The sequence below is a fragment of the Leiobunum rupestre genome, chromosome 1, assembly GCF_980474605.1.
Source record: "Leiobunum rupestre chromosome 1, qqLeiRupe1.1.hap1, whole genome shotgun sequence".
In the NCBI taxonomy this organism is placed as follows: Eukaryota; Metazoa; Arthropoda; class Arachnida; order Opiliones; family Sclerosomatidae; genus Leiobunum; species Leiobunum rupestre.
In genome coordinates, this window is record NC_143384.1 from 24,272,164 (window position 1) to 24,331,376 (window position 59,213).

The window sequence follows — 59,213 nt, forward strand, 5'->3', positions numbered from 1 at the left end:
TTAGTATAATGGTATCATTCTGAGAAAATAATCTATTCAGAACGCCGTCTTTTTTAATTTGGCCGGTACCACGCTAAATAATATCAATTGTTTTTTAACCATACGTAAAAGACCATTATACCAAGTATTAGAAACATTCAATTATTCATTCATACATACATACATACATACATACATATATACATTCTCACATTTTAACGCGGTTTCCTGGCCGGATATTATTTGTGCCATATCTTTAGTGGCGTTTAAATTTTATGGGCAACGCTAAATATTTTGGGACGCTGGGGAACCAAATTTCCATTTTGTCACTTTAAAGAGGAAACTTTAAGCTTTAGTATTGGCGATGAATCAATTTGATGGCGAATTTATATTCGAGGAACATTTTCCTGAAAATATAGGTTTGAATGTTTTTTATAAAAACATTCGATTTTACTTTCTCTCGGGCTATTCTATTGATTTTTGGCATTTCTTGCAAACGTAATACGTTTTGAAACTTTTATATTCTTTTAAACCTTCGCACTTAACGTGAAACCATCTACGACAAGAAACGCAGAACACTTGGCGATCGGGAAAACTACCGGTACATGTCGCGTCTAATTCGCAAGTGTCCCATGCCTGTGTATTTGTTGCGTTGAGCCACCCGCTTATTTCAAAATCGGTATCGCTTGGTACCACGGAGCACATCAAGTTTGAGCCTTTTCTAATCGACTCGACATCGGGCAGACATTTACTCTTTGATAACGATCGCGTCTTATTGGCGTAGTCTTTTTTGTTACTGTATTCCTTTGCCAACAAATACAACCATTTGCGACCTTGCGAGCTACTTATCTTTAGGTTTCGGGTTTTTTGGCCCGTTAGGATGCAATAAAGGTAGAGTTGTCCGTATAAAGCGCAGTCGTATCCATTAGGCTGCTTCTCGCAATCTGTACTCTTAATGCACTTCCATTCTTCCGGCTCAAATGGTAGATTCGCAGTTTGATAGCACATGTGTACTATCGTACGAAGGGTTCGGAAGTGCAAATCCGTTGGAGAATAGTCGCCCAATGGGTCTAGAATGTAAATCTTTTTACTTTTGAAATGGACGAGTCCCAGTAACATATGCATCTGTTTCTCGAATGGTTTGTCTGGAATTACGGCGGCAATGATATCTTTATTAAACCCTTGGTTAATACGAAGGTAACCGGCTACACGCTGGAGGAAATTGGAAGAACTCTGATCTACGAAAAGCTCCTTGTAAACGTTTTCGTACAAGGTTGTAAATAATGGCAAGACGTTATCCGTCTTTTTGAGCTTTCGAATTAGGACTGGCATTGATAAGTTTATCAGAATCGAAGATATCCACGCTCCGTCTTTCAAGCATTTAAACGTTTCGCTTTCGTGATTGGTTTTGGAAACTGTTTCAAAGGGAACGTTTTCCAGACGACCATCGAAGTTCTTTATTACTTCTATCGTCATTTCTTTTCCTACTGAAGCTTCGATTCTCTCCGTTACTACTATATTCTTTATAGAATGGTCTTGAGCTATTTCCGTGTTGGAGCATTTCTCGCTTAGATCAAGTTTCTCTTTTCCGCTATCAATCAAATCTTTGACATTCACATCGAAGAACCTAAGCTCCTCCATTTCATTGGTCGTAAGATCTAATAAAGCGAAAGCTTGGGTCCGTGAAAGTTGAGGATTTTTTCTCCGCTCATTTTCGATGTGGAGATTAATTCGGTCTTTCAACACTATTTGATGTTTACGAAGGCTGAAAATACCCGCTAGCCCATGCTTATTTTTGTTTTTTAACGATCTCTCATCATCAGTTTGGACTGGGCTTAATTGCAGTAATTCTTTGCCCGTTGTATTAGATACCACGGGCCATCGACTTCCGGTATTATACCAATGGTTATATTGCTCTTGGGCCCACAAGAAATCTCTGTGATTACGATTTCCCAAGATATCTAATAAATCTTGAGGCAAATAATGCTTTCCCTCAGACGCGAAAGCGTCTCGAATATCTGATTCCAAATGTGTAATTGTTTCAGCGTCCGAAAAGTCAAATTTGGCGCTTCGTATCTCCGTCACGCGTTCTAAATTTAATCCGACAGCGCGAATCATATTTAAGACAACCTTTTTACGATCCTCGTTCTCAATAGCCAAAATGATAGGTTTATTTTTAAAACTGGGTTCGACTTTTTTCTCACTACGTCCAGATACAAGCGGAATATTTTCAGTCGTCAATAGCATCATGTGATGGAGCCAATTTCTCCCCTTTTCGCTATCAACGTAGCTATATTTTGGGCGTAAAGTGTTTGGGTACACGGCGTCATTTAATACGCAATAGAGATTGGCCACAACGTATAGTCCGCAATCGTAACCGTTCGGTTGGATAGGCACTTGAGTATGATACCGGTATTTCCAATTACCCGTGTGATTGGGAAAAGCGCATTTGGCTATTTTCTCAAGGGTATGGCGACAATGAATCAATATTTCCCGTTTTCCTTCGTTCTCCGGTAACTGAAGATTATCAGTAGGGAGCGAGTCCAAAATGGTAATTGCTTTCTCGTTTTTAACAATAATACCAAGCAACCAATGAGATCCTCCAAAAATATTTGTCGTGATTAGGACAAAGATATATTCTTGGTCACCCTTTTCGTCTTCAAGGAATCGTTCTACATTCCCGAAGTTACTTTCTAAACTCGCGGCCAACGAGTATAAACACGAATCTATAAACAAAGCGCTAAATTTGCTGTTGCAAATCAAGTATTTCATACACTGATTCAGGATAACATCTTCAATGTATTCACCGGGTTTGAGAGTAGAAAATTCTTCACTTTCAAGACTTTGGCGACATTCCGGAGAACAAATCCAATGATCGTTAAGGTTTAACTCTCCCACATCGTCCATATCGTGAGCAGAGTTAGTCTTACTCGAGCGCTTCGCTGGTCTTACGTCTTCACGGACGCATTTTCCCTCATCTGGTATCTTTCTTTTTTGACTTGTCCGTCTTTCGGTTCCATCAGTTTTTAGGCCGTCAACTATTTTTGCCTTTCCAATTGGCGTAGACGACTTTCTTTTAATTGGCGCGTTAAAAGTGACAGTTCTCTTCGGAGTATCGGGAATGGACAATGGCGCCAATAAACCATCACTCCGGTCATTAGATTCTAAGTCCTTCAAAGGCGTCGACTGATGACTTCGTGTGCCAACGATGGAGTCTTGTGACGCTACGTAAGAATCGATGTCCTCGAACCTTCGTTTTCCGTCCGGTTTGGTATTCTTAAAGTTCTTTTTACCGGAACCTTTCTTTCTCGTTATTGCCGTGAGTGACGGAACGTCCGGAATCTTTTCAGAAAATGCGCTTTTATTTCGAATCATTTCTACCGCCAACACGTGAAAGCAGCGGCTGTTGCCGAAATTGCAACTACAAGACTTTTTCTTGTTACTGGGGTTAACAACGTGGTATTCGTTCTTACTGGGATCTCTGACCACATAAACCATCGGATTGGTAACGAGTGTGACTAAATTTTGTCTCAGACAAACTGAAGCCAACAATTTCTGGGACCATCTACCCGTGTTTCTCTCTTTTATGGGATCCGAAGAATTCGGTACCACACCCATTCTGGCCGCTTCGACTATTTCGCTTCTGTTCGCCAGGGAGATATTGAGTTTCAAGTTTAACTTTTCGTTACCTTCAAACTCCGGCTTCAAGTGGTATTCTCCTTGGCCATCGACGGCGCGATCGTAGTCGTTTAAATCGATGCTCTGTAAATCTTCTAAAACCATAATGGCGTCGTCGATCTGTTTCTGTTCCCCTTCGAAGGCGCGTTTTATTTTGCTGTTATAGCTCTCGCTGGGGTTATTCGTCGGTGGCGTTTTACGAAAGATCGCGAACCTTTGGTGGCGTTCGGCAATCGCCCTCGTTTTCAAATCAACCTTCAAGTGATTGTCAAAATATTTCACGAATTCCGCTGGCCAAGTCGGATAATATTCTCCGTATTTTTCATCAAAGTCCTTTTGCGTTTCGCATTCTAGTAACGCGCAAAAATGATCTAGGAGAATCTTCTTATTATTTCTCGTGGTTTTTGCTTGATCTAGCCACCGCTCGACGTTTTTCTTCAAGTGATTGTGGCAAACAATTAAATTAGTTTTACCCATTTGAGAAGCGCCCATTATGGCGTGGGTGATAGCCGTTTCTCTATCCGAAACAATGGGGCAGTTCGATCCAAATTCGTCCAATTTCAGTTCTTTCGCCACGTAATCGCGCCAAAAGCGCTCGTGGACTTCCAGAGACTTGACTTGGTGTATCAGAAAAAAAATCGGGACAATGGGATGTTCGACGAGCATCGTGTTTATCATAACAACGATGGTTACGAAAAAGTTACCCAATTTAAAGGTAGTATCGCAATAAATAGCCTGTTCCGTTTCTTCATCGTCATTTGAAATCTCTAGTAGACGATTGGCTAACGTCACGGCTTCGGGGTGGCCAAATACGATAGTTAAATCGTTCGTAAAATCTATCTGACGAACGAAATCGCTAAATACCGTCCTTTTTAACATTATCACCGCCACCAGAGGGTCGTTACAGATCTTTTTCTTCCGATCGATTAGGTACTTAGCGTTTCGAACTTGTTTGCGATTTCGAACATTAACCATCGGTCGCAACGCGGCAATATCGTCGTGGACTGCTTCGTTTTTAATGTTCGTTAAGTCCCTTTCCGCCGCAATTTGAACGTTCTTGTAAGTTCTAGCGGACGATTTTGAGACGTTATCTTTCACATTTTGCAATGTCGAGGGAATAGTGCGGACGTAGTCGTGTCGTATCTTATCTCGGCGACAATTGCCATGCGCCCTGGGAACCCAAGCAGTTTCGTCGCCAATGTAGTGAATAACTGCGGTAAATACTCCTGGAGGATTTTGCAAAGTGAATATCTGTCTCTTAAATCTCGAAGAATAGTCTTCATCCTTCGGACCAATTTTTATTAATTGGTAAAGCTTAATCAAAGGCTCATCTTTTAATTTAGAGGTTCCAGATCTTTTCCACTTCATCTTATCACAAAGTAGGTCTTCTCGTTTCGACGGATCCGTCGTTGAGACCACGTAAACGTCTCCGCCCTTAATATTAGAACAATGAAGGGAATAAATACATCCCTCAAAGGTATTCTCTTTCACCGCGGTTAAAATCTCGTGGGCTTTTTTGTTGGTTAGTTTGGACACGTTGGTCATATAAGGCACCACATTTTCGTCGCTTTTACTATTGGTACCGGCGTCGGCATGGCTATTATCGTCTTCAACAACGGAATTATTATTGTTATTCGAAATAACATCATCATCGGTACTAATAAAACCGCCTTCGTCTTCGGATTCATTTTCAATTATCGAAATATCCTTCTCTTCATTTTCTGAATTAGAAAATTGGCTTTCTGTATCAAAAGCATCATTATCAGAATAGTCGAAATTCGAATTATTCCGCGATGAATCACGTTCATCTTTGTCAGAACTCGTATCAGAATTATGAGTTTCAGACATGTTTTCTTTATTTATTAAAAGGTTTGTTAAGATATCTGTTACAAATTATGTAACGCTCAGATTCAATGTTTTTATTCAGTCCAAATTATTACGCAATTAGGACTGGCTCACTGGGATTAGTCTCAAAACCTGTAACGCCCAGAATTATATTGTATTATTTGTCCAAATTATGCGTAAACCACGCAATTAGGACTGGTTAACTGGGATTAGTCACAAAACCTGTAACGCCCAGAATTATATTGTATTATTTGTCCAAATTATGCGTAAACCACGCAATTAGGACTGGTTAACTGGGATTAGTCACAAAACCTGTAACGCCCAGAATTATATTGTATTATTTGTCCAAATTATGCGTAAACCACGCAATTAGGACTGGTTAACTGGGATTAGTCACAAAACCTGTAACGCCCAGAATTATATTGTATATTTTAGTCCTACGTTTGTGCAAACCACACAATTAGTACTATTTACTAGTGTAGGATTAAAATTATCAGAATATATAGTTTCCACAAAAATGTATTGGAAATCAACTAAATTAAAGCTTAAATTAATTCTTCAGAATAAAACAGTAAACTTACAGATCAAGAAGTCAACAAATTTTGGCCTAATCTTTAGTCCAAAATTTTAATACAGCCGATCGAAGAACTGAGCTATAAGAACTCTAAACAAAGAGTGAAGATTTTTGGCGCAAAATTACAGCAAATCCTTTTCACAATCCGCTAGATGGTGAAACCTGACCGCTAAAATTCAAGGTCAAGCTCTCTGAAAATAACGATTTTCAATTTTGTATTATCAGTTAGGTCACGGCCAACTTTGATCTCGCGCGCTACAGCGGCCATCTCATTCGTTGACGTTTCTGTGTTAACCTATGAGCAAAATATGTGTATGACGTGAGCACCCCTAGCGGATTATTATTTTTAGAATAGTTTTTACATTGAAGACAATATAAAAACCGAGCGTGGCGCTGAACTCCTACACGTTATAGTACAGTTTATAGGGGGAAAATCCTTGCTCGCGGAATTTCGACGAATGTGTTGGCCGCTGTAGTGCGAACAGCGCGTGATCGAAGTTGGCCGTGGTTAGGTATAACCTAAACTTAGAGCAGACAACTTTTGTTTAGATGTTTATATCCCAGGCTGAGAAATAAGGAATTTCTTTAAACTGGAACTGTGGCCAGTAGAGCCTAGGTAGTTTAATTAAAAAACTGGCCACTTGCCATTTTTAACCTTCAAAATCAGGCTTTCATAATCTATGGTCAAATTATCTATTCTTGACAATATGTGCTAGAAGCAAAGACCAAACAATGTTAGGGATTATTATAGTATTTTTTTTTATGAACTAAAATCTTGAAGGGAAAAAAATTAATTAAGTGGTCACCAGGGCTACTAACACCCCAAGTATTTAATTTTTAAACTGGCGATTGGCCTGTGATAGTGCCTTATTTCTCACACTATATAGCCGCTTATAGCAATGTATAAAGTCAAAACGAACATTGAACTACTTTCACATTTAAATTTCTTTATAACGAAAAACGTTTTTTCTGGTCGGTTAAGCGATAAAATAGGTGTACAAATTGATTACTTGATTTCCAGAAATCCAGCTTATCACGGGAAATCAAATATTTTTTAGAAATAATGCATAGATCATTTAGTATTTTCTAGAATTCAGTTGTAACCACGCATTTCCCAAAATAATTAACGGTAAATCACCATTAATCATTAACGCGCGAGAAATTCCGGATGTTTTCAAAATTCGCGAGTGATTCAAATTCGCAAGAAGTTGTAAATGTAAATGACGTAATTTACGTCACATTACGCGAACAAAGTTTCAGTAAAGGAGATACCTTCATGGAATACTTATGAATAATTATTTTACATATATGCTGGAGTGAAATCTATTCACCTGACCTAAACCCCACTACCAACTTTATACATTGAGTCCGATCAAAAGTGTAATCCGAAATTGGCTGTTAACCGCTCAATGATATACCAAATGTATTCGCATCTTTGCTTTGGTCGTAGTTACGAACTTCGTTGTCAAATAAAAACTAGATGCCACGTATATTTGAGTACCCACAATCCCCCTTAAGTACATCTTGCGTATTAAAGTTGAATCTGAAAGTTTTTAATCAATGAACTTAATAAGCGCAGTTTAGCAACCTAAGAGGAATTTTTACGAAAGGGAGCTCTTTTCCAAACCACCCTCTTCGTGAAGAACAATATCTCAATCACCCTATCCTAAAAATAATTAGCGTACTAAGCGAGAGCAAACTGACCATAAATAGAAACCTATTACAACACTATATCAGTCACGTTATCCATTAGCTAGGAACTATATATTTCAACTTGATAACCTTCATTACAAATAAATACGAATTAAAATATAAGCCTCACCACTAATCGGTCAAACCCTCTAACCATTAAAACCTTCGGATACTAACACACTTCAAATATTAAAACGGTGTCAAAGTAAAATTTTAACGCTTATGTCAATCGTCCATTAAAAGAACAAGCACTCCAAATAAGAGCACTATAATAAGATATATTATATTTTTCTAGTGAAGGAGCCGGCAAATAAATGTATGAAATAATTTAATGTTTGAAATAAAAAATTAGACTTTTAATTCATTATTTATTAGCATTTTGAAGAAGAGTTAGTTTTGGAAAGGGATTTATAAATAGAAAATTATAATTATTAATGAGAAAGAGGGTAGAATAAACGAGATTAACCGGTAGAATAAAACGGGAAAGAAAAGAAGCCAAAAAGAGATAGAATAAATTTGAATCACGAAATAAAAAAATTTCTTCAAAAATTAACATTTATTGGGACGAAGAAAGCCCATGGATATTTTTAAAAAAGTTCAATTTTGAATTACGAAGATACGCCTGCACCAAAGAAAACGCGTTACAATGAATAGAATAATTCCGGTATTAGAAACACGGTAGAATAATTTCACTTTATTTCTAAAACCCCACACTTAATTATAACCGTAAAAATATGACATTTATTATTTTTCGTTTAAATATGAAATCCACGTTCAAATAATTGGAGAATAATTCGAATAAACCGCCACGGGTACAGAATAATTTATGCGCTCTTGGAGACAGTGTCGCCATCTAGTGGATAGCGTAAAACATGCACAACGAAAAGCCATCCCAAAAACGCACTGCCTAAATAGAATAATTTCGCTATAACGTTTAAACCAGTCCGTGAAAATTAACGAAACTACCACGAAATATACCCCTCTTCACGCTCTTCGTGACGGCCTAAAAATAATTCCGGTATTCGAATGGAAAGTATAGAAAACGTGATAGAATAAGTTTCAATAGCTAAATAACGCGTTGACGACAAAAAGCATACGGAAAACGCGTTAGAATAAATAGAATAATTTGGCTATAACGTTTAAACCTGTGGAGGGAAATTAACGAAACTATCACGAAATATACCCCTCTTCACGCTCTACGTGACGGCCTAAAAATAATTCCGGTATTCAAAAGGGAAGTAGCTTAAAAACGATAGAATAAATGTGAAGCACGAAAAAACGCTGATACGCCATATTTCCTACCCAAAAGGAATTAGAATAAATAGAATAATTTCGCTATAACGTTTAAACCAGTCCGTGAAAATTAACGAAACTACCACGAAATATACCCCTCTTCACGCTCTTCGTGACGGCCTAAAAATAATTCCGGTATTCGAATGGAAAGTATAGAAAACGTGATAGAATAAGTTTCAATAGCTAAATAACGCGTTGACGACAAAAAGCATACGGAAAACGCGTTAGAATAAATAGAATAATTTGGCTATAACGTTTAAACCTGTGGAGGGAAATTAACGAAACTATCACGAAATATACCCCTCTTCACGCTCTACGTGACGGCCTAAAAATAATTCCGGTATTCAAAAGGGAAGTAGCTTAAAAACGATAGAATAAATGTGAAGCACGAAAAAACGCTGATACGCCATATTTCCTACCCAAAAGGAATTAGAATAAATAGAATAATTTCGCTATAACGTTTAAACCAGTCCGTGAAAATTAACGAAACTACCACGAAATATACCCCTCTTCACGCTCTTCGTGACGGCCTAAAAATAATTCCGGTATTCGAATGGAAAGTATAGAAAACGTGATAGAATAAGTTTCAATAGCTAAATAACGCGTTGACGACAAAAAGCATACGGAAAACGCGTTAGAATAAATAGAATAATTTGGCTATAACGTTTAAACCTGTGGAGGGAAATTAACGAAACTATCACGAAATATACCCCTCTTCACGCTCTACGTGACGGCCTAAAAATAATTCCGGTATTCAAAAGGGAAGTAGCTTAAAAACGATAGAATAAATGTGAAGCACGAAAAAACGCTGATACGCCATATTTCCTACCCAAAAGGAATTAGAATAAATAGAATAATTTCGCTATAACGTTTAAACCAGTCCGTGAAAATTAACGAAACTACCACGAAATATACCCCTCTTCACGCTCTTCGTGACGGCCTAAAAATAATTCCGGTATTCGAATGGAAAGTATAGAAAACGTGATAGAATAAGTTTCAATAGCTAAATTACGCGTTGACGACAAAAAGCATACGGAAAACGCGTTAGAATAAATAGAATAATTTGGCTATAACGTTTAAACCTGTGGAGGGAAATTAACGAAACTATCACGAAATATACCCCTCTTCACGCTCTACGTGACGGCCTAAAAATAATTCCGGTATTCAAAAGGGAAGTAGCTTAAAAACGATAGAATAAATGTGAAGCACGAAAAAACGCATACGGAAAACGCGTTAGAATAAATAGAATAATTTCTCTTTATTTTTAAAACCATTCCGTGGTTATTAAAATTTTTTACACTCTAGAATAAATTAATTAGTTATTATTATAATTATTATTATTATAGGTTCAAAACTTCAAATAACAATAAATTAGTATAGATTCCCTTGCTATTAGGTTCGAATAAATTATAATTGTCTAGATTCCCTTGCCTTAGAATTAACTCTAAAATTAGTTTTAATTCACGTGATATAAACCTAGCCTAGATTACAATAATTAAACGACGAAATCGAATGTAAATATTTTATTTACCTTTATGACATTGCATGTTATGTAGCTTTATTTGTATAACACGTATTTAATAATTTCGAAAGTTGGTTTTAGTTTAATGATAATCATGGTTAAATGATTAATTTCGTAGCTAGCAGTCAAAAAGAACGAGCATTATCGCATTTAGAATAAATAGAATAGTATCATCCTACCTGGCACACTCTCGTCTCCAGCATATCGGTTTTATTCTATTTATTCTATTTATTCTATTCATTCTTTTTAGGCAGGCCCTTCTAAAGCTTATGACGTTTTAATTTTCGAGAAGTTTAGGTGTAAATTGTGAATATAAATTAATTGTTTACGATAATTTAAGTAAAGTACTGATGTTTATAATATATTAAACTGCATTGCCAATGAAGGAGAAAATGAGTTGGTTTGATACAGCGGGGTTTGCTAGCTTGGCAAAGTCTGCCTTAAATTCTGCACAGAAAACCATTGATCGAGCCTTGGATATTGAAGAAGCGAACCGTAAACAAGCTGAAAATGTTACTGTTAAAGCAGAAGCTACTAAGGAAAAAGGTAAACATTGTGACCATTTATGTTTTTCTATGACTTGAACTTAAATTGTTTTTTCCTCCTCTAGAAATTGAAACTAGTTTCTTCTCTTCCTTTGGATTGGGAACTGTCACCCCTAGTTCTTCAATATCAGAAGAGCCAAAGCCAAAGTCATCAGAAAACTCTCCAATGAAAGCTAGCCTTAATGCATCTGGAGTTTGGGGGGAATGGGGATCTTCGTTTTACTTACCAAAGTCTCAATCTGATGAGTTAAGGGACACAAAACAAATAAGACCAACATCACCACAACCTACCACTAGCAAATCCCTGTCTGAAATAAGCTCAAAATCTAGTTCCGCTATCACAAATCCAGAGGATAATACCGCTGTTTTGCTTCAACCTTCTGGAAAGAATTTATTCCCTGAGAAAACTGTTAAAAACCCTGCCAAAACTATGCTTAAAGGTGCTCCGTTGAAACTGGCATTGAAGGCCAATAAGATAGAAACATCTTCAAAAAACAACGAATCAAATAAATCTCAGTTAGCACCAGAATTTGAAGAAGAGAATAAAGATGGTTCCATGACCATTTCTGCTTTACTTTCTGAAATTGCCCCAATTCAAAAACCACCCACACGAACAGATTTGAGAAAATTAGCAGATACATTAATCACTGTTGATTTGAGTAAAGATGATAAGGTAACTGGACTAACTGCCAATATATCTACTTCACATATTATGGAAGAATTAAACATGGAGGACAGTTGTAAGAGTGATAACAACAGTTCCTTGGATACAGTCATTCCAAATGCGTCGGACGAGGAAGATGACGATGAAACGGAAGAAGAATTAACTGTTATGGAACAGAGACCAAAACTGAGTGAAATTAACTTGGCTCTACCCATAACTCCTTGCTTCCAAAACCAACCTAATGATCCTTCTCCAACTGACTACTGTTTCGTTGAACAGTCAGATGATAGTAATAGTAATTCTCCTGAAAAGAGACGGAAGGAACAAGAGTCTGAGCTGGTTTCTAGCAGTACTAGTATGGAGATTATCACCAAATCGGAAATTATCTCTAGTGATACCTGCAAAACAGACGTGATTGTACCACCATCTTCATTTCAGTCAGATACGGATGTCTTTAGCTCACCTGATTCAGTGGTACCCATACAAGAAGAACCCTTAAGCAACCTGACATCCCCACACTTTCCTGATATCCGCGTAACTGTACCTGTTAGTGAAAGCTATCTTAATGTTCCAATTGAAATGTGTGATAGTGACGTAACTCTGCTCTCACCCAGTGCCGAAGAAGCTGAAAGTACAGACTCTGATAAAGAATCTAGTGCTGGAAAAAATGATACTTTGTACGAGACAGAGTCAAAAGAACTTAGGGAATGTGAAACAAGTTCATCTACTAGCAAAACATCAAATTCAAGCTCTTCGGGCTCCTTTGTGAATTGTTCAATCGAGGATGGAGATCCTTGCTACGTTAATAGAGAACATTCGGGAAGTTCTATAGTGGCTTCGGAACGTTCTGATAATAATAGAACTGAAACCAGTGGCCATACATCGGGTGACGATATTGAGACTACAACATCATCGGATATTGAGATAATTTCACCACCAAATGGGGAAAACATTGGGCATCCAACTTCACCTCTAAAACATATTTGGGTCCCTCGGCCACACTGTCGATCCAAGAGATCAGAAAGTCCAGCATCTGATAGCAGTAAGGATGGTCTAATGCCTGTTGTTCTTGAAAATGAAGAACTCGCTGGCACGTTAGCTTTAACCATCATTCAATTCCTCCTTATTTACTTTGAATTTTAATATTAACTTCTGGTTTTATTCCTCAGTTGGTTTGTCTAGGGATACACATATGGAAATCGAGTCATTAACGAAAGTTAGTAGAAATTCTCTAACATAGCTGGGACCTTGGCTTAAGAATGGTGAAATTTACCTATCATTTCTTAAAGGGGTTACACCAGTGTTTCAATGGTAATATAGTAGACTATGTGGAACTAATGATATTCAAATGATGGTGTGGCCCTTTAAGTAATATTTTATGATTGGTGGATCCTAAAATTCATTTTTTGCTTGAAAATAACCCATCATGTTTGGGTATAAAAGCAGGTAAATAAGCCTGTTATACCTCACAATGTAAAGTTACTGTCACGCGCAAAAATTTTATTTTGAAATCAGTAAATTGGTCACTGCAATGTCCCAAAACCAAGGCCAAAAAACTTACCACACTGGGTTTATCATTATAGTATTTACAATTTCATTTTCCCGTAGCGTATTGAATCCCAACAAGAGTTAATAGATGCTCGAGAAAAACGAGTTATGGATTTAAGTAAAGAAAATATAGAGCTTCATGAATTAAATACACATTTAAGAAAGTATGTTGGTTTTAAAATGCTTTTTATGGTCGCAAAAATTTAATTAATTTAAAATTCCTTTAGCCGGATTCGGAGAATGGAAGAAACCCACAGTAAAGACAGCGAAGATGTGTCAAAAATAACAAAGGAGTTCTCTCAAAGGTTATCACAGATTGAAAGCCAGCTTGAGAAAACAACTATTGTTAGTTTATAATAATTTGTGTCATTGCTTTTAAATATGAAATTGATAAAAAAAAATATTGAATAGGAGAGAGACGCTATGAGCTTGGAACTGCAGGCTCTGAAAAAAGAGCAATCTAGTCGTATGAGTGTTCCAGAAATGGAAGTCGTTATAGAAGAAAAAACTCAGCAAGTAGCGGAGTTAATGCAAGAAGGACAAAAACTGTCCAAGCAACAGCTACATTTATCCAACATAATTAAGAAACTACGTGCAAAAGAAAAAGAGACAGAAGCAACGCTTAATTCCCAAAAGGAGAAGTTGGAGGAACTTACAACGGATTTGGAAAGGCTTAGGAAATCTTTGGGTGCCAAAGATGAGCAAGAAAAAAAGCATATTGGTAATTTTGACGTTATCTAATTTTAGTTGTTTATATAGTTCCTAATATATTTGATTTCCTAAAGATGCAATTAGACAATTGACAACAAGAGTATCGAAACAGGAAGAGGAAATAGCCACTTTGAAAGTACATATCCTTGACGGTTATACCTGTAATTAATTCCTAATTATAATTTAACCTGCTTTTATACTCAAGAGTGACCTTGAAGATTCTACCGCTAAAGCTCGTAGTATGAAAACTACTTTAGATAGTGCTTTTAAGTAAATATTTGAATTATTTGCTATTTAAGTACTTGAAATTTAGTTTGAATATAAATTTAGGGAAATGACTGAAGCTCAGAAAAAACTAGCAGAAAAAGAAACTGAAATTAAGGAAGCTACTATGAGCGCTGAAATAGTTGCTAAAGAAGCCCTGCATCGAGAGTTAGACCAAGTTCAAGAGCAATCTCGTCAAGAACGAGACGCTCTATTGGGACAAGTTGCTGAACTTAGGAACACACTTGGTGAAGTAGAGCAACAAGCGTGGCTTAGGGAAAATTCTTTAAAGAATGACATAGCCGTGTTACAGACGGTATGAATCACCCTCGACCTTTATCTCTTACTTGAAAACAGTATTTAATATTGTCCATGCAAGAGGAGCTGGGTTCGATCCCAGCTAGTGGCACTGGGTGAAAAATCCGGAACCACTCCTTCTGCGTAGAGTTTGTAAGTTCTCTCCCCACTTCTTTAAAAAGGGGTTTTCCACCGAGATCTTCGGTTTCCCCTTCCCATAAAAACTTGCTGAGGTTAACAGTAATAGTTAGTGTAGGGAGCTGTTGGCATGAAGGGCTTGCCACCACCCTCCTACGCATTGTAACCCGGCCACCTGTTACTTGATCACGCACAAGCAACATTGCTTATGTGGTCGAAGGTGGTGCCTTGGGTATTAGCTCTATTTAAAAAAAAAAAAATTAACCAATGCCATATTTTTCAGAGATTGGAAGAAGCAGATGCTAAAAATGACGAATTAACTAAAAGCGTTTCTTCCAGTAATTATCTTGAGTATTAATATCCAATAAAAGCTTAGCAATGCTTTAGCATTTTCATAATTACAGCTACAAGACCTTTACTAAGACAATTAGAAAATCTCCAATCGGCACATAATAGTCAAAGTGCAACTTGGGATAAAATTGAACGAAGTTTAAATGAACGTTTAGCATCGAGCCAAAGCCAATTAGCTACAGTTAAAGAGCAAGAACGACTGTCCAGTGATAAAATAGGCGACCTAAATGCAAAAGTTTCTAGTCTAGAAATGAGGAACAAGGAGCTCTCTCACGAAAAGATCCAACTAGCATCACAGATTGAAGTTCTTAAAGCCAAATTGTCTCTAACGGAGGAATCTAAATCTAGGTTTGGATTATATTTCATAAGCCATAATAATTCTAGAAATTTATTTCTAAATATAATTCACAGAGATGCCAAAGCTTCATCCACTGTTAAACAGAAATTCGCTGAAGAACTGTCAGCTTTGAAGAAGGAAAAGGATGATGCCTTTCATCAAATTGAGCTGTTGAAAATGGAATTGGAGCAAAGTAAACGAGAAAATCTTGATGAAAGTTTAGAAGATGCTCAAGCTAGAAGTTCTCCTACTCTATCCTTAACCATGTCCCATCATAGCAGTGTTAGTGAACATTTTCGACCATGGGGACTTGTATGTTATTTTTTTATACAGGGTGTGCACTAAAAAACAAACAATTATAAATAACTTAAAAAATGAAAAATACAAATTTTTATGGAACATTCCTCCTGCAGTGACCTTGAACCATGTCTTCAAGGTAATTAAAAAACTATCTGGAGAACCATTGAGTTTACGGATTTGGTTCCAATTAGAAAGATGTTGCTCGCTATATTATTAGTTCAAATAACTTTGATTTGACCAAATTTGTCAAATCAGAAGCCGAGAAATTGAAGGTTAATTAATTCAGTGTTTGATAATAAAATAATCTGATTAGTTTTAGTGTGACTAAATAAAATAAATATTGAATAGTTAACAATGGTTCAATTATGCCACCGTCGGCTATGATACATGCTTGAGCTCGTATAACGACGTAGTTAAATTATTCTAAAACTTTTTGTCATGACAACCAATTCTACAGAAGTCAGGTTCATTAACCTTCAATTTATCGGCTTCTGATTGGTCAAATCAAAGTTATTTGAACTAATAATATGGCGAGCAACAACTTTCTAAATGGAACAAAATCCATAAAATCAATGGTTCTCTATATAGTTTTTGATTAAATTTAAAATGAAAAACTTTTTTCAGTAATTTATCATTTTTTGTTTTTTAGGGGACACCCTGTATCTTAAATTACTGAATTTTTTTATTATTTGCTGTATCATTGATATTGTTTTGTAGGATACGGGCAGTGAAGCAGCGTTTGATGTTGGCAGTCGCGTTACTCCAAGCTATGAACAATGGTGGGGTGGTAGCGCCACTTCTATGATTGAAACATTACAGTCGCAAGTCAAAATGAAAGATGGAGAAATTCATCATTTACAGGTATTTAAAAGCGTAGCATACATTTCTTTGTTGAGAGTCAGCCAAATATGAACATTTTTAGACAAACTGTCTGTGTTTTCTATTATTTTTATGCACTCTGAAACATCACAAATTTGATGTTTTGTCCGATGGTTACTTTTTAGGCTAGTCTGCAGTTGAATTAAGATAATCTCGGCATGTTTTTGGCAGAAAAGCACATAAATATGGTTTTTGCCCAAGACATCTACTTGTAGTCCGAAAAAGTTTCTTAAGTGTAGCCAAGGCTTAGAACAGAAATTTGTATACTTATTTTAGATTATGTTTTAATGGTATTTTATTTTTATAGGGTGAAATAAGCCGCTTAGAAAGGATAAGAGAGTCAATGGCTGAAGAACTAGGAGTTATGTCCATGAAAACAGAAGAGTTGGAGTATAGTATCAATGAGATGCAAGGCTTAAGAGATGCTTTTAAAGTATGAAAGGTTATTTAATGTTGATATAAATAAATCTGTAATAATCTTCTCCAATCATAGGACACAGAGCAAAAATATAATACTCTTCTTCAAATGTATGGAGAAAAGGTTGAAGAAGCGGAAGAGTTAAAACTAGATTTGGCTGATGTTAAAGCTATGTACAGGAACCAAGTAAGAATTTCTCGGAATTTGATCTTTTTAGGCATAAATTAATTTTTTACACTATTTTCAATAGATTGAAGAGCTATTAAAGAAGTCATGACTTCCACTTGTTTAATTTTGCAGTTATTTATTTTTAAAAAGAAATTTCTAGACAGTTGAAACTTTTGAAAACTTAGGGACTTTGAACGTAATTGATTCCTATCATAGTCGCACAGTGGCAAGGCTTGTACTGTGATACTCGCTGTGTTTTCTGTGCAAGGGCATTATCAAATTTATTTTCCTTGTTTTAGCCTTTCATTGGGTATTCTGATAGACCTTCCTATAATTCTTAGATATTCTCAAAAAATATGTAAATCCAATATATATATATAAAGATGATAAAAATATATATGAAATCTTTTATACAGAGTATAGGACAATGTTAGGCACGTTTTTAAGAGTTTTGAATATAAAAACTAGCTATTTGAAGGTTTTTTATATGAAAAAACATATTGCAAAATGGGAATTGATTGATTTCAAACTATTTTGAGTGTAAAAATAACGCTACATGTTAGAGTCTAAAATTTAGATAATTTAGCCTGCTAGAACCAAACATGTAGAGGTTGTGTCATGTGCATGAAAGGGAATTTTGAGATCATTAAATTAGGGGATTTTGGTTTATTTCCCACCCATGGTTATAATTTTAATGAATTTGCTAGAATTTGTCATATTAATTTATTTATGTATATTCCAAAAAATTATTATTCATTTCGCGCACCGATTTATTAAATATATTATGTTATCAAGTTTTGTAGAATTTTTTTTGAAATATAAAATGTCGACGCTAGTTTTATAATTCGCGCCCAAAAATGTTCTAGATATTTATCCTAGACAGCAGCACATGCATCATTTTTAATTCTGTTTAAAACACGTTCTGTGTCGTCTGCTTATTACGTCTCGTTTTGAAAAAATTTCAGTTAGTGTGGATTTGCGAGTCTTTTCGGCTAGACAACTTTGAAGTTGCTTTATCAAAATTATTTGATAAGTTATCAACGAATTTTACCGTTGGAGTGCTATACAACCCGTAAGTAATTCAACATGTTATTATTACAACTGTTATCTTTAATTATTCACGTGAGGACGAGATAACGCCCATAGATAAACCTAGTTCTGACTTAGCTAAGGCTTATGGAAGTTGAACCCTGCCTCCCCGCCCGTTAACCTCTGTTTCTTCTTATAAATTGCCTGTTTACTTAGCTGCGGAAACGATTCCCCGCTGCTTGTAGGAATGATTTATAATAATTTCTCCCTACTACGAAAGGTACGATGATTCTGTTCAGAAAGTACAAACATGAGTAATCAAATCTGTCATATCCATTATCCACAGACAATCCTAACCTAAATACGTAAATCTAGAAAAAAAAAACGCTTAGTAAAAACCCCCTTTTTGACGCCTATATGACAATGATAAGATATAACGTATCGGAAATGGTTAATAAAAAATCGACAGTATATCAAGCAGGTATAATTGAAATTAAATTAAAACCTAGAGCTACCAGTACATCCCCTCAAAAGCGTTAAATGTTAAAAAAAAAACCCATCTTCGACGCTAGCTCAAACCAGGGAAAACATCATAATTATATCATCACAACCTTTAATTAAACTCGAAGGCTATATAAAACAAAAACGTTAGGAATGTTTTCCTTATAAAAAATATTAGTCCAATTATAATCTGACAGTTCGGCGAAAGTTATGGAGACGTTGTAAATTATTACTCATAGCTTCCAGGTTACAAGGGACGCTTTAGAAATTCAAACGCAAAAAAATAGGTTCGCCAAATATTTCGCCGATTTCAATATTTTAACTTATAACGAACATTCTAAAGTACGTCATGTTTTCGTTGAAACATAAACCGTGGGCGTTTTTTGAACCACAATTTTTAAAAGATAACATAAGAAAGCTGGTTTTGTACAGCAAAACGATGACACTATAGACTTCCTCTGACATCAGCGTTAAAAATCTTTTTCCTCCAAAAAAGTACCTCATTTGATTATCGCTTTTCCGTTCAATCGTGCTATCTTTATTAATTAAGGAACGCTAAAGCCGTGACTTGCTTTTAATGCATTTGTATATTCGGAAAGCTTTGATAATAAGACCTAATAACAAGTATATTTCCTTATTTTATAAATCCAGTTTAGAGGCTTGGTTTGAAAAATGAAATGCCGGGCCCGGTCGGGGCATTGACCAGTTGGTCCGGTGTTTTTATATTGTCTTTAAACGTTTTCTGAAAACTTTCGAGACGTGTTTTGTTAGACTAAATTACGTGTACATAGTGCAATTTTTTTTCAAGTGATTTAAACTTGTTTTATACAAAAATAGAGCAAAAACACGAGAACCACCAATGGTCTAGAGAGTGAGGAGTAAAAACGCGAACAAGTAAAGAGACCAAGAAGTGGGGGAGAAAACTAAGAAGTGGGGGAGAAAACTAAGCTTTATTGGGGAAAAATATGCCGTACTGAGTTAATTAAGACTAACCGACAATTTGAAAATGTTTAAAAATATTAAAGGCGCGAGACGATAACACGCGTGTTATCGTTTCGCACCTCGCGTTTATACAAAAATATATTATTACGCTTGTTTTTTTATTCTAATCTACTTTCGTAATCATCCGCCTGAATTTGACCATTTTACCCATAATTAATTCCTTTAAAAAGTTTAAAGCAGACAAATTTCAACTATTTAAAATCCTCCAATTGTATTAGCCTCAGTAGGCGAATACTTATGGTGTACCCCAAAACAGTTTACGTCCAATTTAGCTGGGATTATATATAAAACGTTGGTACTGGTGTTAGTAGCTTAGAGCAAACGAATAGTTCTCAAGTGTGGGCGATTTTAATGAATTACATGACCACATGGTAATGGTTTTGAGTTATTTAGAAACTAGGAGCCAAAAATTAATGGCCCAGTAATAGAAACAGAAAATAATATCCGTTAAGACCTACTACAGAAGTTCTAGTTTTTACTAATGACTTGGCTAACAAGTGGTAAGGCATCATTAAGAACCGTCTCTCAAGGTTCATTCTTATACAAAAAAGCTTTTCTTTTTTGTTTCGCGTTAATAAAACCTGAATTTATATTTCTACCGGGTTCCCATGCACTAGAACTCCGCCAAAATCGAACTTGTAACTTTGTTATGACCCCCTATTTAGGACCCCTACGCTTCTTTACGTCACGTGGGTATAAGGCAACGCCCCGCGTATATAAAATAGAGAAAAAGTAGTCCCTATGTAAATTCTTTGCAATTCGTTTTTTAACCGAGAATTTCGTTGTTAGATGATGGAAGATTCGTAATAATGCCTTCAAATATAATTTTTACCGTCTATCATGTTCGAAAAAACGTTTTAGGGCTAAATTTGTTATCGCTCCAATCACAAATAGCCGCTAGCGAAGCTAGCGCCGGCTTACGCATTGTATTGAATTTTAGACATTTTTGGCGTGGCTATTTCGCTGTCAGTCTGTTGTTCGAGTCTTTTATTTTCGGAGTACCGGCGTTCTACGGTGCTTTTGACATTCGTTGCGTTCCCCCTCTATCGCGGTACAACACCACCTGTCAGTTCTATCAAGCGTGTCGTGTTTGATATTAAACTTTAAGGGGCATAAAGCGAAAGCCTTTAAAATTCGGGGGCTTGTGTCATCTGCCAAACGCGAGTAGAATTTTTCATACCGACTGTTTGATACATGTACAATAACGCTACCGATATCCGTGAGTATTTATTTTATAGTACGTTTTAACGTGTTACATTCGTCAACGTAAGGAATGTTTAAAACTATAAACGCGTTTTCCGAGTTTAATTTTTTGAAAGAACAATGTCAGATTTAGGCTTAGCAATCATGTTCATACCCCCTTTTTTTAAAGACCTTGATATTGTAGTAGACATTTTTCAGATACATGTACCGCTTCTTAAGCTTAAGGTTAACATCCGTTGAGCCAAACCCACTTTTTAGGCCCTAGTGGAGCTATCTCTGGAATTATATTTTGTTAAAAAGATAAAATTTAGTTTATGATAAATTATACTAAATGCTCCTAAAGGGACTAACTTATAATTACATTCTGATATTAAATTAATCTATTATTTATTGCAATGTTGCGGTTGATATTTATATTTAATGCATTTAGATGTGATATATTTAAAAATCCCAAAATACACTTGAGCTAATTTGATGATAAAACTCGTGACTGTCATTCGATACTACACTAGTTTGAATGGTCTTTTAGTTGAATTTTGGAAAAGCTATATCTGTTATAAAATATCAAGTTCAATTTTATTCTTTAGATGTTGCAAAATGTTTAAATTCATAAAAGGAAAGGCTCATCAGACAAGTGCTGAAAGACTCAAATTACAAAAAGAATTATTTCAATTTTCCAAGGTATTCCTTTATATTAGCTTTTGTTTAAATTAAATTAATATAAAAATTGTTGTTAGACCATAGCCCATGGGTTTCCGCACCGACCTAGTGCCCTGGCATGGGATTCAAAACTTAATTTGATGGCAATTGGCACTCGTAATGGTCAAATTAGAATTTATGGTGCCCCAGGTACAGAATTTAGCGGTCAACATGATAGTGATGCTGCAGTTACGCATGTACTATTTTTGGAGAGTCAAGTTAGTGTCTCACGCATTTACGTTAAAACAAAACATTAATAAAGATGTATTAATGATGCGTAATGAATTTCAGGGAAGGCTGCTAACGCTATTAGATGATAGTACGCTACATTTATGGCAAGTTGATGTTAAGAATGGCAAATCAGAATTAGTGGAGGTTAAGGAATTGCAATTGGAGAAACAGTAAGCCCTAATTTAAATTTTAAAAAATCTGGAAATTATATTTTTTAAACTTTTAGACTCCAGAAAGTGTCCGCGTGTTGTGTCAAATCAAATAACGAGGAACTCCTTTTGGGCACTGAATCTGGGAATGTTTACACTCTAGACGTATTAAATTTAAAAGTAATAGATGAAAAGTTAATATGCCAAGATGTAGTTATGCAAAGGTGTGTTTGAAGAAGTATGACTACTGAAATACGTGATAAAATAACTTTTAAATTTTTGTTAGTGTTCCTGATGATTTTAAAGTTAATCCTGGTGCGGTAGAAAGTATATCGGAACACCCGGCCAACTCGGACCAAATTTTAATTGGTTATAATCGAGGATTAATTGTATTATGGGACAGTTCGAAAATGGCAGTGGAAAGTACTTTTGTTGGCAACCAACAGCAGCTGGAATGGGTTTCTTGGCATAAGAGTGGAAAACTTTTTATGAGTGCCCACAATGATGGTAGTTACATTACGTGGGACTCCTCTGACCCATCTAAACCTAAGGAAAACCCTCAGACTCCGTACGGACCTTTCCCTTGTAAATCTATCACTAAATTAACTTGGAATGCTGTAAAAGATGGGTGAGTTGATTCATTTATTTTTGTGATTTTGCCATCTGCTTACGATTTGACCATTTTTTTTTCAGGGAGGATTTAATAATTTTTGCTGGTGGCATGCCAAGAGCAAGTTACGGAGATCGTCATACATTATCTGTTATTGCGGGTGAAAAACATCAAGTACTTGATTTTACTTCCAAAGTTGTAGATTTCTTCACGGTTAATGATGATGGTAAGTTTTGGTTTGAAGACACTTAATTTTGTTTTGTTTTTTTGGTATGTGAGAGTACTCGAAAAGCTCAAATGGTTCAAGCCTCAAATCGAAGCTTAGGCTTAACTTTAGAGTACTCTAAACTATTATTATTACCAAGTCACTACTCGCGAGCTTTTAAAAATGGCAGAAAAAGCTACTAAAAATATTCCCTTTGGTCCCACCTTAAGATCTCTTATTGTTATTGGGTGAGGTACAAGTCCTAGTTGTTTCTGATTGGTCACTGACTTTAAATGTAGAAACCAAAACCATAAGTTACATAATGTAGGGTGCCCTAGCTGTTTATTGTCAGTTGTTTGGCGGTTCATCAGTCCACTATTTTCTTGTGGCCAGTTATTAATTTAGACTTGGCAAATATGGCTTGTCAATAAATCGTTTTATTTCGGAAAAATGTTTTACTTAATAAATACAATTATCATAGAGAACTCTAAACCCCCCCCCTTTATAGAACTAAGCCTAATTATTCGAGTACTCTTAACCACTTTTTAATCTAAGCCTAAAAGCTCTAAAGCTCGGCTCATTATTTACTTGAAAATTAAACCCAAAAATCAAGGCTCGCACATGCCTAGTTTTTATTATTGGTTCTGTCAATGACTAGTTATGTTTGGTTTTTTTTTTTTTGGTTGGTGGTTTTAGAGTATTTACCTTGTTAATTATTTTTAGATTTGGGATCACCAAAAGCTTTAATAGTTTTAGTGGAAGAGGAGATAGTCGCTGTGGATTTGGTATCTGAAGGTTTTCCACAGTTCAGATTGCCTTATTTATCCAGTCTACACTCTTCCGCCATAACTTGTTCTCAGCATTGTGGAGATGTTCCTGAAGACCTATGGAACAACATCGTCGAAGCGGGGAAAAAACAGACTGAATGGAAATATTCAGATAAGGAATGGCCTGTAAGTGGAGGCGGTAATGACTCGCCAGCTGAGACAGTTCGTGACCTTCTCCTAACTGGTCATGAAGATGGTACAATCCGGTTTTGGAACGCTTCAGGTGTAGCTTTAAATCATCTCTATACTCTTAAAACTTCGGCATTCTTTGTATCTGACGATCCTGAGCAAAGTCCTAGTGAAGAGGAGGAATGGCCTCCGTTCAGAAAAGTAAGTGTGCTTTGATTTAAAGTTTTGCGGAATGGTTATGAAATTGATATTAATTTCATTGACCAGGTTGGAACCTTCGACCCATATAGTGATGACCCAAGACTGGCTATTAAGAAGACATTACTCTGCGTACTTAGTGGAACTTTAGTTGTAGCTGGAACTGCGGGACAAGTACTTGTTTTGAAGTTTAACACTGAAGGCTCTGATAAAGAACTTGAAGTATGGATCGTAATATATTCTTAATGAACTTCAGAAACTAACTTTGCAAACAATTTGTAGGTTTGTCCTCTTAACATTGTTGGTGATAGAGATGGTTTTGTATGGAAAGGACATGACCAACTTAGCAGCAGGCAGGGAACTATTAAACTAGATGCTGGTTTTCAGCCTTCGGTTATTGTGCAGCTTGCTCCTCCTGCCGCTATTACAGCCTTAGCTTTTCATACTGAATGGAGTTTGTAAGTATTAACTTTCCTGCCTAGCGATTTGTTTCTTATACTGGTGTTTAATTTTGTTTCAGGGTCGCGGCTGGTACAGCTCATGGATTTGGCCTTTTCGATTATGCTCAAAAGAAGTCTGTGATGGCAAAGTGTACGCTCAATCCTAATGGTAAATTTCCTTTTCAGCTTGAATGATAAGTTACTGGTATTTCCAAGTGGTGCACTCTCTAATCCACTATTTTTATTCCTTGCACTCTCCAAACCTTACAATTTACAATTTTCAACTTCTTGTACAGGAAATTGTAATCTATCCTGCTAAATCTTTCCTTGAACCTTTATCTCAAATTTTTTTCTTTTTATTAAAACTATTGTAATTTTTTTTTAGATTTGGCAGCTGCTGGCGATATATCTATGAGTCGTAGAAAGTCCTTCAAAAAATCTTTGAGAGAATCCTTCAGGAGGTTGAGGAAAGGACGCTCTCAGAGAAACAAACGAGAAAAAACTCCAGAACCTAAAACAAGCAGTCCCAAAGATACGAGAAAAGACGAAGGTGCAACGAGTCCAACTTCACCTAGTATCGAAGCTAAACCAGTGGAGCGAGCAGTTGAAGCCAGAACAGTTGAAGATGCCTTAGGATCCATGGTCCGATGTCTCTACCTTGCCAAGAGCTTCATTGTCAACAGTGAGAACCAATTCTGTGTGTTACTGTCCCATTATTAGATTTATATCCAAAACTTACATGAGGGATTAGTTAAATATTAATTTTCTTTTATACATTTACACGCAGCCACTATACGGGAAGGTAAATTTATGAAATAGGGTGTTAACTGTTGTGTGATAAAATTTATCTAGTTCTAAATTTATATATTTTTAATGTTTCCATGTATAAGCAGACCAGGAATCGGATTACGGTATGGTTTGGTGGTTAATTGGCTATTTAAGCATGTGTGTGTTTGATTTTTGGAATGTTGCGTTTCCAGATTGAAATATATATATTTTTAAATCCAACTAATCTCTGTTCAAAACTTAAAATTGAGTTGCCAGGGACCATAATGGAGATTAATTTATAGTTTTCCAAGTGTTAAGACTTGCTACAAATATTTTTAGAAGCTTTGGAATTTCTAACATAATGAAAACTTACTTTTTCAGTTTTAGAAATTTAATTAAATTTCAATATTTAAATTATTTAGGCACAATGATGAGTCCTACATTATGGGCAGGTACCAATTCTGGTGCAATATTCGTCTTCACAATCTCGGTCCCAAGTAGTGATAAACGTACTTCAGAATCTGTTGCGTGCCAGCTTGGGAAAGAAATTCAGCTGAAGCATCGGGCTCCTGTCATTTCCATTCAGATTTTAGATCACACAGGTTATCCATTGCCAGAACCGCATGAAATTGCCCACAATAGAGCCAAAGCCCCGGAAACTGTCGGAAGCCATAGAGTGCTCATCTGTTCTGAAGAGCAATTCAAGGTATTTTATTATAAACATTGCCTATAGATAATGACTTCATTTTTACATTTAACTTTTATATAGATTTTCACCCTTCCAAGTTTGAAACCATATTGCAAGTTTAAATTAACAGCTCACGAAGGATCTCGTGTTCGCAAAGTGGGCATGGCCACATTTAAGCATAAAACGGGTAAATATAAGATATTTCTATTTATTATCTCTTTCAACCAAGACTAAATGGACCAGGTTTAAGTTTATAAATTAGTAAATTACCAAGACTATTTTTATTTAATTATGCATATATTATTGACTTATTGTAGATGAAAACTATGCTGAATATTGCATGACTTGCTTGACGAATCAAGGCGATGTAAGTATATTCACGGTTCCAGACCTTAGGAGGCAGTTAGTGCGCAATTGTATTAAACGAGAGGACATTAAGTAAAGCATTTAATTTTCATTTGCTTCAGAGTTATCCAAATTGTTTTACACTCAAAATTTCTTTCAGTGGTATATCTAGTTTGGTTTTTGCCCGTTCTGGCCATGGCTTCTATTTGCACTCTCCCTGCGAGTTTCTTCGTTTTTCCTTATCCACGGTAGCGGTTACGGATGTGAAATGCCATCTTGAGCTTCCAGAAGATGCGCGACCCGCACTGGTTACTATAACAGTTGTGGATGAAGATGCGGATGAAGTGGCAGAACCCGAAACTAATGGAGAAGCCACTGAGGAAGAAATTCAAAAAGCTGAGGTTAATGAACGCGAAATTGTGGCCAAAAAGGACAATGACAAGAAGGAAGAACAATCTCCGGTTAAAGACATAGTCGAGAAAGAGATAAAGAAGAAAACCAGTCCATTATCATCTCCTATTGTTGAAGTCAATGGGTAAATTTTAAAAATTACTAGGTGTTAGTTTGTTGTAGTTGCGAGCTTTACTAGCAACACTCACGGCTTTAGGTTTGGAAATTCACTAATTGCTTTTGCCGCTTGTTTTTTTGGTTTCCCCTCGTTTTCGGTTTATTTGCCTAGTGAGAAAGAAATCAATTCGATAGAAACATCTTATATCTTGAAGACCGTTACTAAGGACATCAACACATCACAAGAAGAAGATAAAAGAGACTTGGATATTACGGTGGATAGCGTCAAAGATCATTTAGCGTAGGATCATTTTTGCTTTGCTCTCTAAGTTTTATATATTTTGTTGCTATTTTTGGTTGCTGGAGTTGGCGCGTAGAGCACTAATGCTGTTGTAGAATATAACTCAATAAGTAAATGAACCAAAGTTATTGGAATGACCTGAAAACTGGGAGGCATTTTCCTTATGGAAATCTAGTTAAAATGAAGCTGATGTACAGCCCCATCTACTCCCAAGATAAATTGCACTAGAGAATTGTGGGTACTATATTTCCTATGTAAATGCTGTATATAATTCTGTGATTTAAGCTCTCACTCTAAAAATTAAGTGAAAAATCGATTTGAAATTATGTAAAAACGGGCATTTCAATATTAAGTGTTATTTTATCCTTTGAAATGTTACTTAAGCCTAATAATGGGTAACATCAGTACAGTGCTTAGCTGTTTTCTCAGAGAGACGGTAGGTGGTGATAGTAAAACTTGGGCCCGATAGCAACAAATTTTAAAGGATGCTTTAAAATATGGTTCCATAAGGAAAATGTCTCCAACATGACCAATATAGCGGTCTGATAACTTCTGGTATTGTACAATGGGCCTTTTTGGTGGTCAAAAAAATAAAAGGCCCAAGAGAATGGCTGTAAATAGTTGGAATTAAATTAAATTGTTTTTATTCAGTTCATTAACAGAAGAATCATCTGTGGTTGTGGTAGAGAAACGTGAGGAATCCCGGACCATAAAGACGCAAGAAACCACAGTCACCATGACCTCCAAATCATTTACATCCGAAGCCATCACCAATTCTACATCTGAGAGTAAGTGTTGGTAATTTTTTTTTATTTCTATAGTCTTTGAAACATTAGTGAAGCATACACCCGAGACCATGAACAAACTGAAAACGAAACTTGGAATTTCATCATGTATTACTTAGTTGGAAAAATGGGGGTAGTAAATGCAACCAAGACTGTAACTAGCACCACCTCAATCAAGCCTAGCCCGGGTCCAAAAATTATCTACTTGTTAGAGGTACAGCAAAGTCCCTTTTAAGTTTTAACTCCCACTAAACCAGCACATTGGCTTGGATGGGCGTATGGCGTTAATGAAATAGCTAACCATTTAACGCTTAAGCCTTTTGTATTTTACTCTTTAATACCTAACCTACCTATCTCTTAAATGTAAGTTCTTCTAATAATGCCAAATTAGCATGAACGCTAATTTTTATAGGCCAAAATGTTTGGTGGAATACTGAACATATCTTATGTTCTAAAACAAAATAACAAATTAATAGGCCGATCCATCAAGGTTCGTAGTCCAAACAAATTAGACTGATTTAAAATTTGTCCATAGATGTAACTAGCGCTTCAAATCATTCAAACTGTTGGAATCAATAAGAAGCTTTACTTTTATAGTAGACAAAATTCAATGGCATCGACATCTATCATATTTTTCGTCATTATATAATCTATCCCGCTTTGATGGGTCGACTCTATTCAGTGAAAATTTTGTATTTAAAAAATGTTGATTTGTGATATCTGTCTTAGACTAAAGCCCCAATTGCTAAAATCGAGGAATTAACATATGTGGAGGAAGATGTTCGTAACTTGGAACAGGAAAAGTAATATTTTCACGAATTTTTTATAAACTGATCCAAGTAAAACTAAAATTTTTTAAACCAACAAAATTCGTACTAATATAAAGTTTTTGATAAATGAAAAAAAACCTTTAATAAGTGACCTTGTTTTTTGCTTGGGACAGTGATAACTTCTCAGAATGTCTCAAATTAATCATGAAAATTAGGCCTAACATTTTAAATTAGTGTAATGATTCGTATAATTTGTAACCCAGCATCTTATTTAAAAATTCCTCTTGGAACGCAATTTCCGTTAATGGTTTTTAAAGTGTTTGAATTAATAAAAAAAAATGAAGCAGCTGTTTATAAAAATTAATTGTTTGGGAGTTTTTAACTAAATGTTTGTGCAATTTATGGTTTTAGCCTGTTTTTCCTAAATCTTTTCACGAGTCTTAGTGAAATTATCATAGTTTTTCATTTTAACCCAAACTTTGAAAGAAAAAATAGAAGTATGATGCGTTTAAAACTAAAACCTTTAGATTTGTAAGATCTCTTTAAAATAATGTTTTTATAATCAGGGGACCATAGAAAACTCTCTCTCTAAAAAAAATCATTCCTCTTTGCTATAAGAATAAAGCTATTTTCCATTTTTTGTATAAAGTGTTATGTAGCTTCGTAAAAATTTTGAAAAATGTGGAATTTTTTTATTTTTGAACTATGATCTTCATCAGCTTAAATATTCTGTGGTTTTGGAATTTAAGAAATGCATAAAAATGTGCAAAAATTAAAAGTTTAATAACAAACTATTGTTTATTTATTTTGAAAATGTTAGGTTTAAGTAATTGACAGATTTCAAAAAGACGTTTTTGCGCGCGACACTACCTTTACCAAAAGTAAATTAACCGAAGTTATCAGACTGCTATACTCCCCATGTCTGTAGGCGTTTTCCTTATGAAGTTACATTTTATCCTCGAATTGGAAATTTTGCGCGCACCTAGGCCGAAAAAAATTTGTTTTTAGAAAACCATTTTTTATACATAGAAATAGCTACTACCATAAGTGGTGCTACTACCCACAATTCCCAAGTGCAATTTATCACATCAAAAGTGTGGGATGGAAATTAGCTTTTATTTGACTCGTTTTTAGTTCCACATCGAGATATTATCGAAGTGGGAATATTGCTATGGACGGAATGTCGTTAAGTGTTGTTTGTTTGTTTGGTGTGGAAAGCAACGACACAGTAGATGGAGCTGCGAAAAATTTATTAATATATTTTATATTATTGGCCTCATCGGGACTCGAACGCAGATAGCCACTGGCCGCGTATGCTCGAAAACCGACGTCTCGACCAACCAAGTCAGACCGTTCTCTTAGAATTATATTCGGAACTTCTAGTCGTTTTTAGCGACGCGGGAGGATTTGGCTAGTTAAGTTGTCGCAATTGTCGTTCCTTTTTCCGCCTTATTTTACGTATATTTACGGCGTTTAAGGTCAAGTGAACCTCAAACTTCGCCCCCCCCCCCAACCCAGTGGATTTTCAAGAAGGGTGACACGGGCGTGGCGGGAAGTTTGAATTACAGTGTGGGGCTACACAACTTTTACCGATGGCCAGTTTCAGGTCTGTCAGGAAAACAGGGAGCACAATTTCGACCCCCCCCCCCTTTAATAACAATACGTTAAAGTCAACTCTTTAACTTAGGGTGGTACTTTTTATATCAAACGATAGAACGCGCAGTGCCGTTAATTTCCGCCCCCTCCGACCAACCCCCTTAAAGGGAGAGTGATCGAAAAAAACAAGTTAATAAATTCATGGGTATTTTTTTATGAATTTGCGAATTTACATGACTTTTGGTGCCTAAACCACCCAAATGTTTGATATAAATTTCCTAAAATAAACTCATTTTAATCCCAGTTTAAGAATTTCTTTATATCATATTTCCACTAATTTCAATAATTTAAAAGAATTATGTTCGTCGTGTTTTGCTTACCTATTTCACCTTTGATACGATAGGAAATCACATGGCCTCAACAGCTTTTGTATTGGTTAATTTGGTTTGCCCACCCGGGTATCCTGAGGTTGGTCGGTGGCCACTCTTTAACATAGGATGGTAAATTATATATCTAATGATAGGAAATCACATGGGCTCAACAGCTTTTATATCAGTTTTCCCACCCGGGTCTCCTGATGGTGGGCGGCATCCACTCTTTAACTTAGGATGGCAATTTATATATCAAACGATAAGAAATCACGTATCCTCAACAGCTTTTGTATTAGTTTGTCTACCTGTGTCTACTAAGTGTGTATGGGTTTGCCCACTCGAATACACTGATGTGGAACTAATATTACGGCCTGGGCCGACTTGTTCTCATTATTTTCATAAGGAAAACGCCCTCCGATTCTGAGCGCTTTTGTGATAACTTCGGTTCATTTACTTCTGCATTTACATAATGAAGTAATTATAGCAGGCTATATTTACTTCTTAGAAATTAGAGAGAGGAACGGAAAGTGTATCCTCGACAAGGCATTAAAATAATATTCACCCGTCACAGCTAAGTGGGTGGCCCATTTACTTCCGGTTGCGGTCCGGCTTTCTATTGGCTGATCGAGAAATGATGATAATTTCATTTTATACACTCATTGGTTGATAAAATTTCTTAAACATTGAGCAGTGAATCAGGATTTCGCGGAATGTCGATGCGAGTATTTACATAAATTTAAATTAATTTTATTAGATATTATTATTAATAAGTAATGGATTTCATGAACTTTTGAATATGCGTTGTATGTAATTTAAACAGAAAACACGGATACGTTCAGCAACGCTCATCGGACTCACCGATTAGTAATCGCTGACATCGGTTTCCTACTGTACGCTTTTTCCGTTTCCGGTTTTGACATCACGATGGTCATCGGTTGCTCATCGAAGTCATCTTCCAGCCGCTTATTTCGTTGATTCTCTGTTTGCAAACATTGAGTTGGGAATAAAAACAGCTACAACTAAATTTGGCTGGCGCGGGACCAATTTCGTTCCATAAGGAGACTTGATCAACTTTATCGTTCTACCGTGGGGGTATCTGTCTCTAGTGGTGGCAACTATATTGCAATTGAATTTTTTCGCGAATCTGATGCGAAATTGAAATGTACGATTTCTCGTAACAAACAAACCTTTGAAGTTGTTTAAAAATAATTTTATACTGTCAACACGATCCTTTTTAACTCAAGTTACGATGAGTTAGCTAATAATTATTTATTTTTAGCCATATAACTTTACAAAATATAGATGGCGCTACCGTTTAATTATAAAGATGAATTTCGTACAGTCTTATCAGAACAGGTCCCGCGTAACCATGGCAAACGAAATCGTAATTGTAATTCTAGCAGTATTATTCCCAATTCAATGTTTGCAAACGTGACGTCAGTCACGTATGGCATTCCATCCAGGACAAAATTCTCAAATTAAAAATTTATATGACGAAACGCAAAATCGAGTTTTTTTTACATCGAAAAAGCGAATCGATTTTTTTACGTCGAAACGTCGAATCGAATTTATTTTTACATCGAAACGTCGACGAAAATACTTATCATTTCGAAGTTTACACTCCCGTTACTCTAAGTTTACACTCGCGTTACTTGAAGTTTGCACTCGCGTTACTCGAAGTTTGCACTCGCGTTACTCTAAGTTTACACTCGCGTTACTTGAAGTTTGCACTCGCGTTACTCGAAGTTTGCACTCGCGTTACTCTAAGTTTACACTCGCGTTACTCGAAGTTTGCACTCGCGTTACTCGAGGTTTGCACTCGCTTTACTCGAAGTTTGCACTCGCGTTACTCGAGGTTTGCACTCGCTTTACTCGAAGTTTGCACTCGCGTTACTCGAAGTTTACACTCGCGTTACTCGACGTTTACACTCGCGTTACTCGAAGTTTACACTCGCGTTACTCGAAGTTTACACTCGCTTTACTCCATTATTTGCCCTATAAAAGGACTATCCCTTAATAAAGACCATATTATTATTATTATTATTATTATTATTATTATTATTATTATTATTATTATTTGCCCTATACAAGGACTACATACACTATATATGGACTGCAAAGTTTCAACATCTTATGATGGATGGATGGATGAATGAATGGATAATGTTAGAAATCAATTTTTTGTGGTCAATTTTATTGGAATACCTTGCTTGACCAGGGGTGGACCCGGCTGATTGAGCATCAAATATAACCTGCCTAAACAAGGCTCATTTAAAAGGCCTCATCGGCGTTTTGAAAAAATCGGGCTGAGCTTCAGGTATAGCTCGAGCCACGCATGACTCCTCTCCGATATTACAATGAGCGCGTGCGGAAGCTAGCACTGTAGCATAGCCAACGCGCACCTATGCTGGTGGGCGACCTTTTTTCAGAAGACATTAAACTTTATTTTGATTTGTATTACTACTACGATAAACATTTTACTGGGTGGTATTTGACAAGGGCATATCCAGGATCTTATTTCGGGTGGGATTTAAACTTTAAGCCCCATTTGAGACGTAAAAGTATAAATGAAGATTTTTCCCCCTTGATATTGAAAATAAATGTTACTTTAAGCACCCCATCTTGATCCAAAATTTTAGATATTTTTGTGAACCCCTCTATCATATTGTCGTATTAATTAATTAATATTTAATTCATTATACTTATACTTTTCTCGCGGAGCTATCGGTTTCCATGATGCGAGGAAAGAGCCGTGTCCTTTATTTTTCTTCACCTGCCGGAAGGAGTGAAAAGAGTCTCAGCTCAATGCAAGAAAATACCACCATTTCCTCTCCACCTTCTTTCTCCATAAATAAAAGAAACGAATCAATTGGATGTATTTTCTATGTGCTCCTAGATTTTCAAAAAAGATATTTCTATTGCACATGGAAATAATCGTTATGATATTTCTCTGATTACTACGCCTCACTCAGCCGTTATGATACTTCTCTGATTTCTACCCTTGACTCCGCCGTTATGATACTTCTCTAATTTCTACCCTTGACTCCGCCGTTATGATACTTCTCTAATTTCTACCCTTGACTCCGCCGTTATGATACTTCTCTGATTACTACGCCTCACTCCGCCGTTATGATACTTCTCTGATTTCTACCCTTGACTCCGCCATTATGATACTTCTCTAATTTCTACCCTTGACTCCGCCGTTATGATACTTCTCTGATTTCTACCCTTGACTCCGCCGTTATGATTCTTCTCTGATTTCTACCCTGGACTCCCCCCCACCGAAGTAAAATTGGGGAAAAATAGAAATCAGGGAAAAATTTATAATCTCACTTCCTTTATTTGGGTCCAAATTCACTCTTTTTACAGAAATTATTTTGGGATTGGAGATGCGAGTAGCATTAAGATGATATAACCGAAAAATTGATTTCGATAGATTCGTCCAAACAGAAAATCGCTGCGTCGTGTACCCTAATTTACCTAAAATACCTTCGTAAAAAGGCCCAGAAAGGCTTAATTATCTAGCCATGTACACAGATATTTTTCTAAAGAATCAAAGTATTCATTGACGGATGAGATATAAGAAAGGACACTTTAAAAAAAATTTATATAGTAATAAAAATTCAGAGCTGTACATTTTCTTGCTTAAGTTTTAAGTATATGCATTTTTGGGTAAAAAAATAATGGCCCGTGCCCTCACAGAAATGTTTTCCGATCGCCGCCGCTGATTATACTTTTAAGTCTCAAATGGGGCTGAAAGTTTAAATCCCACCCGAAATAAGAACCTGGATACGCTCTTGTCAAATACCACCCAGTAAAATGTTTATCGTAGTATTATAGTAATGGAAATCAAAATAAAGTTTAATGTCTTCTTAAAAAGGTCGCCCACCAGCATAGGTGCGCGTTGGCTATGCTACAGTGCTAGCTTCCGCACGCGCTCTTTGTAATATCGGAGAGGAGTCATGCGTGGCTCGAGCTACCTGAAGCTCAGCCCGATTTTTTCAAAACGCCGATGAGGCCTTTTAAATGAGCCTTGTTTAGGCAGGTTATATTTGATGCTCAATCAGCCGGGTCCACCCCTGGTCAAGCATGGTATTCCAATAAAATTGACCACAAAAAATTGATTTCTAACATTATCCATCCATTCATTCATCCATCCATCCATTCATTCATTCATCCATCCATCCATCCATCATAAGATGTTGAAACTTTGCAGTCCATCTATAGTGTATATAGTCCTTGTATAGGGCAAATAATGGAGTAGAGATAGAGTAAACTTCGAGTAACGCGAGTGTAAACTTCGAGTAACGTGAGTGTAAACTTCGAGTAACGCGAGTGTAAACTTCGAAATGATAATTATTTTCGTCGACGTTTCGATGTAAAAATAAATTCGATTCGACGTTTCGATGTAAAAATAAATTCGATTCGCGGTTTCGATGTAAAAATAAATACGATTCGCGGTTTCGATGTAAAAATAAATGCGATTCGCGGTTTCGATGTAAAAATAAATGCGATTCGCGGTTTCGATGTAAAAATAAATACGATTCGCGGTTTCGATGTAAAAATAAATGCGATTCGCGGTTTCGATGTAAGAATAAATGCGATTCGCGGTTTCGATGTAAAAATAAATGCGATTCGCGGTCTCGATGTAAAAATAAATGCGATTCGCGGTTTCGATGTAAAATTAAATGCTATTCGCGGTTTCGATGTAAAAATAAATTCGATTCGCGGTTTCGATGTAAAAATAAATGCGATTCGCGGTTTCGATGTAAAAATAAATGCGATTCGCGGTTTCGATGTAAAAATAAATGCGATTCGCGGTTTCGATGTAAAAATAAATGCGATTCGCGGTTTCGATGTAAAAATAAATTCGATTCGACGTTTCGATGTAAAAATAAAAGCGATTCGTGGTTTCGATGTAAAAATAAAAGCGATTCGTGGTTTCGATGTAAACTTCGAGTAACGCGAGTGTAAACTTCGAGTAACGCGAGTGTAAACTTCGAAATGATAATTATTTTCGTCGACGTTTCGATGTAAAAATAAATTCGATTCGACGTTTCGATGTAAAAATAAATTCGATTCGACGTTTCGATTTAAAAATAAAAGCGTTTCGTGGTTTCGATGTAAAAATAAAAGCGATTCGTGGTTTCGATGTAAACTTCGAGTAACGCGAGTGTAAACTTCGAGTAACGCGAGTGTAAACTTCGAAATGATAATTATTTTCGTCGACGTTTCGATGTAAAAATAAATTCGATTCGACGTTTCGATGTAAAAATAAATTCGATTCGACGTTTCGATGTAAAAATAAATTCGATTCGACGTTTCGATGTAAAAATAAATTCGATTCGACTTTTCGATGTAAAAATAAATTCGATTCGACGTTTCGATGTAAAAATAAAAGCGATTCGTGGTTTCGATGTAAAAATAAATGCGATTCGCGGTTTCGATGTAAAAATAAATGCGATTCGCGGTTTCGATGTAAAAATAAATGCGATTCGCGGTTTCGATGTAAAAATAAATGCGATTCGCGGTTTCGATGTAAAAATAAATGCGATTCGCGGTTTCGATGTAAAAATAAATGCGATTCGCGGTTTCGATGTAAAAATAAATTCGATTCGACGTTTCGATGTAAAAATAAATGCGATTCGCGGTTTCGATGTAAGAATAAATGCGATTCGCGGTTTCGATGTAAAAATAAATGTGATTCGCGGTTTCGATGTAAAAATAAATGCGATTCGCGGTTTCGATGTAAAATTAAATTCGATTCGACGTTTCGATGTAAAAATAAATGCGATTCACGGTTTCGATGTAAGAATAAATGCGATTCGCGGTTTCGATGTAAAAATAAATGCGATTCGCGGTCTCGATGTAAAAATAAATGCCATTTGCGGTTTCGATGTAAAATTAAATGCGATTCGCGGTTTCGATGTAAAAATAAATTCGATTCGCGGTTTCGATGTAAAAATAAATGCGATTGGCGGTTTCGATGTAAAAATAAATGCGATTCGTGGTTTCGATGTAAAAATAAATGCGATTCGCGGTTTCGATGTAAAAATAAATTCGATTCGACGTTTCGATGTAAAAATAAATGCGATTCGCGGTTTCGATGTAAAAATAAATGCGATTCGACGTTTCGATGTAAAAATAAATGCGATTCGCGGTTTCGATGTAAAAATAAATGCGATTCGACGTTTCGATGTAAAAATAAATGCGATTCGCGGTTTCGATGTAAAAATAAATTCGATTCGACGTTTCGATGTAAAAATAAAAGCGATTCGCGGTTTCGATGTAAAAATAAATGCGATTCGCGGTTTCGATGTAAAAAAACTCGATTCGGCGTTTCGACATATAAATTGGTTAATTTGAGAATTTTGTCCTGGATGGCATGCCATCTAAGGAGCAACAAACACAAGGAGAACGCAGCTAGCCTTTAAACACGCTAACGAAGGGTTGTGTACGAATTTCATTGGACGAGCGTCACGAGCGTTTACGCTGAACGATTTACGGGCGGGGGGGAAGACAATTTCCGAATTTTCCCCTTCCGACGGCAGCAGGCGCTAAAGCGTCTAGCCAATGAAAAATGTATACAACGAAATCCACGACTTTTGAAGGGTTGCGTTCTAATTGTGTTTGTTGCTCCTAGATGCCATGTTCCCGGAAGTGAAAAAAGTTGTACAGTAGCGAATGCGCATTCAACGGTCCAACCGTTTGCTGTTACTGAATGCGGCCTTCGGCTTCAAGAGCCGGTTTTTAATAAGAAAGACTTTATTGGTGTATATGGCAGCAATAAAGTCTTTCTAATTTTTGAAAAAAAAACACCCATGTACCGCATCTGTAGATGGCGCCACCTAAGTAGGAAGGTGAGAGAGTAGAACCCATCATGAGCGGGCTTGGGGGCATATTTGTTCCTGCCTGGATACCAACCAGTAGCGTATTGTTTTTACCCTTTCATATGTATGTAATCATTAAGTCAACCCATTAAGTATCTATCAAGTACTAGTTAAAGTAGTATTAATTACGAACACAACAAGGTCCATACCGTACTCCCAGTTTTTACGGGTTCGACGCATCTGTTCCTCTAATGACGATTTCAAACGCCAAGGCCAAGCTATGGAAATGCGTGATAGTTTTTTGAAAAGAGGCTACAAGGAGAATGTGTCCAAGACGACACCCTAGTGGGCGGTTACACGAAACAAGAACACTTGGAAATTCTAGACAAAGTTTTGCAAAAATTCAATGACTTTGGATTGAAAAATGTAGATGGAAGCACCCGAGCCAGACAATGTAGAGACGCTCCGTTCATTTCTTGGACTATTGAATTACTATTCACGATTTCTACCAAACAACTCTACACGGCTGGCTGCGGGCACCATTATACGAACTTCCGCAACACGCTACACCATGGACATGGGGTGAAGCGCAGAAAGAAGCCTTCGTGGAAGTGAAGAAAACATTACAAGCATCGAACATCTTGGTTCACTTCGACATCACCAAAGAAATTACACTCGCATGTAACGCCTCGCCAGTGGGGGTCGGTGCAGTAATTTCCCATATTATTGATGGTAAAGATCGCCCGATTTCGTTTGCTTCCAGAAGCCTCACGTCGGCTGAAAAGAACTATTCGCAACTCGACAAAGAGGGCTTAGCTCTCATTTTTGGTGTAAAAAAATTGAAGGACTACTTGTATGGGAAGAAGTTCACGCTGTACACCGACCATCAACCATTGGTTACTCTACTTTTTTTGTGAATATCAAAATCGGTATCGGGTTTTAAGGAACCCTTTGATGCCCACTATCTATATTGGGACCAAACCATCAACTCATTAAGCTTGAGGAACTAGATTACTGACATTGGCTATCTTAGACAGAGGTATCGCGAGCACACGCGGGAGCGGAAGACGCAGCCGGGAAGGGAGAGCGTTGTATGCGAGCACATATGCCAAGGAACGGTCAGCGGGCGGCAGGCGACGCAGCAGCGCGCCCCTGAGGGCGGAAAATTGGGGACAATGAAACAGGTCACCGAGAACAGCACATCCCCTACAGAGAGAAGTGGGCAGCACAGCCGGGGTGGGGAAACGGTCAATCAGCGCTAAAACCAGTGGACGTTCCATGGAACGTCGAAGGCGCAAGCTCCAGAGAGCTGGATAACAAAGGGAGGGATGAACATAGTACAGGAAGCGGCCCACCGAGAGCCAATCCCAGTGAAGCTGCCAGGAGGAAAGGAGGTCAGTCCGAAAAACTCTCCTGCAATGGGGAACGCTGACTGGGGCAAAAACATAAGGGACAACAGTCGACCCCACATCATCGTGTGCCGCACGGTCCGCCCGTTCGTTGCCTGGGATCCCGACATGCGCTGGCACCCAAAGGAAAGTGCAGCGAGTCGTTGGAGAGGCACGAAGACGCCCTATCAGAGGAAACAAGAGCAGGTCGGTTTGATCGGTGCGCCCAAGGAGCGCGAGAGCAGACCGGGAATCCGAGGAGATTACCGCTTCATAAATTTGATGATCTAGGAGCCAGACAATAGCCTGGACTATGGCAGTGAGCTCTACACGACAGATAGAGAGAAGTGCAGAAGTGCGAAAAGAATAGGTGACATCGAGAGTGGCGACATAAAAAGCGAGTCCTGAGTAGGAAGCATGCGGCTGACGGGAGCCGTCATTGTAAATGACACACACCTCGGGGCCAAGTAGCGTTAGCCGGTTCAGAAACTCGGCAGCCAACTCAGTGGGCAGGCAGACTGATTTAGCGTTGCGACACCAATCAAAATCGAAAGCAAATGGCACATTGCTCCATGGAGCAATCATCGAAGCCAAAGGCCAGCGCGGGAGGGACCGATAGTGGTCAGCGACCTTATAGACGACGCTCAGCTGTGCCAGAGTGCCGCGGAACGACACTGGAGTAAGGTTAACGGGGGACATCCATTCCGTGAGAAAGTGTGTGAGGGGACAACTATAACAGTGCACACCGTAACGTAAGACCAAAGAGTCACGGTGGATGTGGTTACTCTACTCGCTGCGAACAAACTGATTCCGCAAATGGCTGCAGCCCGAATTGAGCGATGGTCTTTGATTTTGGCCGCCAACAAATAGTTCGTTTGGAAAATAGTTCGCCTGGTCAATAGTTCGTATACAAAAAAAAACGTTTATTTCATTAATAAACAAGTCGGCCAAGGCCGTAATATTAGTTACACATGGATGAATTAATTAATTATTATCTAAGCCTTGGCGCGTGTCAAAAGGTTTAAGCAAAACGTCAGACGTAAGCTTCTTTATCTGTGTTCTAAGTTTGAGCTCCGTATCTCAAATCCAATAAGAACTACGAAGAAAATTCGCATACGCTCACTAACCCTTGGCGCCGGTTAAAAGAGTTAAACACAGGGTCAGACTTCAGATTCTTAACTGCATTAAAAGTTTGAGCGCCGTATCTCAAATCCAGTCCAAACTACGAAGAAAATTCGTGTAGGATAACCCTTGGTGCGTGTTAATATGGTTAAGTATAGTGCCAAACGTAACCACCTTTACCTATATTCGAAGTTTAAGCCCCATATTTCAAATCCAATAGGAACTACGAAGATTATTCATTTTTCTCTAAGCCTTGGCATTTGTCAAAAGGGTTAAGCATAACGTCAGACGTAAGCTTCTTTATCTGTTTTCTAAGTTTGGGTTCAGTATCTCAAATCCAATAGAAACTAATCTATTAATATCGCTTTACCCGGGAGATTTTTGGGAACTTTCGTACTCTGCGTAAATCAACTCTCAAAATCGGAAAAGGGGGGCTGTTGCGCCCCCTGTTTACCTGACAGAGCTGAAACGTTAACTCAATGAAGAGGTATAGCAGTGATATAGATTAAAACTTAAACGAAATTTAAAAGTCAATCGGATCCAAAATGATAGGACTGCGTAAAAATGCTAAGCCTTCGTTAATTTAAAATTAAGTATGGTAAAATATCCGCAATACCCATCCTAATAACTACATCAATCAACTTTCAAATCGCACGCGAATAGCGTTAAAATTAGGCCAAAACAAGCTAAGCCTTGGTTAAATTAAAATTAAGTTTGGTAAAATATCCGCAATGCCCATCCTAATAACTACATCAAGTTTCAAAGTTATACCTCAAATCGCACGCGAATAGCGTTAAAATTAGGCCACAACAAGCTAAGCCTTGGTTAAATTAAAATTAAGTTTGGTAAAATATCCGCAATACCCATCCTAATAACTACATCAATCAACTTTCAAATCGCACGCGAATAGCGTTAAAATTAGGCCAAAACAAGCTAAGCCTTGGTTAAATTAAAATTAAGTTTGGTAAAATATCCGCAATGCCCATCCTAATAACTACATCAAGTTTCAAAGTTATACCTCAAATCGCACGCGAATAGCGTTAAAATTAGGCCACAACAAGCTAAGCCTTGTTAAAATTAAAATTAAGTTTGGTAAAATATCCGCAAAGCTCATCCTAATAACTACATCAAGTTTCAAAGTTATACCTCAAATCGCACGCGAATAACGTTAAAATTAAGCCAAAAACAAGCTAAGCCTTGGTAAAATTAAAATTAAGTCTGGTAAAATATCCGCAATGCCTATCCTAAGTACTAAATACGATTTCAAAGTTATACCTTAAATCGCACGCGAATAGCGTTAAAATTAGGCCAAAACAAGCTAAGCGTTGGTTAAATTAAAATTAAGTCTGGTAAAATATCCACAATGCCCATCCTAATAGCTACATCCAGTTTCAAAGTTATACCTCAAATCACACGCGAATAGCGTAATAAATAGGCCAATACAAGCTAAGCCTTGGTTAAATTAAAATTAAGTCTGGTAAAATATCCGCAATGCCCATCCTAATAGCTACATCAAGTTTCAAAGTTATACCTCAAATCACACGCGAATAGCGTTGGCCATACACGGCCCCGTTAAGTAAGTGCCACACTTATTTGTTACTTCTGGCCATGCACGGCTTCGATAAGTGAGTGTCACACTTATTTGTTACTTCTGGCCATACGCGGCTTCGATAAGTGAGTGTCACACTTATTTGTAACTTCTGGCCAAACGCAGCTTCGATAAGTAAGTGTCACACTTATTTGTTACTTCTGGCCATACGCGGCTTCGATACGTAAATCACGCACTCTAAGTGTCACACTTATTTATTTTTTCGGGCCATACGCGGCTTCGATAAGTAAGTTACGCACTCCGCGTAAGGCAAAAACGAACGTCAGCGGTAATGTGGTTTATGCGGCGCCCAAGGGCCCCTAATCTTTCTAGGGCACCGAAACCTGGCAAACCATTAGAGCTAAAGTAAATACGTAATTAAAAAAAGAAATTAAATTTTTAAGTCACTCAGTTGAGTAATAATCAGCGTGCGTAAATCAACGCCCACAATCGGAAAAGGGGGGGCCTTGCGCCCCCGGTTTCCACGACCGAGCTGAAACGTGCACACATTGTAGAGGTATAGCGGTTATATAGATTAAAACTTAAACGAAATTTAAAAGTCAATCGTATCCAAAATTGTAAGACTGCGTATTTTTTTTAGAAGTGTCTAAGGGGGTCGTATCTTGGACGAAGAAACACAGGGACGTCTCACGGCGAATATTTCGCGGCGAAGCTTTGTTGCGGGTTGCCTATTACCTAATTATCTCGCGCGGTGTCGCTAGCGACCAAAGTGAGTCAGTTATTAGCTGAAAACTATTCTAGAGTTCTGAACCGTTAAGAGAACGGCCTAGGACTGAGCTGTAACGTCACGCAAAAGTTCTTGATAGTTCAGAACTTTTGTACGAGTAGTTGTGATTCGTACGATTTGACGTACGCAGCCCGATGTGCAGACGAATTTTAGAGATTTCAACCTTGATTTCCGACCAGTACTTGCTCTTGAGCAGGTACCATTTAGAACGGTTCAACAAGAGGTTCTTGTCTGCGAATAGTTTGCATTTGGGTAGTTCTAGAATTTTTTTTGCCGAATAGTGCGCATGGGGACTGGTTGAACGGTTCAGAACTCACGAATAGTTTTCAGCTAGTATTGGCTATTTACGGTCACATGATTAGACCAATCCGAGCCGGTCTGCTCTAGGTTTGTGAAGGTTTAATTAACGTGAGAAAAACGAATGGCTCCAATAAAGTTTTAATTTGCTTTAGGGCTTAAAATATGTAATTATTATCAGAAATTCAAGCCTGCGTGTGTTTTTGGATACGCGTACAATATTAAAATCAGCTTGGTTCAGCCATTTTATCCAAGTTTAACATTATTTCAGAGATCTCTTAGGCATTGGCCAAGGCCTAAAATTAATTTCTTACATGTAAATAACGAACGTTAGTCACTGCAGCTGAATAACTTCCTAAACTTTGACCCTTTAGCTTAAACTAGAAGATGGTGTTTGGTCACGTGCTTAAAAAAAGAGCGTATTTTATCTCTGCAGTGACTTAGTTTTCTTTTAAATTAACGTTCGTTATTTACACGTAAGAAATTAATTTTAGGCCTTGGCCAATGCCTAAGAGATCTCTGAAATAATGTTAAACTTGGATAAAATGGCTGAACCAAGCTGATTTTAATATTGTACGCGTATCCAAAAACACACGCAGGCTTGAATTTCTGATAATAATTACATATTTTAAGGCCCCGTCAGAGAAAATGTTAAAAAAAATGAACTTTTTCAAGATTTTTAAATTAGTTTAGGACAAAAACTACGGGCCACATAATAATAAATCTTAGATTGATTAAAAGTCCGAATCTCCTCTATGTAATGAAATAGTTTGTAAAATTAAAAGTAGTAGGAAAATGTATGTTCTGGCCCAAGATAAGCCCGTTCGAGCCATTGGAGCCATTGGAGCCGTTGGAGCCGCCACAAAATTTTCCAGCTTACCTATCCTAGGGTTAACGGCCATTTTCCGTAGATTAAATTTTGAAGCATAGAAAAACAAATTGGGGGTGTACCGTGGTACGCGATGCTCTGTGCCACCTGCCCGTCCACGAAAGATGTTTATATGAAAAGAAAATGAAATAAAAATTAGTTGAAAAACTTTATTGAAAATTTCTTGTACATGAATTCCTCAATCATACGATCGTTAACATTTTTATTATTTTTAAACCTAGAAACAATATCATACATTTTAACACCCCTGCACATACTAGCAGCGAAATAAACGCAATAGCCACCGCAAGTTTGGCTATTATTACTCTGAAGTTGTTTAGAATTATAAGTAACGGTTTTGCTATTTCTTTCGACAAAATCATTAAATTTAAAAAAACCCGGTGGAAGTCCAAAGGAGTCTGGAAATACAGTATTGCGATTTGATGTGAAATATATTACGGTCCAGTGTTCCCCGTTCGTATTCGATAATCCAGTATTGACAATGTAAAGAGATGGGAATATCCTCACATACTTGGGTAATTTATCAGCCGCAAAAACACCGCGAAATAATCTTTCGGTGTACGGATCTTTTCTCAAGATTTTTGTCAATTGTAGTGTGTCCATCAACTTGTGTAATCAAAGACAACAGTTCTATTTTTGTCGATTTCTACGAGGTTTTGATACTCAGCGTAGTATAGAACGGTAACCGTTTTGGGTAAATCTGTCTCAAACTTTAATTCTAATCTCACACTACCGTTCCTGATCAAGTGAAAGTGATCTGCCGAGTGAGAGAGATCTGGGGTGAGATCGTATAGAAATAGGCAACACCCTTCAGCGAATTCTCCTCGATTAATTAGATTTCCTTCGTCAATATTAAACTGTCCAGTTTGAAGAAATAGATTAATGTAGGATCTCATATATAATCCATTCTTGAAATTTGGAGTTAGCGGTTTATGGGGAATACACGTACCATCTACGTATAATGCCACATGGTTTACACCAAAGTTTTGGAAATTAAAAGGCGATTTAGAATAATCACCCAAATAGGCGCTTTGTTCTAATAATCCAATTACAACTTTCTTGGGAATTTGAGAATTAAATAAATTGTCACGTGTCGACATTTTCGATCCGACCGGAATAGAATAAGTGTTGCACTCACTTCTAATAATTGGATACTTCATAGAGCCACGTTCCAACGCTTTTGCGTGTGCGAGTATAATTTCCGGAATAAGTTTGACTTTTCTGATATACAGCGACGCTGTTTCAAATTTAACTTTATATTTAATGTCACCTATCGAGTGAACGCAAAACTCGTTCGGATTTTTGATAAACCGGAATCTGAGATTAAGCAAATTCGGTAGAAAACGCGACTGTTGACACATATCGATGTGAACTGTTCCGAACATATCTATTGTACCTTTTTTCGAAAACATCATTCTTTTCTCAAATCCCTTGTTGCTCGTCAGTTGGTCAAATTTCCCGGCTGTGTCCTTGTAGAAGAGAGAACTAGTTAAAAAGCTCTCTTTAGCCGGCCCTCCGAATGTTAATAGAGTTTGAATCATGCTTTTGTAAGCGTAATTCTGGGCGGATGTGGTAACCGATCTCTCATTCATAATTAAATGAACCTCGCTGAATAAGCTGTGAAGGAACAGATTTACTGGACCAACGGTTTCTTTGTCGTAGTCGGGATCAGTACCATCAGGTTGCACTAATTTCACTTGTACGTGGAGAAGTGTCTTGGACAGATCTAAATAGGTCTCCGAGTTTCCGGGAATGTCGAAATTAATGTTCGAATTTTCGTCTGCGTTGGAAACAGGATAAAATTCCACTCATTCTCCACTCACAATTCCGGTTTGCGTTAGCGGTACGTCGAAGAGATCTAATTCTGAGTTGGTACATTTTCCGGACTGGTGATGAATTAGAGCCATTATTTCGAGAATATATCGGGATGTTTCAGTGTGCGTCTCTTTCGCTTCTTAGCTGCGACTGAACTGACGAGTTGAACCTTTCTACGCTTTCTTTTTATACCGTTCCCAGACATATTTTGTTTCACCATATCCCTTAACTCCGAAAGGGTTTCCTTCCCAATAGTCGTACCGTGATTTTTCAGCGAGCTTCTAATCGGAACCCCACTGGCAACATCGTCCGCGACTCTAGCGCCAGTTTTTAGGAATTTTTTCCCCAAGAATATAGCGCCCTTTTTTAACAATGGGACAGCTTTTCGAAAGGCAGATGCCAGTATATTTCCGAGCCCATAGCCACGTTGTGTCGATGAGCCTTGATAAAATTGAATTGATCCGCTCCCGACTTGCGATCGGTAATACTGGTCATAATCAATAGTATTATTTGAACCGAACCTCACTTGATTCAAATAATATTTTTCGTAATCTGACTCGCCTTCTCTAGATGTTATTTTCATGGTGCGTTTACCTCAATATCTAACAGAGAAATGAGGACTAAATACATTAGGGTTCCCTTTTATAACGACGTCCACATTCTTCTAGGTCTAAAATGGAGGGTGATATGAACTTTTACTCTTTCTAACTGAACTGGTACACCCATTTCCGACAAAATATGAATTTCGATGGTTTGAAATCTGTTGGTGGCCACCGGAATGTAATGCGGTTTGATGAAGTCTCTATCTACGGTGTCACCGTCTTTACCCTGAACGCTCACAATTCTTAAAAGCGGTGCGCTACAGTCTCCTACAGCACGATTTTCTACAATGTCGGAATATATAAACAAAGAATGAAGGCCTACATCCATATCGACGGTATACTTCGATAACGTTTCCTTTTTGTTAATAGTGAAATCTTCTTCGGTATTTCTTGTAAATCCAAGTATTGTCGCTAGGTTCCCCGACATTTTTAAATAAACCTTGTTCTCCAATTTCACGTAAACCTTTCTCAAGTGTTTCACGTATTTAAATGTGACTGGTAACACACGTGAGTCCGTGGCGTTTATAACAGTAGCGCGTTTATTATCGAATTCGAATTGAATTAGTTCTAGGAGATCCGTGACGCATCCGTAATAACCTTCCGGAACGTCGATATGAGTCGGAAACTCGCGTTCATTGTTCTTCGAAAGAGTTACGATACAATCAACTCTAAGATTGTTCCATGTTCTAGGATAACTAATCTCAGCTAGACCCACCTCGTAAGAACCGTCCAGTTGAACGCATTCCGGGAGATACGTACGAAATTTACTCATAGTATTTCCCTCAAAGAACTTCGAAGATGAATCCGATGGTAATGTGATGTAGAAACTCATGCTACGATAATTTCTTTAACCCAACTGTCGAACGAGGGTGGATATCCTTTCCAACGTACTAATTTCTCAACGTGACCGTCAGAAGTCCGTCTGCTTCTTAAAATCTTCGAAATTATGAACGGACAATTTTCCAGGTCTTTACCGACTCGCTGTATTTCCTCCTTGTAGAAAACGCCCAAAATGAGCTCCGAGTTGAGATCACTTAGCTTATATACTGGTGGATTTCTTGCAATTTTTTCCACTACACGGAATAATTCTTCCGTCCAATTTGCTAAATATCCCTTTTCAAATGTTTTCTTATTTTTACTTATTCTAACAATATCTCCGATATAAAAAGCAAACGAAATTGGCGGCGAAAAATTAATCTTCCCATATAAAATCTTCCATACTTTTTCCGAATTTTCCGGAGAAACATCAACTGGTTTACATTTTATCGATCTGTGAAAATTATTGTTGTACGATCTGACAAGTTCTTTCAAAATATCTATATATTTATTTGTATTATTTTCAGTAAAGTAACGATACATTCGTTCTTTCAAGGTTCTCTGGAAACGTTCGATAAGCGACGCCTTCGGTTCCGAGTACGTTGCGAAAAATTTCATGTCATTTTGTTTGAAATATTTTTGAACAGCGGAACACACGAACTCGCTGCCGTGATCGCTTTGAACTCTTTTGGGATGACGTCCCGACGTTAATATATTTTTAAATGCCTCCACCATGGTTCTACCCTTTTTATTTTTCACTGCCACTACAAATGCGAACTTGCTGAAGACATCGATACAGCAAAGCAAATATCTATACCCCTTATTCACACGTGATAAACTTTGTAAATCAGCCAAATCCACTTGCCATTGCTCATCTATACCGTAAACAATAGTTCGGTTCCTCTGAAATACACGCCTAACAGGTTTGTGCAGCGTGTATGTATCTTGATGTTTAAGGAAATTTTTAACTTCCTTCAACGTTACTTTGACACCTTTCGATTTAGCCGCTTGATAAAGCGCTTTGGCACCCCCAAAGGAACCGGACTCTCGGGCATCGAAGTATATCTCCCCTAGTCTACACATCCCGCGTGCAGTTCGCGCTACTATAGTAATGAAACGCCAACTCGGATAGTTCGAAAATAATAATTATAGCTACGATTAGGATAGCGGTCAGTACTTTCGGATATTTAAAAAACGAATGAGTCAGACCGGTTACAACAGCAGCTTCCATCGCACTACTGTCCATTGTGGTGAATAAGTTGCAAATGAATAGAAACTCTAATTGTTTTTCATAATAAGTAAAATTTTATTCAAAACGTTACAAGACAATCCAATTTCGGAACCCGTTACCAATCATATTATCATCATCATTATTGTCAGATTTTAAATGTACAGCATCTTCCATTTTACGTTTGTTTTTATTTTTATTAACTATTATTTCTATAAATAAGGATTTAGGTACATTTTCCTTTACTAAACAATCGTAAAACTCATTAACTCCGGGAACGATTTTAATTTTTTTAGAATTTACCGCCCAATACGCCAAAAGATCTATAATATGCGAACCGGAAATCGCGTCACCCCGATATATTAATTCACCATTTTCGTTAAACATAATATTTGTAGATTTATTTATACATTTGTACAACACTAAGCACTGATCAATATAATATCCCGGTATAACAGAGGCGATTTGTGTTTCCCAGTTTTTTACCAAAGTTTTTTCTTTTCTTTCACTACCTTGTTGAGACGTTGCTGCAATTTATGATTAAAAATATTTAGTTTTTCAGTTTGGCTCAATTTTCTTCGTTCCATAACATTGTTTCGGTCGGTGTGCAGTTCAAGCAGAGAATCCACTTTTGGTGTCTGCTCGTGATTATTCCCCGCTTCGGTACTTCCCGTTTGGAGTCTTCTAAAAACGTCTTCCGAAACTAACATCATTTTCCGAGCCATCACTTGATTGCTTTGCCTATAGCGGCACCTGCCACAGAGCTAAGAATTGAGAGGATCGGAGCCAACAAAATGGGTAAAAATCCACCCGTTTGATTAAGAATCTTTCTTCCCCTTGATGGGGATAACTTTCGATTGAATTTACGAAGAACACTACAATGTTTCTTCAACCGCTTCTTGTGCTTGTCTGAAATTTTAACCGAACCCCGTAAAACATTTATACAACATTCGGCTAAAGTTTTTAACTCTTCATTGCTGGCGTTTTTAATGGCGGCTTTTCTCTGACGTGCTTTCCCACTCGATAAATATTTCAAAAAGTTTAAATTTTCTTGCACCCTATTCGACGGAACCATGTCGCGATTTTATGCACTTTAACGATGGCGCAGCGATTGGGATCTTGATGGAACTCGCAATGTTCCGGTTGATTTAAACAGTATATCGTCGAAAGACGGGGGCAGCTCAAATCTTCAACGTTGCTAACGTCAGTCTTTAAAAAATTTGAGAGAACTTCCGCTTTTTCCACCCCTTTGCAATAGAATTTAGTGGCTCTCTCAAGGATAAGTTTCGCGACGGTTTCTCGACTGCTATACGCGTGTTGTCCCTCGTTCCAACGTAAGTCGCAAATGTTCCACGTTAACCATCTACACTGTCTTTTATCCCCCGACGAAAGATCCGAAAATGGAAATGGTGATGTGAATGTCCATGCTTGATAATCTCCCGTTTCGTCTACGTAAAGGGCCACTTCTTTAATGATCCATTCTCCCCTCGCTCTATAGAAGTTCGCTTCGATAAAACCCGTCATTTCTCAGCAATGCAATCTGTCGCCAATAAGTTTCGTTATAAGAAAACCCAAGGGTTTAAACAGTCTCAAGGAAATGAAAGTTTACTTACATTAAAATGTCTTGAAAGAGGGGTGGTTCGTTTGAGCTCTTTGGAGGTTTTCCTATTGGCAGCTTTCTGGATCAGAATGATTTTCCTCAAAGATCTCCCCCGCTTTTAAAGGAATCTCATAGGGTTGAAGTTCGAGTAAATATTGATAGCATCGCAATAAGCAAAGTACAATATCGATTGGTAAAAACCTAATCAATAATCATCATTAATCTAATCGGCTACATTGAGGAATTGGATTTTCCCACTCATTATCATAACGTTGATAATTAAAAATTTCCCCAAGATTGATTATTTTGGTAAATATATAGCCGCTTGCTCTCCTGGTATAATTCCAGAGCGAAGTCTATGTTTGTCATGCGTATTCGGTTTCAGATCAACCAACAAGTAACCGTATGGTTCAGCTACGGCTTGTTTGAACGCGTCTATAACGAATTTGCTATTTCCGGGTGATATTTGTTTGCCAAGATGATAAATAGCTGACTGGTCACGTGGCGATTTAAAAATAACTAAATAGTGCGCGTTAAGGTTCAAAGTTCGTATCTCTTTACCGGGGTAGTATAAGTTTTGCATCAGAATCAGGATTGAGGTATTTCGCTGGTGGCTGACTCTAACGAAGAGATTTGTCACATCTTTGTTGTTTGCAATCTCACAAAGCAAATCATCAAGTATTACCAAATTCTTTTTATTCGGGTCGAGGATATTTACGTCCAAAAGTCCTTCAAGGAATTCCACCGCTGGAGAGTGACACAGTACAGAATTAAACAAGGTAGATTGATATTCAGTGTAACACCATATTACTCTCTCGGGAACTGGGGATATACATATTTGTATATTCTTTATTAGGTTTGCAACAAACACAGACTTTCCCGATTGGGTTGCCCCGCTTATTATTCCGTTAAAAGGGTGCTTTAGGCTTAGATCTATTTCCATGACTATTAATGTCGAGGAACGGAGAACAAATGATATATATTTAGCAAATTTATTTTATTTATAAAAGAATTTTCTTCGAAGTACAAATAATAATAGTTAAAATTTCTTTACAAAATTCGTGACTAAGAAATGTTTTGTTTAGGAATACATTATGGGTGGAATTAATATCGAGAGACTTTACGACATCCGGGAAGGATGCCTCCACTCTCTCAGCCCATTCTTGAACTAAACACTCATGTTCTAATTGTGATGGTAATGAATACATGCAACCGTTACACTTCAATCGAATTGATTCGCGCAGCTGCGACACTACGTTATTTGCGATAAGATCTCGAACACGTATGGTCTCTGCTATGATAGTCATCACATTTTCGTACTTCTCAACTAAGTTCGTCCACAGCTCGAACCCGATGTTAAATCCCCTCTTCGTCGGGAAGAGCATTCCGTAGTTCTTTCCAGTTCCAGGGACCATCTCTCGAATGTCCAACACACGCCGGTCTTGATAAGTAGACATCTCGATACGTTTGGTTGTAGAACTTTCGAAGAACGATGTATAGGGTTGGATAGTTTCGCTTTCCAAGAATGATGTGATCACCGTTCGTCTGTTCCATAACTCTTTGAATTCGGTCTCAGTCAAAACGATTCCCGATGAGCCGTCTGTAAGTCCTAGCTTTATTTTTCCTTCCGCCGTGATAGATACTGCTTTCTTGGCCGAAATTTGAAACACGTTCGTTCCAGACCTTTTAATATAGTAATATTTCTATCGTCAGTTGTTGAGCTTGGAATCTCTAAGTTAATTAAGAGAAAATTATACGTACATTTTAGGAGTCTTGTTGTTCCGTCTTTTCCTTTCTTGATGTCGATCGAGAGAATGATGGTAATGAGCTCACGTTTGCCTTTTATACTCAATAAAAAGGATAAAGGTCGATGTTGATATCATATATGAACGTCATTGGCTTTTCCAGGATGTATTTACGTTCTCAAAATGTTTGTTTTGATTTCAATTATAAAATTGTTTTCCGGGGTAAAGATTGGCATATTTGTCTATTGATTATCATATTTCCCCATTTTGTTTATCTCATATGGAAAATTTAAATGTACCTTTACACCCCTTATCGTCCTGTGTTGTACGTCATTTGCCATCCAGTTGATAAATATCGGGGATAGTAATGGTTCAAATTTCAATTTAATAAGCATAGTGAAATGTTGTTTATTATTCACCCGATCTTCGTAGGGTATAAAATGTAAGGTAACATCGGAGAAACGAACACGCTTCATTATGTAATAGGAATATAACTTATAGAATAGATATCTTCCCTTTGAACAACGATATATCATCAAAGTTCGATGTTTAGTTCCCTGTCCTCTAAGCGCCGATATACCATCAAAGTTCAGTTCTCTGTCCTCTAAGTACCGATAAACATAAAATATATGTAAGTATCAAAAAACACTCTAGGATACGTACACGAATTTTACTTTCGGCTCACCATAGGCTTAGAATATGCATATTTAGTTGAGTTCTCTGTCCTCTAAGTTCAAAGTAATAATTATGTAAACGATAGTATGATTGTAGAATTCATGTACAAAAGATTTTCAATAATTTTTTTTATTTTCATTTTATACATATTTGGTTTAACTGAGAGAGATCGCGGGCACCCCAGCGCGGGGAAAACGCGTTCGCGGAGTCGCGACTGGGTCGGGAAATCGCGTTCGCGCGCGCGCGGGTTCCAGGTCGGAAGCGGTTAGTCTTGTCGTGTGGAGTAGTGGCCGTGTGCTAAAGTTGTAACTCCGTCGTCTAAGATAAAGCGCTTGTCATCGCATGGGTTTAAGCATATCTTTGACTGACGTACGGTGTATAGCTCGTGCTTCTTGCTCAAAATGTGAACCATCTCAGCTATGGTGACTTTCTTATTCAAGAGGCACTCCCGATATTGTCTATGACGGACGTTTTTTTTCACCACCTGACGAGAGATACCCTTACAAGTTTTCTTTTCACCAGAAGCTGACAATATGGAGTACATCTTCGGACGTAAACCACAAAACTCCTTGATTGGCACTGAATCCAACTCGTCCTTGAACTTTCCAAGAACTTTCCAATTTTCCATACTGAAAAGGGGATGATTTCTCGGGTACCCCGAGAAATCGTATTTGTCTGCTTCATCGGCAAAATCAGCGTAGAGATCAGTCGTTTCGATGGCATACGTTAAACTGTCTATGAATAAGAAACTTAGGTGAGTATGTTGTAGAGATATTAATTGTATTTAAATATATATTTACCAGTATCTGTGAAAAGAAGTTTTGCTTTGTCACTGTACCGCGTCCTTACTACATCGTAGTGGAAACGGTACATGAGGAGTTTGGAAAGTTCAAGAATCGTAAATCCAGTATAAATCGGACGGTCCAAGATGAGCCTTTTTTTCATCATATGGATCCCCACGATGTCGTTATGAAAGATGGTAAATCTTTCGAAGGCTGGAGAGCTCGCCTTTTTCGTTGCCTTTTCCGGAGTTTGTACCAAATGAAAATCAATGCGGTTGCGGAGATTTTCCATTGTTTTTCCTGAAAGATATAAATATATATATAAAATTTAAAATTAAATCTTATTTTAATTATTAATTACCAAATACAGCGTTATTCATGAGTTTGAAGAAATCTTTTTCGAAGGCATTGGCAGCTAACTTGCGCTTCTCGGTGTTGAAATTAATGTATTTGCTCAACCAGGTGCCTTGCTCGAACGATATAATGCGGTGAACTTGAACGATTTTCATGCCCTTTTCCACATAGTACTTAAGGTTCCGATAATGGATAACGTACTTCTCTTTCCTATTGAGACAGGGTACTAGCTTGGGATGACTGTTCTTTAGCGGGATGTTCAAATGGTTGAGTAACGATTTAGAGTAGTTGGATAACTCAGTGGTTTTAATTGGACGTTTCTCTGGCGCCAGCGGATAATCACTACGTTCATCGTGCAAAGTGTCTGGATATTCCAGGTCTATTTCTAGGATATATCCAATTTGGTCGCTGTCGGGATGGTTCAAGATCCTTTCTATAGGTGTTGAATTACTCCATTGAAAGTTCCGCATAGGCATAGCGTCGTTCATCACAGTACCGTATAGATTATTACAGTCTTAAAGAAAATGAGTATTAATACTTAAAAAAACCACAATTTTCATTAAAATCATACCTAGGTATGTAATGAAGGTGCTGGGTTTTTCCGGATCAAAACTCTCTGGGAGGTATTGATTGTTAGCCTTAGCGAACCGGTGGCTAATAACTGATACCCCACCCCGTATCCCACGCTCAATCATGAGATGCATATCGGGACATAGAAGCAGGTCCAACTCCACTTTGCTCATGAAAAGTGCGCTTTCCCATGCGAATCCCGGGCCTGTATACGCGTGAGCACTATCTAAGTTGTAGAAAGTCATACACGTCGATCTGAATTTCTCAAAGACATCCGCCAATTGTAGCGCATCTACAGTCACGTAGAGGTCATGAAATTCACCTGTGTATTATAAAATATAAATTATATATAGACTTAGGGTGGGAGTGTAGTTAATTATTTACCGAGATTCTGAATTTTGAAGATTCGCCATATCTTCTGATCATGTTCATAGTCAGCATCGCTTATGTGGTCCCCAGACAGAGCGCTGTAGAACTCTTCTTTGCACGGTAGTTTCTTCATCTCGAACTTTTCTTCGGAATCCATAAACTCATACGGGTACACACCCTTTCTTAGCAGAAGAGTAACTTCCTCCGGCGTATAGTTGGAACTCAAAATTGGAAAGTTTTCCACACCTCCCTTAGCTAAATTCCCGACCAATGTATCCAGGGATACCGGTAAGAAACGAAGAGAGTCTAGGAAACGCAACTTTCCCAAAGAGAACGATATATAGTTCTCGGTATTTGAAGGAACACATCCAATCTCCTTGTCCTTGATAAGACCAATACTTTGCATGATCAGGTGTGCATCGTATTTTGAAAGGTTATGTAGAAAAACGGGAATATGGCTAGGCGGCTTCATCTTCAAATTGCAGCTGTTATGACAAGGGCCTCGAAACTTTCCACTATAGTGATCATGATCACGCACTTTAAAATCGGTTTCTGAAAATGGGGCTAGACAGACGTAACATGAAAGCGCTGATTGGAATTCTTCCTCTTCAGATGCGGATAAACTCATAGGTGTGTTCTGCTTGATCTTCTGCCAAATGAATTTTTCCTCCATTTGCAGAAATTGCAGAAACGTTTGTGCTACATTTTTCCCTCTGTACGTAACCGGTTTTTCAGATTTCCCTGTTGTAGAAAAGACTGTTAGAAAAGTCAACTGCAAAAATTATGTTATATTTATTTATACCATCTGGGCCAACTACCACGAAACTAAAACCACAGGATATGTAGTTCGATAAAGCGGTTGTGGAGGAAAGGGTTTCATCCGGCATGCAGGTTGATATTTTGGTTAATAGAGACTCGAAGTCGGCAAAAATTACATATGGAACCTATAGGTTAAAAACATGGAAATATGAGACCAATTAATGAAATAAAGCAAAAATATTTAAACTCACTTTTTGACACCACCCATATTTTTTGAACCGCAAAATGGGTTCCTTTTCTGGCATCGATATTTTTTGGGGACCGTGTTTGGCACATTCCACGATGTGGGCGCGGTGGTTTTCTTCCGCATTCTCTCCACTATGTCTATGAAGGCAATACCTACAATACCAGGTGGTTCTGCAGTTCTTAGTCTTGTCACTCAAGAGTCGACTTAAGCTTTTAATCAGACAAAAATGTTTCTTCTGCCCCTCGGTAATTAGAAGGAGGTCTACTTGTCGCGATTCACAAACTTCATTTTTACTCACGTATAAGGGGAAAATATCTTTCTCGTGTGCAAAAATGTTAACCGATAACTTGTTAACACGCTCAAAATTATGTAGTTTAGCAGAGTCTAATTTAAATGAAAAAACTATTCCACACATATCAAGTTCAGTTTCGTAGAGCCTGTAATGATCTACCCGCTGCGGGTTGTTAGGTTTCAGGTGAAGCTTTGCGAGTATGGACCAAATAAAACATTTATGGTCATTACCATTATCAACGTTCAATACAGCTTTTTTGGCAGCTAGTTTCTGTGGAAGTTTAATATAGCTCCCACCGAACAAAGGTAAATAAGCAATGACGTTAATTTGAAAAAATATAATACCATCTAGGATCCAGCCAGAGCCCTGGTTCTCGTACTCGGCCACTGATTGGGTAATTTTCAAAATACTTTCGCTTATTTGCGTGTCTAACACATCCGCGCTTAACGTAGAATGAGTATAGCCTCGAAAATATGGAAACACTTCCGCTATACCGTTTTCATTCGCGAGCGGACGCGTATACCTAGCACGGACCGTTAAATACCACTTAATACCTTTTTTTTCTTGCAATTTACTTACAAGATAATTTAAAATTAGTTGCCTATGTTTGTTTAAAAACAGATCAGGGTCTGTTTCCACATGACTGGGTGTGAACCGTACTGCGACAACCGCACCATCGAGAGCGTAGATTTCTTCAAGTTGGTCCAGAGGTTGAAGATTGATGTTTTGCTGATCCCCGTCGGCTCCAAGTTCAACTTCGGGTCCTGGGTTTCCGTCGTTGGGTGGTAGATGTTCTTCTTCCCACTTTTCCATGTGTTCCTGAATACCAAGATCATTTGGGCTATTCAAGAACTGTAGAAAATTTTGATGTTCTAAATTATCCATTGGATCGTCAGCTGCATGCTCCAATTGTCTTTTCTGATCCAAAACGGGTTTATGTTTTTTCGTTTGGGCAGGTGGCAAGCCTTCGTTAGAACGTTTATTGGGAAGTGATACCGAGTTAGAAAGCGTTTGATGGAACATTCCGGTGGCTCCCTGGGCGGAGGTTTTGACGGTGGCTCCCTGGGCGGAGGTTCCGGCGGATCCTTGGGCGGAGGTTTTGGTGGTGGCTCCCTGGGCGGAGGTTTTGGCGGCGGCTCCCTGGGCGGGAGCGTTGAAGGGAGAGATTACTCTGTTATTCACATCGGTTGCAGGCGAATGCTTCTTCATATGCGCTGAACATGTATCCCGCCTTGTAAATTTTATGCCACAAACATGGCACGGAAATGACTGGTTCCCATGCTTTTCTCGCACATGGCGTAGGAGATTCTTCTTAATGGTGAAGGTTGACCCGCACTGATCGCAAAGGAACGTGATGAAACGAAATATGTTTAAGGGAACAATATTTCCAGCAGAAGAGGATTGAAAATTTCAGGAGAACTCTCAGATCGAGAATGGATATTTTTCGATTAATGATACCCATATTTATACTTCAGAGAAAGGACAAGTCCGGATATTGAGTCAACATTCAAAGGTTAAAATCCATGTTGGAAACCCAAACACGAACTATATTTATCATCATTATAAAACCTCTTTCGAAAGTGATAAAGGAACCGAGATGGTTTGGTAAAGAAAGTTAACAATTGCTACACTGGAGATAAGACAAACTCGAAATAGATAACGTATCACAACGTCTTTAAGTATGGTTTTTACCCATCAAATTATCAGACTAAAGATCAATAAAGATATCATTCTCTCAAATTTGATTTCTCGATTTTAATAGTTTCCCCCTTCAAATTTACCATGTTAAATATCAGTAGAGATATCCTATCTTAACGTCATTGGACTTCCCCAAATTCGTGTTTCTCTATTGGAAATATTTTATTCCTTCAAGTTTATTAGATTAAAGATCAGTAGAGATGTCGTATCACAACGTCATCGGACTTCCCAATGGGGATAACGTATCACAACGTCATTAGACTTCCACGATTTGTTTTTCTATGCTTCAAAATTTAATCTACGGAAAATGACCGTTAACCCTAGGATAGGCAAACTCGAACTTTTTAACGGTTCCAATGGCTCCAACGGCCGTGATAACGTATCGCAACGTCATTAGACTTCCCCGATTTGTTTTTCTATGCTTCAAAATTTAATCTACGGAAAATGGCCGTTAACCCTAGGATAGGTAGGCTCGAAAATTTTTTGGCGGCTCCAACGGCTCCAACGGCTCCAACAGGCTTATCTTGGGCCAGAACATACATTTTCCTACTACTATTAAATACTAATTAGTTAAAAAGTTGCGGTCATTTTACTGATGTGCCATTTCATGTTGGAGGGGTATTACTTCAAAGAGAACAACTTACAAACACTTCAATTTTCCGTAATGTGACATATTTTACCGACTTCTAAAGAACCACACCTAGGGCATGATATAATTCTTTTGACTAAGTTATAATTAGTTTTAAAATTATTTAACTTTAAGTAAAAGCCGATATTTTCAGTTGTCATATATTTAGTTCTAGATAAATTGCTTTTCTATATATCGAAAATTTGGATATGTCAGGCCTTAGATCTGGTAGTTTTACATATTATAGATTTTTTTAAAAATTTTCTAACTTAATTAGTTTAAGATGTTCTCTTTATAAGTTTACTCTCCATAGACTTCCATGTAAAAGAGTTTGCTGGGTAGTTCACGAAATATTTCCCAGATGTCGCTAAAAACGTAAAAGGGGGGAGGAAATGGAAGGTTAAAGAGAGGTGAAAGGGATGCTTAAAACAGCCGAAAACGGTCGGTCAGTCTGGCAGATAGCCTTTTGTTAAAAAATCACCCGCTGAGTTGATATTGGCCGGTTTACGATGGGGATGGGAATGGGTAATTTGGGTATATAATTGAGTCCTACGGGTGTTTGGGTTTTCACATACTATTTCAATGGAATTTTTTGTTATGCCTTTTTAGAGTAAGTGAAAGCAGAACCAAAAAGATATTTAATTTCCAGCTGAACGCTCATTTTGTCACTGTACTCGATTCTCGACAGTCAGATAGAAATTTTTTGGAATTTTTAAACTATTCTTATATTTTTGTCGCGTTACTATATTTCAAATCTATTCGAAAATGGGAAGTAAGAAGTGTAGTGTACGGAAAAGCCGCACGAAAAGAGCCAAAACTCTTCGAAGTGTTCTCCGCGCGAAAAAGGCCGCGATACCTGATGACCGGGGAGAATGTCGTGATCGAAATTCGCCGACTAAAGGCTGGTTTACACTAAGGCAAAACCGCCGTGACGGCGGGCGCTAACTTTTGAAATCCTCGTTAGGCCTAATAGAAAATTTTTGCGTTAACGCCCGCCGTCACGACGGTTTTGCGCTAGTGAAAACCAACCCTTAGTAACTCGAATATTTTCGAAGATCAACGTATCATTGAAACACCAAAGCGTCCCGCGAAATCCGTTTCCATTAGTTATAGAAATCTAGCTCCGTCGGATTTAGAGGTGCCGATAAACGAATTTTACCCTCCAATGTAAGTACTTTTTATAATTTATTTCAGAACTTCATCGCAATAACATTAATATTTTTCACTGCATATTAATCTTGTCAGTGAACAAATAGAAAATATAAGTAAAACGACGGAAGCTGGTTTAAATCAATGCCCAGAAAATATTTCGAGCCTCCAGGGTTACCCCAATACTCTGACAATGTCTAATACAAGCGATTTAAATACCCCCAGGTATGTTACATTTTAGAAAATTTACTGTATATTAGAGACGAGTCGGGCAGCGACGGCGATCCCGTGGTAGCTCTGGGGCCAGGGCCCCAAAGAGGAAAACGTAATGGGCAGAGCCCCCACTGGAAATCCCCGAAGATAAATTTCCAATTATTGTTTTTAATATTTTAAAATATATTATTTTGGTTTTACTAAAGAAGGGTACACGAAAAAGAAATAAGCTTATATAGTCCTATAAAATGT

General features: G+C 37.6%; 6 protein-coding genes across 11 annotated transcripts; 2 read left to right on the plus strand and 4 right to left on the minus strand.

Annotated features, from left to right (window-relative positions):
- Positions 1–10,845: 10,845 nt before the first annotated feature.
- On the plus strand, positions 10,846–17,588 carry LOC149961928 (uncharacterized). Of its 2 annotated transcripts, none has more exons than XM_090177462.1 (16): positions 10,846–11,129; positions 11,194–12,882; positions 12,962–13,008; positions 13,401–13,504; positions 13,568–13,685; positions 13,752–14,061; positions 14,126–14,187; positions 14,257–14,321; positions 14,382–14,631; positions 15,034–15,088; positions 15,155–15,449; positions 15,513–15,750; positions 16,456–16,599; positions 16,925–17,050; positions 17,111–17,221; positions 17,286–17,588. In XM_090177462.1, exons 1-16 carry the CDS (start codon positions 10,964–10,966, stop codon positions 17,310–17,312), a joined length of 3,807 nt encoding a protein of 1,268 aa, XP_090033588.1. In that variant the 5' UTR covers positions 10,846–10,963; the 3' UTR covers positions 17,313–17,588. The 2 variants fall into 2 exon arrangements, with proteins under 2 accessions (XP_090033588.1, XP_090033594.1); XM_090177468.1 differs by having other exon boundaries at positions 11,194–12,834.
- A 643-nt stretch (positions 17,589–18,231) lies between these two features.
- On the plus strand, positions 18,232–29,349 carry l(2)gl (LLGL domain-containing protein l(2)gl). Of its 5 annotated transcripts, none has more exons than XM_090177511.1 (19): positions 18,232–18,275; positions 21,526–21,619; positions 21,676–21,855; positions 21,929–22,038; positions 22,095–22,241; positions 22,304–22,645; positions 22,711–22,853; positions 23,556–23,989; positions 24,056–24,208; positions 24,269–24,444; positions 24,507–24,595; positions 24,812–25,108; positions 25,617–25,900; positions 25,964–26,069; positions 26,200–26,320; positions 26,388–26,762; positions 26,907–27,035; positions 27,687–27,823; positions 28,356–28,527. In XM_090177511.1, the coding sequence occupies exons 2-19, from the start codon at positions 21,536–21,538 to the stop codon at positions 28,397–28,399; spliced, it is 3,351 nt and encodes a 1,116-aa protein (XP_090033637.1). In that variant the 5' UTR covers positions 18,232–18,275; positions 21,526–21,535; the 3' UTR covers positions 28,400–28,527. The 5 variants fall into 5 exon arrangements, with proteins under 5 accessions (XP_090033637.1, XP_090033629.1, XP_090033613.1 ...); XM_090177487.1 differs by lacking the exon at positions 18,232–18,275 and adding an exon at positions 20,682–20,954 and having other exon boundaries at positions 22,711–22,849; positions 23,555–23,989; positions 28,356–28,528; XM_090177479.1 differs by lacking the exon at positions 18,232–18,275 and adding an exon at positions 20,682–20,954.
- A 14,672-nt stretch (positions 29,350–44,021) lies between these two features.
- Positions 44,022–45,817, minus strand: LOC149961930 (uncharacterized protein F54H12.2-like). Its single transcript, XM_090162088.1, has 2 exons — positions 45,427–45,817; positions 44,022–45,199 (listed from the first exon to the last, which is right to left on the minus strand). Exons 1-2 carry the CDS (start codon positions 45,815–45,817, stop codon positions 44,022–44,024), a joined length of 1,569 nt encoding a protein of 522 aa, XP_090018214.1.
- An 847-nt stretch (positions 45,818–46,664) lies between these two features.
- Positions 46,665–47,735, minus strand: LOC149961931 (SCAN domain-containing protein 3-like). The gene has a single exon (XM_090162110.1). It carries the CDS (start codon positions 47,733–47,735, stop codon positions 46,665–46,667), a length of 1,071 nt encoding a protein of 356 aa, XP_090018236.1.
- Positions 47,736–50,458: 2,723 nt separating this feature from the next.
- Positions 50,459–51,286, minus strand: LOC149961932 (uncharacterized). The gene is made up of 2 exons (XM_090172279.1): positions 51,242–51,286; positions 50,459–51,163 (listed from the first exon to the last, which is right to left on the minus strand). Coding segments are annotated over exons 1-2 (684 nt in total). The 5' UTR covers positions 51,244–51,286; the 3' UTR covers positions 50,459–50,481.
- An 879-nt stretch (positions 51,287–52,165) lies between these two features.
- On the minus strand, positions 52,166–54,603 carry LOC149961933 (uncharacterized). Its single transcript, XM_090162162.1, has 5 exons — positions 53,991–54,603; positions 53,608–53,928; positions 53,044–53,550; positions 52,701–52,982; positions 52,166–52,635 (listed from the first exon to the last, which is right to left on the minus strand). Exons 1-5 carry the CDS (start codon positions 54,601–54,603, stop codon positions 52,166–52,168), a joined length of 2,193 nt encoding a protein of 730 aa, XP_090018288.1.
- Positions 54,604–59,213: the final 4,610 nt, after the last annotated feature.

Bases quoted from the DNA above. Each gene is read 5' to 3' on its own strand.
- LOC149961931 (XM_090162110.1), bottom strand. From the start codon at position 47,735: ATGTGTAGACTAGGGGAGATATACTTCGATGCCCGAGAGTCCGGTTCC.
- LOC149961928 (XM_090177462.1), top strand. From the start codon at position 10,964: ATGAAGGAGAAAATGAGTTGGTTTGATACAGCGGGGTTTGCTAGCTTG. The intron at 13,009-13,400 runs GTTAGTAGAAAT...ATTTTCCCGTAG, and splicing joins AAATCGAGTCATTAACGAAA to CGTATTGAATCCCAACAAGA. The intron at 14,062-14,125 runs GTAATTTTGACG...GATTTCCTAAAG, and splicing joins GCAAGAAAAAAAGCATATTG to ATGCAATTAGACAATTGACA.
- LOC149961933 (XM_090162162.1), bottom strand. From the start codon at position 54,603: ATGAGTTTATCCGCATCTGAAGAGGAAGAATTCCAATCAGCGCTTTCA. The intron at 53,929-53,990 runs GTAAATAATTAA...TATAATACACAG, and splicing joins CTTCAAAATTCAGAATCTCG to GTGAATTTCATGACCTCTAC. The intron at 52,983-53,043 runs GTAATTAATAAT...TATATCTTTCAG, and splicing joins CATGAATAACGCTGTATTTG to GAAAAACAATGGAAAATCTC.
- LOC149961930 (XM_090162088.1), bottom strand. From the start codon at position 45,817: ATGAAAATAACATCTAGAGAAGGCGAGTCAGATTACGAAAAATATTAT. The intron at 45,200-45,426 runs GTATAAAAAGAA...TTTCCAACGCAG, and splicing joins ACAAAATATGTCTGGGAACG to ACGAAAATTCGAACATTAAT.